This window comes from Strix uralensis, chromosome 2 (genome assembly GCF_047716275.1).
Source record: "Strix uralensis isolate ZFMK-TIS-50842 chromosome 2, bStrUra1, whole genome shotgun sequence".
NCBI classification, from domain to species: domain Eukaryota; kingdom Metazoa; phylum Chordata; class Aves; order Strigiformes; family Strigidae; genus Strix; species Strix uralensis.
In genome coordinates, this window is record NC_133973.1 from 5,161,169 (window position 1) to 5,232,541 (window position 71,373).

Below are 71,373 nucleotides of genomic sequence, written 5' to 3' on the forward strand. Positions count from 1 at the left end.
ACTCCCCATTTATCTCTGGAACTCACTGTGCCTGTTCCCCCAGCCTGGGGATGAAGGAAGGTAAAACAATACCTACCATTTCGTAACAGATTGCAAATTAAATCGACTGCAGCTCAGCCGTTAAGGGAAATGTTACCTTTTCCATAATCACCTCCTGCAGGCAAGAGCCTGAGAAAAAGTAGCAAGGGCTATTCCTTAACAGTTAGGTAAACTTTGACACAAAATTTAAGTGACAAGCTCCAAGTGAGACAGCCAACAAGCGGCAGAAGATTTCCAAGAGCAGAAATTGGGAATCCTGCAGCTTGGTTTCTTCTTTTATCAACTGTATTGTCTTTCTTCCACCCCCCTGCCCCCCTTAAAGATGACCATCAGAGGAAAAGAAATGCCACTTATGCCCTTTATGTGCCTTTGTAATAGATTAAGGAGCCTGTAGGATCTCAGTCCAAGGGAAAAAGATTAAGTGTTTTTCCACTTGTTTTCTGACATTAGAAACGCAGGTCTTTGGGAGCCTAAAAGTCTCCAGCCTGTCTAGCCTAGATCATGACAAAACCAGGAACAAACGAAAGACAAGAGGGCAAGAACGGGGCAGAGGAGAGGAGAGGGGAGGGGTAATCGAACCAAACTCAGAGAGTGCCGTTTGCAAGCAACAACTGCATAAACACAGTAACACAATGACGCACAAAGTGTCAGTAAGAAATGATGTGCTGTTTAAGAGTTGACTTTCCCGCAGCTCCAGCCAGGGTGCGAGAACCCACAGAGGACAGACTCTGAGTACCCCAGGAGATCTGCATGGGAAGAAGAAAAGGAAAAAAGAAAAAGATCCTTCTCCCTTTTTCTTCTTCTCAAACAGAAGCCGTTAAGTGGCATGAGATCTCAAATCAGACAGACCCAACCTACGGGAACAGGAAGGACTGGGCAACAAAAGCAGAGCAATGGCTGTCCTTTTTGTACCTCCTGTGTTGTGTTGGCCAGGTTCATGCAGAGGAATCCCTGGAGAGGAGCTGCTGAAGGAAAGGAGCATGGGGATGGGTGGGGTAAACCAACAATACAAAAGGCAATTACAAAGCGAAGCGGAGGTGAAGAAAGCGGCAGAAGGACAGGGCTGGAGCAAATGTCAGCACACAGAGGAAATGGTCCTGCTTCAGTCCAGAGAGCAGAAAGGTCACTCAATCAGTTTCTAGCTGACAAAGCTGTCCCTTCTCTGCCCTCTTCCTACAGCTTCCTCCCCAACCTGTTCCAGGGAGGCAGCAGCACACACACATACACCCCCCCCACCCCAGCGCCGATCTAAGCCCAGAAGGCAATGAAGAAAAATTTTGGTCAGCTCCAGCTGTACCTGTTTAAACTACTTCTGCGGCTGGGAGATTTAATTACAGCCAGTCTGCTTTGCACTGCTTTAATAGGCTGGGATTGAAACCTGTATGACCAGAGGGTGGAGGGAGGGAGGTGGGGGGGGGTGTTGCAGCTGTATTGAAAGAAGCACATTAGAATAGGTCGTGTCTGGATGTGGCTGAGGGGTATGAAAACTGTGTTTACACAAGGGCACTTGGTTGCAAGTCGCTGGGCACTCCAAGAGCTGAAATCTAATTCAGTAAGCAAAAGCCTTTCCTTCGAAAATCTTTTTTCCCAGTTCTTTGAAAATCCACTCAGGTAGCTCCTCCAGAAACCTTCAAGCACAGAGCATTAAATATTAATCTGTTAAAATTACCTCCCTCCTTACCTGTCAGTAACACTTCACTGCTATATCTAGGTGACTGAAACCCAGGAGATGTCCAAGAACTGCCTGCAGTAACCCAGCACAAATCTTGTGGCAACCCCTTCCCCGTGTCAGGGAGAGGGTAAATCCACTCTGCCCAGCTCCCAGCCCCCTCGGGCCATGGCTGAGCTTTCCAGGCCAAACCTTTGAGCTTCAGCCACACCATTCCCCAGCAAAAGGGAGCTGGAAGGGACCACGAGGAGCGGTTTGTCAAACATGCTACAGCAAGTGATGCGATTGCTGATGCTAGAGCGGTGCCTGCAGGCCAGTCCTATCAGAAGCACTTGGAAATATTTCCACAGTGGATGAACTTGCAGGCAAGTTCAGGAAAAGGTTTCCAGGGAAGAGCTGCATGTCCAGCTCCGCCGTGTTTCTGCCGGAGAGCTGGCATCCAAGTTCCCACCTGCTGCAAACAAGGTGTCCCAGTGTTATGAATCAGTCTGGTATTTATTTCTGTCAGACCTCCAGCCCCACACTGTTTCTTGTCTTTCTTTACTCTTTAAGGTTTTATGGTTTTTTAAGCCAAATCCAAGGTAATAGATGACTTTATTATTTTGGTATTACTGATGCAGTTCGCTGTGGAAGTTGAGATTCTGGACGGTGTAATCCCAGCAAGCCCCTTAACTTGTCTAATGTTGGATACTGAGAACATAAGGCACCTCAAATCACTAAGAGCACTTGAAAAGTCTGACATTTTACATACCTTTTACATACAGAAACATGCTCAAAATGACAGTGATGTTGCTGTTGTGCAAACTGGGTGGAACGGGTGCCAAAACCGCTGCCCTTTTACCGTCCTTATGTGCTGGGAGAAATGATGCTACGGGTGAAACAGCTCTCGTCACAGAGGCAGTGTCTTGGATGCTCACAAAATGATGAATACAAAAAAGATTAAATCCCAAAGAAACAATATTCAGAGATATAATGTAGAACTGTTATGTCACCTCCACAGATTTATAATGATGTCTTATACTGGACTTTGTCCTCAGCCTGACATCTGGAGACAATGTAGATAGGAGCAAGAGAAAATAAGTTGTGCATCATGTAATTCTTGGATTTACAGTATGGAAGAAAATAGAATTCTAGTAGAAGATTTGGAGTATGTCCCCCTGAGTCTACAGCTCTTCTAGGTAACAACACACACCTATCCATACACACACACAAACACACACACAGAGCCTCGCTTCTAAAGTCTCAGAGTTTAAATGGATAAGACTGGTAACAGCAAAGGGATGCATCCATCTTCATGGGTCTTCCAGGGCCTGAAACAGTACAGTAAACTCTCTCTTGGACACTCACAGACCCATGTTTTCTCACTGGTGGCAGGGGGTGCCATGTTAGGCAGCCTCAGCCAGACACTTCCCATTGTTCACATTAGTTTGCTATTTTGCTACACGTGAACTATCAGGCTGACATTTTACATCCTCAGTATAAACAGGGCAGATGTAGGTGGGAGGTGGGCAGGCAGACAAAAACAACGGTAAGGCTGTTAAATGCCTTTCTGAAGAACTGGATGTTATCTGTGCTGCTGTTTGAGTTCCCCCATGCTGTATATAAACCAAAACATTCAGTTGAATATTTAAGGAAACTGGCCAAATGTCTGTGTTAGGCCAGCAGCTGCACAGATTTTAGCCATCCTACTGTTTCAGCAGATGAAAGCACCCCTCTCCCCACATCCACTCCAGCACAATTCAGTGGGGACTCCTACATCTAGAGAAAATGGACCCCAAACGGTTCATAGCCCTGCAGAAGCGCTGATCTACTGGCAAATCTAATGGAGTTAAATCCAGCTGGCGGCCGGTCACGAGTGGTGTCCCCCAGGGCTCGGTTTTGGGGCCACTCCTGTTTAACATCTTTATTGATGATCTAGACGAGGGGATCGAGTGCACCCTCAGTAAGTTTGCAGATGACACCAAGTTGGGTGGGAGTGTTGATCTGCTTGAGGGTAGGGAGGCTCTGCAGAGAGACCTGGACAGGCTGGAGCGATGGGCTGAGGCCAACTGGAGGAGTTTCAATAAGGCCAAATGCCGGGTGCTGCACTTGGGCCACAACAACCCCCAGCAGCGCTACAGGCTTGGGGAGGAGTGGCTGGAGAGCTGCCAGTCAGAGAGGGACCTGGGGGGGTTGATTGACAGCCAGCTGAACAGGAGCCAGCAGTGTGCCCAGGTGGCCAAGAAGGCCAATGGCATCCTGGCTTGTATCAGCACTAGCATGGCCAGCAGGGACAGGGAAGGGATTTACCCCTGGACTCGGCACTGGTGAGGCCGCACCTCGATGACTGGGTTCAGTTTTGGGCCCCTCACTCCAAAAAGGCCATTGAATGACTTGAGCGTGTCCAGAGAAGGGCAACGGAGCTGGTGCAGGGTCTGGAGCACAGGTCTGATGGGGAGCGGCTGAGGGAACTGGGGGGGTTTAGTCTGGAGAAGAGGAGGCTGAGGGGAGACCTCATCGCCCTCTACAACTCCCTGAAAGGAGGGTGCAGAGAGGGGGGATGAGTCTCTTGAACCAAGGAACAAGCGCCAGGACAAGAGGGAATGGCCTCAAGCTGCGCCAGGGCAGGGTCAGACTGGCTCTTAGGAAGGATTTCTTTGCAGAAGGGGTTGTTGGGCGTTGGAATGGGCTGCCCAGGGCAGGGGGGGAGTCCCCATCCCTGGAGGGGTTGAAGAGTCGGGTTGACCCAGCGCTGAGGGATCTGGTGGAGTTGGGAACGGTCAGTGTGAGGTTAATGGTTGGACTGGATGAGCTTCAAGGTCTTTTCCAACATCCATGATTCTGTGATTCTGTGAAATACTGTAGTAACTAAAACCCTTTCTATTCTAAAAGCTCCAGTGCACTAAGGCTAATGACTTACCTCTTCAGCATGCTTCCCTCTCCTGTACAAGCAGTGCACAGAACACAGATGCACACACATTCATGCACATACACAGAACATAAACATTTGCACACATAGGAAGCACAAGATTTCCAGACATCACTGGTCTTTACCTAACAAGCCAAATCACCAGCTTGTACAGCTCATTTATAAACAACTTTTCTCCTGAATGCACTGCTCCTCTTTCTAGCAGAAGAAGGGGACAAGAGCACAAGTAACTCCATCTTCGCTGCTGCCTAAACACACGGAGTTTCACCCAGAGAGAACTCATGGATTGCCACGCTGAATCTGTTTGTGCATTCCCTGTTTCCCCAGGTGTGCAACAAAAGGTCTTGCTAGTAGCTTGTAGCCACAACTGAAGGTGACCACAGCTCTACCTTAACCATATTGAAGACCCCAAGACTACACAAGCGTGCCAAGACTTAATCACGTGTGTTCCCTGATCAACGAACACATCTGACAGACTTGGTCGTAATCTCACTGTGTGTCAGCTTTCCCATCTGTAACAAGGGGACCGTACCACCATCTGTCTTAGAGAGTAGAAAATTTGTCTGTGAAATGGTCAGATGCTATGGTGTGAACATTATAACTGAAAAACTTCTGAAAGTGAATTAAAGTACATCTTGGATTATGCCTAAAAGGGAACGCCAGGGGGCTACACAGAGTTAATGCAAAAAAAATCGTATTGAATGTAGAAGCAGGATCCATTTACTACCAGCTACAGGAATCTGCTGAAAATACCAGTCTGTTTTCAGAATGCATTAAGTACAGGGGGAATAAGAGAAAATCTTGAATTTAGCATTTCTTTGCAGATAATCTTGAAATTAGAATTCTCTAAACTTGCAGTGTTTGATTTTACCGCTACAATGAACTTCTGTCATAATTTATTTGGCTCCAGAAATAGAGAATTTAAAAACAACCAGATGATAAATAATTATTAATATGGAGCACATTACTTATGATTACAATGTTTCAACTCACCATATACTTGTTACCACTGTGATACCATAGTGATTAGAAAAAGCGGATTAAATGAGTTCTGGCTGATATACTGCGGAGTTGAACCAGAGGGCTTTCATATTTAACCAGTGCTGTTGAGCAAAACTCATGATTCAGAGCCATGATGGAGCCAAAGAACAGTAAATACTCTGGCTGCATTCCATGCACTGACCTATTTGGGGATCATATAACAGTGGTCCCAAACTAGGTATTATTTCCTGTGACCTTTTTCCCTGCCAGATTGGCTGCAGAAACCAACCAGGGCTGCACCCACTGGAAGCCAGCGAAACTTTTCTCAGGATGCTGGCACGCTTCAGAGCGGATGTAATTTAGCAACCGTGCAAGGACACTGAGCAATAAAACTCTACGTGGAACCCACTCCACTCCTCAGTGGCAAAATTCTGCTGCCCTCGTAAAATTTTTCTCCTCCTGCTGCACTGGGGGGAAAAGAAAAGCAGTGGAGGTGGGAAGTAGAAGGCTCCTCAGAGCCCAGCAGGACACCAGCAGTCTACGTGTAATGAGAGATGTGATCTGCAGCATACCGTGTCACAACAGCTTTTTACAAGGAAAAAGTCCCCCACCCCCACAGGCTGGCCCTGAGCCATAAAGGCCTTCGACCTCAAAGTCCCACAGCCAGTTCCTTATAGTTTTCTTCTTCTCAAATCCAAGCTTTAGCCCATCCTGCCTGCTGGCCTTGCATTACCCTAAATCATGATGATACAGTTGAGATAATTTCCCCCAAGGGTCCAGGCCCTTCTTTCTGATGTTCTAAAGATAATATAAAATGTCACATGTCTTAGCCAATTTCTAACTCCTTTAGAAAAAAAAAATAAAATATTGGCCCTTGAAAACATCTGCAACAAACCCTCCCACAGGATAAGCCACCCCCACACTCACCACATGCCCTTTGTCTGAGGAAGCAGGCAGCAACCTGCCTCCTACAGCTATTAATGCAAAACAGCTAATCCATCAGTGATTCATCTTCAGGTGCCTTTTTCTCTCCCTCCAAATCAATGGCCTTCCTTAGACAACTTCCCTCTCCATGCAGCAGGGGGAACCTGGGAATAACCCTCTACACTGCCGGGTCCTGCCCCAGAGTACCTCCTGCCCCAGCAGAGCAACAGCACCCCGACACGCTGGCAGGCTGCCACTCTGGCACCCAACGCTTCTCGCCTCTTTTTCAGATGTTGTCTCCCTGGGAGAGTCCTCTGGTTTGAGTGACAGACATCATCACCACCAAGGGTTTTCCTTGATTTGTTTAGTTAAATTAGTTTTTTTAGGTTGGCTTAACATTCACTTAAAACTGAGAACTTGCAACTGGATGTGAAACCTCTCTATACGTAATTCTCAACCAGAACTAGCAGGGAAACGCTGGTATCGGTGGAAAGGCATGGCTCCTCTCTTGCCAGGACCGCAAGACACAGTCTATTGCAGCATAAGGCAAGCATTTCAAGAGGTGATTCCAGGATGAATTTACCCTTGGAGCCCTAAAAAACAGTCTGTTTTGCAGTACTGTACATAGAATTTCTGGACCTTATTTGCACTTACCTCCACCCATCATTCATTGCTCAGTTCCCCTCTGTTCCATCTTCCTGGTGCAACTCTCCACTCTTTTGTCGCCCCTCACCCCCAGGAACCAAACAAGGATCAAAAATGCATAGTTGAAGAGCACCGAATTCCCCAAGGAAGAGTAATGGCAAACAAGCACAAGCAGGTATGATAGAAGAGGAAAACACAGTCTAAATGGGAAAGAAACTTGAGATTTATAAGGCTAGGATTTTATTTTTTTTCTAAGTATGAGGCACAGTTTGTCTAACTGCTAGAAAAAATTGACAAGTTTTGGGACTCACAGGCCCATCCTCAGATATCCAACAGGGATGAAGCAGAAGCTGCATATAAAACTTGACAAAATAGAAACTTAGCTATGTTCTTGGGCATAGGATACACTGATTTCTCTTGTGACAGTTCCAAGTCACAGTGGCCCACACGGTGTCCCACGGTCAACTCTACTCACCACCTTTTAAGGAGGAAAGTCCCCTTGAGGTCAACCCTAAGGCAAAGCTCCTTCGAATTTCATTCACATGAATGAAATGGACCCTCGTTAGGGGGTCTCGTACCCCCTCATGTCCTCGTACCCACGCCACAGTTCAAACTGCACCCAGAGACAGTGGGAGCACACAAGCTCACCTCCCCCTTGCTGCTTTGGGTGTTGATAAATTAACCTGCTACTGCTCAAAGAGCGTCGCAAACCTGTGTTCCAGCAGCAGTGTGCCACGTAGGGTGCGCATCACCTCCTCGCAGCCTGCCAGGTGTTATCAGCCCCTGGTTTTAAGGCATAGATGCTCAAAAGACAACCGTGCCGCCTGTTGGGGTTCCTGCTGCCCCTAGCTTTTGCTGCAGTCCTGCTCCTGGAAGCCAGTCCTCACAGCTTTGCCTGCGGAGCTCCGTATGAAGTCAGCTTTTGGGCACTGATGAAGGCTCTTTCAACTCACACCACTCCTTTCACACTGTAATCTATCTACGAGAGGTTGTTCCCAACAGTTGTGCAGCCAGTGCTAAAGTGAGGATGGTATAACTTTTCAACCAGCAACAGCTAGACCCAGGGTGTTTGCAAACAACCAAAAGCTAGCCTGTGCACGTCAGCACAACACAAAGCTTCCTTGACAACTGTGGTTTGAGTCTGATGCCCCAAATCCATGAAATCGAGTTCTGATCTCATTTATTCTGGGATAAATGAGGAGCAACATCTCCTGCAGGCGCTGCTTCGGAGGTTAAAGCTAGTATTAAAGGAGACTCAGGACCAAGGAATCAACTGTGAGCACAAGTACTTAGCAGCAGCTTCTATTCGCTGTGAGTTTCTGTTATTAGCAGCAATCAGGTCTCGAGGTCAACATGAGCTGGGACTCTGGGGTGTCGGAGGGCAGGCTCACGTTCTGGAATACAGTCAGCAGTTCCTGGACTCAAGTCGTACACGAGCCAGAAGTAACCGTTTGCATCTTGAGTAAGCTTCTACTCTTTGCTATTGAAAACCACCTATTTTTGCATTTGCTGCAAGACAAGATTGGACACAAGTTATTCATAGAAAAAAATGTTTATTCTTCTTTAGTTATCGCTCAGGAGACATTTGGAGAGAGGGACATGGGGAATGGCACTTCAAATGCTGTCACCAAAACTGGCAGGAAGTCAGGTCAATTTATTTTCCCAAATGTCTGGTTTCACATCCCCATGGAAAAAATAATAAAATCTACCCATCATAAAAACCAAAGACAAAACAAACCCAATAAAAAAGCCCTGAGCTTCATTCTTGCTTTGAAAACTGCAAAGTCTATACTTCTACCAGTGGGTAGAAGCTTCTCATGCACAGCAGACACTGTGCAAAATGAGTGGGTGGAAGCAGGGAGTGAGACACTGTAGAGCCTGTCATTCTTGGTCTTACATCAGCATGCCACAAGTGGGGTTTTCTACTTCTGATAAAGCTCCACAATTCTACTAATTATTGCTGAAGGCTTCCAGCAACTGTGGTTAATTAACCACAACTGCTTACTATTTTTGAAGACTGTTGATTTTTGCTTTGGAAACAAAGTCGATGATATCACATGTCAAGGAATTCCAGTTCCTCCCAACAATAACCTTTTTGACCATTATTTCTCATATTAATAACAGAAAGCAAGCCTTTGTCCAAGCAGGAAAACAAGCTACAGGTTTACTCTTACCACAGTACACGTGACAAAGGGCATCTCTGTGTGGAAACTTGTTAAAATGTTACAAAGAAGTAGACAGCATCATCCTGATAAACCTGTTGAAGGTGCAATGGAGAGGGACATTTGGCTCAGGAGTTACAACTTAAAAAAATATATATAGAAAATAAATCACTTTGGGTTAACGATATTTTGGGGATCGGTTACTGACTTTCAAGGTTAAATAAAAAGTGCATGTATATATTACAAAAAGATATATCAAAGTTTCTTACATCTTAGCAAATTTTTTTTTTAATAAATTATGAGAAAATATTTACAGTCAGCAGTAGAAGTAAGGTGGTCTAGCTCTAACAAAAGATCCCATCGAACACTGCTGCAGTGCATCTGCAAAGAGCAGAAGAAATTGTGTGAGTGGAAGAAAACATCTAAATGGTATGTGCAGCAATAAGGAAAGATCTCAAGTTTTCTGTAGGGTCTACTTTCTACATCTGGACAGGGTGGGGGCATAAGTCACTTCTGATCCTTCTCAAACCGCTGTTAACTGCTAGGTAGGTTTCACTACCAGAAAAAACACACAGGAATAGCTTAAATGTCCTATGGACCTGTCTAATGTAAAAATCTTTGTCAACAGGCTGGCCAACCTCACGAGGAAAGCTCTGAAGTAGGAATGATGGGAAGAGATCACAACCCACAGTTAAGTAGTAGTGGATAGGGGTCCAAAGTAAAGGGTACGGGGTGACAGGAACAAAACAGACCTCAGAAGTTAAAAAAAAAAAAAAAATTGGCAGAAGGAGGCATGAAGGTACATGCACAAATGCATGCCGCATGGAAAGCAAGCAGGAAGAATTAAAGTTCTCCATGAGTTTATTGAACAACAGCTGAGACACGGTGAGCCAGCTTGCATGACTGGAGCACTGCAGTGGATGTGTAGAAGCTCTACAGGGAAGTGATGGAAGGAAGACGAGAAGCGACTGTCCTCCCTGTGAAAAGAGTGCCTTGAATGTGCGGAGCTCTGATACAGAGCAGGTGACAGGCTGGCTGAGAGCTTGGGGGTCACATTCCTGGGAAAAGCCAGTAGGGATGACAATATGGTTGGAGCATGGAGGCCAGCAGATCCTTACTGGAAGGAGGTGAAGGTTTCTCTAAATAGCTTGAGGAAGACTCTTGACTCACAGATACATATGAGGGAACTTCTGACATCTGCTGGAAAGCCAAGGCAACAATTCAAGCCGTCAGGAAGGTTTCTGGGCAGCAGCAGGGACAACTTCACACAGGCTACCGGACGCACCAGTGAAGGCTGACGTGCAGCTGTATGTGCTGCTCACTGACAGAGGAGACTGGATGGGGATGTGGTCACAAATGGCTGCCTTGGCTGTAGTGACCAAGAAACAGATTCCAAGAGGAGCGAGGAACGTAAACATCAGGGTACAGGCAAATTTCCACTTATTCAGGAAAACAGGAGGTAGGATATCGTGGGAGGCAGTTCCGAAGAGCAAAGGAGCTCGAGAGAGCCATCAGGCCTTTAAGGAAGACTTTCTCCTGCTGTGAGCACAGGCCATTCCCACAGGCAGGAACACGGGCAGGCTAAGCAGGGAGCTCCTGACAGGGCTCCAGTGCAGAAGTCACGTATACTGGATGTGGAGGCAGGGGCAGGCTACAACAGAGGAATTTAGGAGCACTGCCTGGGCAGGTAAGCATGGTGTCAGGAAAGCCAAGGCTCAGCTATATTTAGACTTGCAAAGGACATCAAGGGCAAAGAGAGCTGCATCTGCTGGTATATTAACTGTAAAGGAACAAAGAAGGAAAATATGGGCCCATTCCTGAATTGGGGGGGGTGAATTAAGTATAGGAGACAAAGAAGGCTTAGTTACTTGATGTGTTCTTTGCCTCAGTCTTCATTGACAAGGCCTCATGGGCTCTGTGCTTAGTCAAAGAACTCAAGAAAAACTACCAGAAATCAGGGATTACTTGAGAAAACTTGATTCACACCAGTCCATGGGACTTGACCAGACATATTCAAGGGTGCTATGAGAGCTGGCTGGTGCCACTGTGAGTGCTATCACCTTTAAAAGGTCATCAAGGTTGAAGAAATCCCTGACTAGACTGGAAAAAACTAGAAAAGGTGTATCCATTTTTAAAAAGCAACAGAAAGTCAGCCTGGGGAATCTACAGGCTGGTCAGTCTCACATTCATCCCTGGGAGAATCAGGGAGCTGGTCCTCTTAGGACACACTTCAGGGCTTGTGAAGGAGAAAGTGGTTAGGAACAGTCAGCATACATTTAACTAAGGGTAAATCACACCTAACCAACGCAACTGCCTCCTGTAATGATGAAATGACTAGATTTATGGGTGAGGGGAAAGCAATATTTTTATACCCAGTCTTTAGCAAGGCTTTTGACACCATCTCCCACAATATTTCTGTATCCAAGGTTAGGATTTCAATGGGTGAACTACATGGACTGTTGTATGGGCAAGGAATTGGCTGGATGGCTGTGTCCAAAGAATTACAGTTAATGGCTCAATGTCAAAGTGGAAAACAGTAATGAGTGGTATTCTTCAAGGGTCTGCACTGGGACTAATACTATCTAATACCTTCATCAATGACAGAGATAGTGGGATTGAGCACACCCTCAGCAAGTTTGCAGATGACACCAAGCTGAGTGGTGCTGTGGATACACTTGAGGGAAGAGATGTCATCCAGAGGCACCTGGACAGGCTTGAAAAGTGAGCCCCATGCACCTTACGAAGTTCAACAAGGCCAAGTGCAAGGTCTTGCATGTGGGTCAGGGCAATCCCTAATATCAATACAGGGTGGGGGATGAATGGATTGAGAGTAGCCCTGTGAAAAAGGACTTGGATATACTGGTGGACAAAAAATTAGATATGAACCGTCAGTGTGCACTTGCAGTCCAGAAACCCAATTGTATCCTGGGCTGCATCAAAAGAAGCATATCCAGGTCAAGAGAGGCGATCATCTCCCTTGACTCTGCTCTTGTGAGACTCCACCTGGAGTACTGTCCCCAGCACAAAATAGACATGGATCTGTTGGAGTGAGTCCAGAGGAGAGCCATGAAGATGATCAGAGGGATGGAACACCTCTCCTGGGAAGAAAGGCTGAGAGTTGGGATTGGTCAGCCTGGAGAAAAGAAGGCTTCGCAAGATCTTATTGTGGCCTTTCAATACATAAATGGGGCTTATAAGACAGAGAAAGACTTTTTACCAGGGCCTGTAGTGACAGAACAAGGGCCAACAGTTTTAAACTGAAAGAGGATAGATTTATGTTGGACATAAGGATGACATTTTCTATGATGAGGGTAGTGAGACACCGGAACAGGTTTCCCAGAGAAGCTGGGGATGCCCCATCACTGGGAATGTTCAAGGCCAGATGGACAGGGCTTTGAGCAACCTGATCTAGTGAAAGATGTCCTTGCCCACGGCAGGGGGGTTGTACTAGACAATCTTTAAAGGTCCCTTCCAACCCAAACCATTCTGTGATTCTATAGATAGGTAAAGAACTGGTTGGATGATGGAGCTTAAATGGTAGTGGCTAACAGGTCGTACTCCAGCTGGATGGCTGAAACAAGTGGAGTACTACAAGGGTCTTTGCAGGAACTAGTCCCATTTAACATCCATCTGTGGTCTGGAGGAGGGGATAAAGTGCAGTCTTGTCAAGTTTGCAGATGACACCAAATTGGGGAGAATGAGTCAACATGCTAGAGGGCTGGGCTGTCAGAGAGGCCTAGATAGGTTAAAATTTTAAAAGGACAAATATGAAGCTCTGGGAAAGAGGAACCACTTGCAATGACATAAGCTAGGGTCTGGCTGGCAGGGAAGCAGTTCTGCTGAAAGGAAGCAGGGTGATCTCAGTAAGCAGCAAGCCAAACATGAGCCAGCAGTGTCCCCCAGCAGCAAAGGTAACCAACAGCATCCTGGGCTGTACTAACAGGAGCTTAGCCAATAGATTGAGGGTAGTGATTATCTCCCTCTACTCAGCACACATTAGACTGCATTTAAAATACTGCATCCAGTTTTGGACCCCTTGAGGAAGACAGACATCAACAAAATTGGAGCAAATTCAGTGGAGGGCTACCAAGATGGTCTGAGCACTTGTACTCAGACAGAAAAGAAAAGCTGAAGGCACCGTACTTGTCCAAGCCTGAAGAAGAGTAGGCTTTGGAAGGGCACCTAACAGCAGCCTTCCTCTACCCCCAAAACATCAAGAAGATGGAGCCATGTTCTTCACAGTAGTGGCTGGCGGGGGAACAAGAGATAATGGGAGTAAGTTGGAGCAAAAGGGAAGATGAAAGGGGAGTTTCTGACCTCTGGTTATCGTTGTCAAACTTTCATGATTCTTTACACATACCAAGTTCACAATCAACTTTCAGCTTTCATAAACTAGCATGCAGAAGTCACAAAACATGGTCCATAGCTTGATGTTCTGAAAACATTAATACATGGTATTCTTTTCTCTGACTCTTTGTGAGCATCAGTGTATATATGACCTCAGTTTTCAAGTTTTCTTTCCAATCACAAGCAAACTAAAACCGTATTATTCTTTAGAAATGGTTAGGTTGACATTCTCTTAGAATAATGTGAAGCACCTAAGACATAAAAAAAAAAAAAACCCTGAAAGTGCAAAAAATATCAGAAGTTCTAGGAAAAAAAACAAACAAATGCTAATAGAAACAGCTTTGTTACAATGCAAAAACAAACTGAATTGTAGCTTTATCACAAAGTCAACCACCATCAGGAGATGATCGGTTTGCCAGTCTTCCGCCAGCTCCAGGAGATAGCTATCTTGAAGAATATTTGTCTGGAGCATCAAGTTCCTGCTAGAGAACTGAGACTAGCAAGTGCAAACTTCCATCCATCTTGAACTGCTGAAGGATGAACTGTCTTTCTTCTGCCTATAAAAAGGTACTGATCCAAAATTGCATGGAAAGCTTACTAGTTTTTGATTTATCCACATTCATGCAAATGGATATGACTTTGTTAATTTTTAAATATCAATCATAAAAAAGGTCTTAGCTCCTACATTTTGTGTTAGTACAGCACTGTTTGTTAAAACCAGATACAAAACAATACCAAAGAATTTGTCCCTGATTCAGCCTATTTATCTTCATGCAGTGACACCAGAAGTGGAGGCTGTCCCTTCTGAGAAACGAAAAATAGGCTCTGGAAACAGCTCAGCTAGTCTTCAAACAGTTCTTTACGGATGACTTCAGTGCTCATGGGAAACCTCTAAGAGAAAAGACAACAGCTCCTTCACACCGTTGAATTTTACTGCTTCTCTTCCATTGTTGTGTAGTCCACAAAGCAATTATTTGCTTATAATTTAAGATCTGAAGCAGAAGAAAAAGAAAAGCACGCAGGTAAGTTATTATGTCTTCTCTCCTAGAAATTGAACTAGTTATATAAGAATACTGCAGGCTTTAAATACTAATAAAGTGTGAAGATGAATTAAGACACTGTCACATGATCCAAACCAATCCAATTACAGCAGCTTTGCAACCCATGGTATCTGATAGCCACTAGCTGTTTTACCCAAATTATCTGTTTATGGTTTAAACACATTCCTCTGCAACTGGAGCAGGTTAAGAACGTTTAGTGCTTACTGCCAGCCACCTTCTAGGCAGCTGGTAAGCTGGGAGGCTGTTCTGACTCCATGACTTTGGATCACATAACTAGGCACTTAAGACACCACTTTTATGCAAAGGTCCAGGTCTATAATCTTAGGATCAGCTGTGCACCACACATGCATGTGATGCTGCTGCTATTTCTTCCATGCAGTAATGCCAGGTGCTTTTGGAGTTTACTCTTTTGAGGACCACAGATAGAGCTCTTATTTGACAAGCAAGGAAACTGAAAGCAAAGGGAAGTTACAGTGCAGAAAGTTAGAATCCAGCAAGTTCAAGACTACGTGCCCAGCCCAGCTCACTGCATGCAACATGCATCCACCTCTAACCAGGCTGATTTCCGATAAAGCTCACACAAGACCCACTTACATCAGTGTTTCTGTCTTGGTGCACACAGAGCAACAGTATAAGGGGAACCAACAGGATGTGCCAAGGCACTGTCATTCAGCCTTTGCTCCTATTTTGATAGCATTACCCCTCCCTTCCACTAGTTTCTAGCTCAGCACCACTCCAACCTAGGATAAGATGCCAGAAGACAGTCTAGGAGAGCAGCATATGGTGACACACGGTACTCATCTCTGTAGACAACAAGAAAAAGAAAGATGTCCCTAGTCCGGTTCTCAAAGGTTCCTGTACAGGCCTGAAGTATTATTATGATTTGTATCCTTAAAATAAAAAGCAGGTTTACTGCCTTACCTACAGCTGACTTATGCCAGCTTGATGATAAAAGAAAGTGATTGAGAAGCCAGCCTGGGGGGGTTGCTATTTGCTTGTGTTTATGCAGTGAGAGGGCCTGAATATGAAACTAGTGTTTTCCTCTCATTTTATAGCTGTGGTGATAAGCATCAGGTTTCACACTCCCCACATGTAAAATGTTCTGTCCCCACACAGCTTGCAAACAGCACCAAAGAAAGCACAGCTACACCCAATGTCTTGACATGATGTAACGACATCACTATTTCAGATGCTAAACCTTTTAGCGTGATGTAGGAGCAGCATTTAGCCAAATAGCCCTTGCAAAGCAGCACATCACGTAGGCCAGGAATAACATACTGACTTACTTCCTTTGGTCTTCAGTATTACTCCTTGGCAACTAACAGGATCTGACTCAGTTATTACAAGATACCACAGCTTCCTCTCCAGCTATACAGCCCTGTTTCAAGTCTGTTTCCCTGTTTTATGGCAGTCTCATTGGCAGTTTCATCAGCATCACAGAGTCAGGTTTCTTATACTCAGTCCTAACCCCCTCCCACCCTTCCACTCATCCATGTTTTCTCACATTCTAAGAATTTTTTTCCTCTTTTCAGCATTGTCTTCAGCAAATATCTGAAAGTCTGTCACGGTTTAGGCCCAGAGGGCAACTGAGCACCATGCAGCCTGTCACTCACTCCTTCAACCCCAGTGCTGGGAAGGAGAAAAATGAAACAAAAGGCTCAGGAATCAAGATAAAGACAGGGAGGCATCGCTGACCCATTTAACAGTCACAGGCAAAAAAGACAAGCTCGTTAGGGGAAGAAAAAACAAGAACATCACTTTAATTCAAACACTAACAAAACCAACACTTAATGGATAGAATGGTACAGGGAGAAGCATTACCATATCTTAAAACACCTCCCCCCACCCCTCCCCTTCTTCCTCCGTGGTGGCAGGGGGGGGCCTGACGTCTCACCACAGGATACAGGGGGGCTCCATGCTCTGGCGCATCTCCCCCCCTTCCTCCTCCTTCCTTCCCCTGACCTCGGTGCTCGCACAGGTGCCCTTCTCGTAACTCCTCCTCACCAGTCCCAACCCCCTCTTAGATCCCCCTTCTTAAATACGTTATCACAGAGGTGCAGCCACCATCACTAACTGGCTCGGCCATGGCCAGCAGCAGGTCTGACTTGAAGCCAGGGGAGCTTCTAGAAGCTTCTCACAGAGGCCACCTCTGTAGCCCCCTCCCCTGACACCAAACACCCCACCACACGCACAAACCCAGCACAATGTCATTGCTTGGTTGATAATTCAACAGAACAATCAAACCTGGCACAACAGAAAACTCTGCAGCAGTAAGGTGCCACTAGCTTCCACATTCCTGAAATCTGAGAATATTTTAAAGGATTATTTGCATCAATGGTCTCCAAAGTGGGGTGTGCGCCAGGCAATGCATTGCAGTGCAGGAAGAAAATATTTTTTCACTGTTAATAAAATTAAAAAAAAGAGTTTACTTTTATCTCATCTTTATCTCACCCTTTTTTGATGCATGTTTTATAATGTATATAATACTGGGTATGGCAGCACATGTATATAATTTATAAATAAATACACATAAATTGGATGTGTACGTTCAAAATATTTTACTGATGGGGTGTGCAATCAAAAAAGTTTGGAGATCACTGATCTACCACATGAAGCAGAAAGCAGTATGAAATACTCATAGTTACACCACTTAACTAAGGGCTATATGACAGACAAAACAACGTTTTTCCTTTTCTTTTGAGAATTCTTTTGAGAAAAGGAAAATAGTTTTCAGTCAATCTGCAAACTTCCTTTTTTACCAAACAAAAATGCTTAGATATACACTGGCTTATAATACACATTTTCTAAAAGCTTTTTAAAATTTCTTTTTAAACATTTAAGTCAGATAAAAAGTTTCAAAACAAGAAGTTTCTGGTGACTCAGATAATAAATTTGGAAACAAAAACCTTTCATAGAATCATAGAATATCTCAAGTTGGAAGGGACCCGTAAGGATCGTCTAGTCCCTGCTTTTCTCCAGACTACCTAAAATTAAGCCATGATTAAAAGCATCGTCCAGACATTCCTTGAATTCCGACATGCTTGGTGCTGTGATCACTTCCCTGGGGAGCCTGTTCCAGTGACTGACCACCCCTCTCCATGAAGAACCTTTTCCTAACGTTCAGTTTGAACTTCCCCTGACGCAGCCTCATTCCATTTCCTTGTGTCCTGTCGCTGGTCACCAGAGAGAGGAGATCAGTGCCTCCCACCCCTCTGCCACTTTGAGGAAGATGTAGACTGCAAGGAGGTCACCCCTTTCATTTCACAAATAGCAAACCCATTTTTTCCATCTGTTCCTTTCTTCCCTCACTCAGTCTATTTGCTATAGCTGACCTAATTTCACATCCCTCCAAAACTTTGTTTCTTCACAGATGTTTTATTTGTCCAGTACTTTTAAACTAGCTACATTCAATGCCAAAGGCTTCAGCTCTGGGAAACTAGCTCATGCCCTCTACCACCAGGCTCATTCTCAGTTAAACTACAGCTGTTCCACAACATGCTCAAAGTTCAGCAAAGCTTTATGGTAAGAGAAAGTAACAGTTTCACGCAACACACATTTCACTCACACTTTTCAGCCTGTCTTCCTATCGCTGCAGTCGCCTCCCCCAGCCCCTTTCCCTGTCTCCTGCCCTTCCTTCTCCCTTTGAATCCTCAGCTGACCAGCATCCCATTCCCTCCACTGTCAGCCCAGTGCTTATCAGAGCCCTTTATGGCCAGATTTAAGCTATTAGTCCAGCAGAAGATCACTCAGATTTTCCTGCTGGGTCAGTTTCCTGCTACACGAAGTAGTTAAACTGGCTCACAGAGGGGTGACAAACATCAGAGCTTGTCCAAACAGCAAACTTTTGTCATAGTAAGTGGCCAGATTGGCTCAAGCCATCCTACGAATTACAGTCTACGTGGAACAATTTTCACCCAACCACAGGAAAGACAGAGCTCCCTAGAGTTAGAGTAGAACATGCCTGAACTACAGTAAATTCCAGCAAGTGTCTCAAACCCAGATACGTTGATTTTCCTCATTAGGTGGATTCAAAGTTCAGCATCTGTTCTCAGTATTATCTTAATCTGTGTAAGCTTTGCAGACACACCAGCGGTGAGGAAGTTTTATTACATATTTACCTACAGTTTTACTTCTGAAAGTCTTACGCAACTCCAGAGAAATTCTTTCTAAGCAGGTCATGCACTTCAAGTATATTCCTTGGGAATCAAGAAATTCACAATTACTGATGGCAGATGATTTCATTTCTCCATGCTGCCACTGAATTTACTAGGTTGGGGAAATTAATTCTGCCCCCACCACCTGGCTGTCACAAAGACCAAGGACTTTGGGATACAGCAGTATGCTATAGCTTCAACTATTCTGCCTGGAACATTCCTGTGTCAGATAGAAACTCTGTATTTTCTACAGATAAGTGTTCAGCAATATTTTCTGCAATACTACCAGGTGCTTTGGAAGCCAAACTCAGAGGGCAGTAATTGCTCTCTTGGCAAGGGCTTGTCCTTTCTTTGCCAGATTTAGATATCTCAGTAAGACTTTTCACTACAAATTAAACGATCTCAGCTTCAAACCTATGATCTTTAACGCTTCTTGGGAATCAATGTAAAAGTAATCAGTAACAAGAATGAAACCAGTTAGCATTCCATAGGCTTTCTCTACTCTAGAGGGAAAAAAAAAAATCTACAGAAACTGTGTTCTGGCCTGGATGGATGATAGACCAATATAAGTCCTTGCTTGTGCAGTTTATTAAAGGATAGCCCTTACATTCTTCTGTTATCAGATTTGGGACAGGACTAATCTGAGCTTGGATATTCTCCATGTTGATGTACTCCAAGAAGCAGCTGTGTGACCTCACAGATGCTCTGGTCTGCACACATACCATAGAGAAAACAGAGAGGGCAAAACAGCTTTGGAGACAGGTAAATGGAAGCCTGTTATGCCCCCATAGTAAATGCAGCATACAGAACTGATGACTGAGTAAAGGTTCTAATTCATGGAATATGAAACAATTGTTGCAAAACATTGCATCTTTGCAGCCTGAATTTCACTAATATCCATAAGATATAGTATTGATCACCTACTCTCCCATATACGGTAATAATCAGTTTCCTCATTCCATGTGTCAGCCCTCAGGCCCACTGGTCTGTTTATTTTAGAAAGCTTTCCCACCATGGCCACGTAGGTTTAAAAAACAACAAACCACAAGAAAACCCACAAATTAAGTAAACTTTGAATTCTTTGTGACCAAAGAAAACACAGTGGCACACCTAAGCAATAAAAAAAAAAAAAGCCCTTCAGTGTTACACAATATCTCTCTACATTGATATGATGTTCAACAGCATTCATAATTAACAAGGCAGACTTGCAATTCAGAAATCTACTGACACAAAAACATACTGCCTTACTGACACCTCGGCCACTAGAAGCCTTTATCACTTATTAAGGCATGGAATAAAGTAAAAGTGCAAGCACGAGCAAGAGGTGTGTTACTAATGAATGTTAGTAAAATTTAATCTTACAGTTTTAAACTGGCTAAATTGGCCAGTCTTCAGAACACGTCCATCACCAACATCTGACTCCCTAGCACACATCACACATGCATGTGCCTACACATACCTTCCCTCCTAATCACAGCATCATCTAGGTTGAAAAAGACCATGAAGATCCTCTAGTCCAACCATTAACCTCACACTGACCCTTCTCAACTCCACCAGATCCCTCAGTGCTGGGTCAACCCAACTCTTAAACCCCTCCAGGGATGGGGACTCCCCCCCTGCCCTGGGCAGCCCATTCCAACGCCCAACAACCCCTTCTGCAAAGAAATCCTTCCTAAGAGCCAGTCTGACCCTTCCCCGGTGCAGCTTGAGGTCATTCCCTCTCATCCTGGTGCTTGTTCCTTGGTTCAAGAGACTCACCCCCACCTCTCTGCACCCTCCTTTCAGGGAGTTGTAGAGGGCGATGAGGTCTCCCCTCAGCCTCCTCTTCTCCAGACTAAACCCCCCCAGTTCCCTCAGCCGCTCCCCATCAGACCTGTGCTCCAGACCCTGCACCAGCTCCGTTGCCCTTCTCTGGACACGCTCGAGTCATTCAATGGCCTTTTTGGAGTGAGGGGCCCAAAACTGAACCCAGTCATCGAGCTGTGGCCTCACCAGTGCCGAGTCCAGGGGTAAGATCCCTTCCCTGTCCCTGCTGGCCACCCTGTTGCTGATAGAAGCCAGGATACCATTGGCCTTCTTGGCCACCTGGGCACACTGCTGGCTCCTGTTCAGCCGGCTGTCAATCAACACCCCCAGGTCCCTCTCTGACTGGCAGCTCTCCAGCCACTCCTCACTATTTTTCTACTTGAGCAAGAATGGGTCAAGGGTCATACACACCCTGGCCCAGCACTGCCTCTCCCAGCCTCTGTGCCAGTCTGCACACTCTCCCCAGACACAGGGAGCTCCACCCTCACATACCTTATTTACTGCAGCTGGAAGTGTTGCTCGGGTGCTCCCCATTTCCACCTTCTGCATCCTGGGTGACTTCTGCAGGGACAACAGATAATACTTAGACAATCCTAGAGCTCACAACACTTTGCCCTCTCCAGCCCAGATGGATCAAGAGTAATCTGACTGAGCTGGGCCATTTGTTTGGCATCAATAATAGTCCTGACCAACATTCCCCACCCCATGGAACCATCACACAACACCTCCCCTCTCTCCTCCATGCCCAAATTTGCACTGTCCTCATGACCCCTTCCAGACTCTGCAAAGGCCAAGCACAGAAGGCACTCAGCACCCATGGTGCCACTCATAACTTCACACCAAGAAGCATTATGCAAAAGTCACAACACACAAAGACCGCTTCCATAACACAGGCACTTACCTGCTTCATTCACACCAGAGTCATCTGCATGCTTGGCCAGCAAGCTCTTGTTCTCCTTCAAGGTGTCTGAAGAGAGATCAGAAGACAACTACAGTCCTCTGCCTTATTCAGCTTCAAAGTACTGGCTATTGCATAAGAGTGAGCTACTAGCTACAACTCAACATGTTGCCAACATCATCAGCTAACATCAGAAAGCCAACACCTTTCCCCCAGGACAGCTCCCCACCACAGAACAGGCACTCACCTCCCTCAGTTACATCACAGTCAACTGCACATGTGGATGTCCGGGTGCTGTTCTGCATAGCAGAGGGTTCTGAAAAAGAGATCACAGGAGAGCTACAGTCCTCCAGTATGTATCTCACTGTTTAACTTCACAGTGGTATCAGTCATTGCTTAGAGATAAGCCACCATCTACAATTCCTAAGACACACAGAATCACTCAGGCTCATTCAGGGTCTCTAACCCTCCTCAGTGAAAGATTAACATTCAGTTTTAGACAGGTCGCTCAGGACTTTCTCCAGTCAGGTCTTAAAAACCTCCAAGGGTAGAAACTCCATGAAGACTTCATGCAGCCTGTCCTAGTGATTAGTTATGCTTAGAGGCAGAAATATTTTTCCTCACACGCAGAGAGAATCTCCCCTGCTTCAATTTAGGACCTGATATCCCACTAAGCCACCTCAGTCAACATTCTGGCTTACCCTTCTTATCAATATCCCCACAGGTATTGGCAGCTGCTGTTAGGTACCCTGAAAGCCTGCTCTTCTCTGGGGTTGAACAAGCCCAGTTTCTTTGGCCTCTCCTCAGAGGAACTGTGCTCCAGCCCCTGACCACGTTGGTGGCACTCTGCTGAACTTGCTCAAATTTATCAGCACTTTCCCAGCAACTCTGCTGAAATTGCTCAAACTTGCCAACAATTTGCCAGAACTGGGTGGGCCACAAACCACATGTAATACTCTACACATCACTGAATAAGTGTCAAGTAACAGAAAATAACCAGTTACTTCAATCTACTGCTTAATTAAGCACTCCTTAAAAGAGCCTAGGATGCTATGAGCCTTCTTTGCTGCCACAGAGTACTGTTGACTCAGAGTACTGTCCGTAAGGACTTCCAGGTACCTTTCAGCAGAGCTGCTCCCCTGCCAGTCAGTCCCCAGCCTGCACGAGTGCAGGGTGTTGGTCCGTCCAGGTGCAGGACCCTGCACAGCCCCTGCAGCATTTCATGAGGTTCACGCAGGCCTCTACCCCTCCTGCTCCCTCTTAACAACAATCCTGCCCTCATACTGATTGACTGCACTCCACATTTTGCTGTCATCTATAAATTCAACGACACTTGTTTTCTCTCCCTTGTCCAGGTCACCCAAAGTAGACCTCTGCAGTACTCCACTTGCCACCAGCATCCATGTAGAGTACAACCCCTTAACCACTGCCTGCAGGCTTGACAATCTAGCAAGTTTTCCACCCATGTAGATAGACATTCATTCAGACTGGGACATCCCAACTTAAGACTCCAACAATGCTGAGGGACATTGCATAAAAAGCCTTGCTAAAGTCAAGGTATATGACATCCATTTTTGTTTTCCACAGACCTAGTAATTTCATCCAAAACACACTGTCAGCTTGGTCAACTGTGATTTACACTTACTCCCAGTCACCATCTTTCTTCTGTGACCAGAAACATGTTCCAAGAAGACTTGCTCCATCATTCTCCCAGGGATGAAAGTGAGCCTGACTGACCTGTAGTTCCACAGATAGACCTGTTAGCCGTTTCGGAAGATAGCTTCAATCCTTCCCTTCTTCTGGTTGTCACAGATCTTCCCCAACATGACTTTTGAAGGTGATAAAGAATATCCTCACAATGACATCTGCCAGGTCTTGTGGCATCCCTTGCATCAGATCCCATGGACTGGTTTGGGCCAAAGTCTCTCCAGAAATCCCTGATCTGATCCTCTTCCATTACTAGCAGAATCTCTCCTCCCTGAACCTGCCTCTAAGCAAAAACACCACATGGACTGTCAAGACTGAGGCAAAGCACTTGGTATCTCAGCCTTATCTGTATCTAACATCAGAGAATCAGATAGTGGTTGACACTGGAGGGAGCCTCTGGAAGTCATCTTGTCCAAACCCCTGCTCAAGCAGACGAACCTCGATAAGGCTGCCCAGAACCATGTCCAGATGACTTTAGAATATCTCCAAGGATGGAGACTCCACAGCCTCTCTGGGCAATGTGTGCCAGTGCTCAGTCACTCATGCAGCAAAAGTGTTTTCTGATGTTCAGATGGATCCTCTTATGTTTTAGACGGTGTCCATTGACTCTTGTCCTGTAACTTGGCACCCACTGAGAAGAAGCTGGCTCCCTCTTCTTTATTTGCTCCCATCAGCTATTTATACACGTTGATGAGATCCCCCTGAGCCGTCTCTTCTCCAGACTGAACAGTGCCAGCTCTCTGAGCCTTTCCTTATACGAGAAATACCACAGAATCACACAATGGTTGAGCTGGAAGGGAACCTGAGAAGTCATCTTGTCCTGTGCCCCTGTTCAAGCAGGCTCAACCACAGCAGGCTGCCCAGGACCACGTCCAGTCCCTTAATCATCTTCATGCCCTTTGCTGGATTCTCTCCAGTAGCTCTGTATCTCCCTTGTATCACCCAGAACAGGACTCCGGATGTGGCTTCACCAGTGCTGAGTAGAGCAGAAGGATCACCTCCCTCACACTGCTGACAACATTCCTCCTAATGCAGCCTGGGATATCACTAGCCTTCTTTGCTGCAAGGGCGCATTGTTACCTCATGCTCATTTTCTCATACTCCAGGATCCCAGGGCCTTTACCAAAAAGATGCTTTTCTGCTGGTTGACCCCTAGCATTTACCAGTGCATGGGGTTACTCCTCCCCAGGTGTGGGACTTTGCATTTCCCTTTGTTGAACTGCATGAGGTTCCTGCTAGGATGTTTCTCCAGCTTGTTGAGGTCCCTCTGGATAGCAACACATTCCTTTGGTGTGTCAGCCACTTCTCCCAGTTTTGTATCATCAGCAAACTTGTAGAAGGCATATTCTGCCCCATCATTCAGATCATTAACGAAGATGTTAAAAACAACTGGACCCACTACTGACTCCTGGGGTACACCACTAGATACTGGCTTCCAACTAGAATTCATACCAGTGATCACAACCTTCTGATTTCAGCCATTCAGCCAGTTTTCAGTCTACCTCACTGTCTGCTCACTAGCCTAATCTTCATCAGCATCAGATATCACTAAATCAATCCCCCCTTCAGCAACAGGCCCATGTTTACCTCCTTTATTCTTTTACAGATAACCTAACAGCAGAAGCTGCTCTCGTTGTCCTGGTCATCCCATACTGGTTTCAAGTCTCCCTGAGCCTTGGCTTTCCTGACACCATGCTTACCTGCCCAGGCAGTGCTCCTAAATTCCTCTGTTGTAGCCTGCCCCTGCCTCCACATCCAGTATACGTGACTTCTGCACTGGAGCCCTGTCAGGAGCTCCCTGCTTAGCCTGCCCGTGTTCCTGCCTGTGGGAATGGCCTGTGCTCACAGCAGGAGAAAGTCTTCCTTAAAGGCCTGATGGCTCTCTCAAGCTCCTTTGCTCTTCGGAACTGCCTCCCACGATATCCTACCTCCTGTTTTCCTGAATAAGTGGAAATTTGCCTGTACCCTGATGTTTACCTTCCTCGCTCCTCTCGGAATCTGTTTCTTGGTCACTACAGCCAAGGCAGCCATTTGTGACCACATCCCCATCCAGTCCTCCTCTGTCAGTGAGCAGCACATACAGCTGCATGTCAGCCTTCACTGGTGCATCCGGTAGCCTGTGTGAAGTTGTCCCTGCTGCTGCCCAGAAACCTTCCTGACAGCTTGAATTGTTGCCTTGGCTTTCCAGCAGATGTCAGGGAGGTTAAAGACAGACACACACAGAAGTACTGCCTTCCACCAGAGACAGTAAAGGACAACCTGACTCCGTTTCACAAAGCAGGAATCTCTCCAGACCAAGCTTCCTGTTGGCAAAGCTTCCTCTTTGTCACATCAACTCTTGCTCCTCACTTAAGTGCTTCATGTGCACGCGCTGGGGGACTGGAGGTCCCCTTGCAGAGATCTTTCAGCAGGCAGTGTTATCCAGAAGACCAGAAGCCAGCATTTCAGCAGGGACTGCTACTTGACCAGAACTCCCATATCACTCTGGCTGAGACTGTTTTTTGAATTTATTATTTTAAACCCCAATGATCTCCAAAACACGTGTACTTCAAGCCTGTATGCTCTGCTGGGGTTATTTCCAAGAGTGGTAAAAACACAGCCTGAAAGTTGGTTAACTCTGCTCCTGAAATGCCTGCACAGAGGACAGGGATTCAGCATTCATGGCACAGTTTCCCCAATACCTCCAGTGAGAAGCATTACACAGAAGTCGCTCTGAGCCTTCAACTCCAAGGGATGCTGGCCAGTCTGTCCACCAGCTCACTAGCACCAACTGCTCCATACAACATACAATTTACCTTCCTAACTTACACCAACCGTTAACTGTCTGCTTGTCTTTCAAGGCACTGCTCTCCTTGTTCAATTCTTTGAAGAGAGGTCAGAGAAGAGCTAGTCCCTCAGGAGCACGCTCCATTGCTTCTTCCCCACACCAGCACAGGTCATTGTTCTGTGCTGCTGCAGAGGAGAAGGTGTGCTGCTGAGCTCTGAGCTGTTATGTACTGCTGTGCTACCAGTAGAAGCCCCATTTAAAATTGCTTTATACACACATTTCAGAGATCATAGCCTTGCCTACTATTTCCCATCCGTACAGCAGTGATTGCATGCTACCTAGGTGCTGCAGGGTGTTCTGCACAAAGCTGCGCTGACTCCCCTTCCTGATGTTCCCACTCTATACTGCAACAAAATAAAGCATTTTGTTTTGTTCCTCCAGTGTCCAGACAACCTTTATCTATGGACCTGATTCTCTTTTGCCTGAACTGTATGTTTCCCTCCTTTCTTCCATAAGAAAGGCATAAAATAAACCTTCTTCTCCTATATCCATGTCTATGTATGTGGAAATAGTTACACAAGAGATAAGACAATCCCACACTGCACCACACCTTCACCATCAGCTACACAACCCCTATTTCTTCACATGAGGAAAGCTGTTCTACGCTCATTACAATTCATGCAGGAAGAATAAGCAGCAAAACCCAGGGGCTTCTGGATTTCCTTTTCCTTATTGTCATCATTAGCAATTTTTGCCTTAATCAGGAAAAACTTCTGCCTTCTCCAACCCCTGTATTATCAGCTACTCGTGGAAAATGGTGGAAGAGTTAGTGAGTGAATGAATCATCAGTGCAACAGTCTGGTTTTTTTGCTGACTTGAACTATAATGTCCATATAACACTATCCCTCTGGAGCAAAAAGAGCTAGGAAAAAATACAGGTCTTAAGGAAATTCTGGAATTTACACCAGCTGTACTAAGAAAACAAAACTGGGGCTTTGCTTGGCTGCCTGATGAACACAGACAAAAACTTTCCTAGCGCATAAGGCAAGTGGAAGATACCGCATCCAGAAATGGTGCTTCTCTAAGGAAAGAAGCCTGCTGTATCTCCCAAATTAACATTTTGCAAGCTTGTAAGCATCCCATCTCTAAACTGGTGTGTTGAGGCTCAAATCTATTTGTCATTAATACCAACAAAGCTTTGAAGATGCAGCATTTTCTTATCTTGGGTCCTTGAGGGTTTCTTTCCAGCAGAAAGCAAAGATCACCTGCCCATGACAACATACTATAAAAATATTCCTGCCCTCTTTTGCATGTAAATAAAAGGTAACAGACAAAAGGGTAATTTACTTATTTACTATAAAAAGAGGTTCCCTCACACATGCTTAGTTCTTCTTTCCACAGATGGTAAAGTGATTTGCAAGCACAGCATGCAGCACCATTCTCATCATACCAAGAGGGAAGCTGATCATCATCCAGCTCAGTGCTGTTTAACACACACAAGGATCCAGGTCTTTTTGACTTCTCATCCAGTGATCCACCCATCAACATTTACTGTTCCTAAGGCAATAGGTCTTTCTAGGCCAACAGGGGAATGGGAATCTCTACACTGAGAGCATGCTCACGTGTTCTGGACTGCGAAAGGCCATGTGCAAAATTAATTCCCCACTTCATGTTACCCTGTTTTAGGGCACCATCTCACTTGTTACCTGCTTTAGGCTTTTCATTCTCACAGTCAACAGTTTGTGAAGATATAGCTGCAAGCAAACAGAAATAATTTTTAGAAACGTGTATGAAGATAGCACAATAATCTGCAAAATACGCAACTCAGACTTAAAGCAACAGTTTCATTATAACACTTTTAGCAGATGCTCCTGAGAACTGATATGTTTATGCTACTCTATCGAAGGACTCACAATTAATTTCAACTCCGACTTCCCTTCAGCAACCACTTAAGGTCCCAGACCATAACCAATATTATCTCTACTTATGCCTACAGCTTTACAAAATCTTTCTGAAGTGGTTGACTTAAGGTGATAAAGCTGCACAGATTTGCCACAAAAAGCCAGAGACAGCTGAGAAGAGAATTCACATCTCCTTTTTTACTTCATCTATGGTGTTGCACTAACACTGTGACTTTAAACCCTTTCTCTTTGCAGACCTTAAAGAATCTTTAAGAGAAACATGGGCCATTCTAAAGGAAATTTTTGTGGTTTTTTTTTTTTCTTCCTGTCCTCCTTTTTTCACCTTCAAATCCATCCATAGTCTCTAGACTTCAATGATCTCTGAACCATGGGCTAGAACCACAGCTTTAACAACTGTATGAAAATATCAGAAGAAAAATGAAGTTCTTTATCCAAAATCCTACTAAAAAGTTCGTAAGACTGATATGCTGGGGCAGGGTGGGTAGAAAGGGAGGAAAAAACCCAAACAAACCCAACAACAAAAAAACCCCAAAACCCGCTTTCATAGTGCTGCCTTTCTACCTGTGGCATCTTCTCCAGGCCCATCACCAAGAACCTCATCACATTTTATAACCTCCAAACCCATAAAAACAATTAGAAACTTCAGAAATTAAAGAACACCTTAAGAAATTAAACACACAGAAAATCTCTGCAAAGGTGACACAGTAGTTTGCAATTCAAGAAACATTCTGCTCCAGCCTTATGCTAACTCCAGTAGCTCATGTAAGATGCCAGACTGAGTATCCCACCATTAGTCCAACATCAGAACACTCCAACAGGGTGCTGAGCTTGTATCTGATGGCAGGAGCTTTTGCCATTTCCCACTGAAACAGTATTTGGTCTGGTGACCTTCACAACAAAGTGTTTTTTAAGATCCTTCCCCTGCTCTCCCTAATCTGCTTGACTGCCTAGGGGCTAATTTAGTTTGGTTTGTAAGAACAGACCACGGTGGTTCTGGCAACAAGAGGCGTACATGTTAAAGCTGAAACACGTTAGCCTCATTCACCCTTGTGAGAGGAGCACAGACGAGTTGTCCCCTTCCTTAGCTGCTCATCCTATAGAGTGATTCCTACACCCCAACACACAGACCCAGAAGCCGGAGAACTGAACAATCTTGTGGCAAATTAAAGAAGGAATGCCCCCTCCTCCCCAAAAAAACAACAAACCCAACTCAAAAAACAATGCAGGATTAGAATGGACAGCAGAAACAAGTGGAGATGTGGATGAGAAGGCAGGAATGGAGACAACCCTGAGAATGTGTACTGCCTGCAGAAAAGCATCATGTACAGAAATCAAGGATGGGAAGCAGACTGGTAACTAATGGAAAGAGATGAGAAGTTCCTCCACTGTCTCCTTCCCTCATCTTGAGTGTTAAAAGGAGAAGACAGGCCTGCAAAATGGAGTAAGAGTGAATGAAAAGGTGCTGCTGACAGATTTTTTCCAGAAACTGAAAGGGGTTAGGGAAAGAAAAAGAGACAATTGCAACTTGACCCACAGGATGTAAGTATGCACCAGTCATGCACCAAAAGCAAGGACCAGAGTTCTGCATACCAGACTAGCAATGTGCCTGTCTTCATCAGTCCTTGGACGGATTTTCAAGATATGACCAAGGTAAACTAAGAGCAAACTCCTGCCAGTCTGATGTGATAATACCTTCAGTGGTCATTATTAAATCTACTGCTATATGCACAGCATCAACCTCCACCCACTGGAGCCACCAGCTTTCCAAGTTAAATTCAATACACAGAGAAAAAGGCTAGCTGCCCAGTTTCCAAGATAGGCCAGCAAGAAATTTCCATAGGGAACACTGGGAATGAATGAGCAATGTATTACATTCATGCCCAGCCCTAAGCACTTGGTATGAATACTGGGTTTAGAAAAATAATCAACCAAATTTCTGAGAGAAGTTTATATAAATGGGACAGGCAGGTAAGATTAAAAGAGGTAGAAGAAATATTAACCTCATTTTAGCACATAAACCAGCCCTAACCAAACAGACAGAACTTACTTAAAGAGTAAGTTCTCCAACAGACAGATTGCCCTATAGTGTGCACTTTTCCAGGCCTCATCCTGAGACCAGCCCCCATTCTCCATTGTCAGAAGTGGAATTCACCTCCAGAGAGAGCTGCTGACCAGGCAAATCTCAGGCCACACACTGTCAGTAATTCTGCCAGCCCCACTAAGTGCAGGTCCCTATGCTTATCCAATATTGGACCTCAGCTGAGACTTTGAGGCCACATGTGCACACACTGAAAATCAACTCAAAAGCTTTGACCCTGAAAAAAAATGGAAAGAGCAGATCAGACTCTTCGCTCCAACCAACAGCAGATGTTTAGAAACATTTAAACCCCAATACAGGTTTCTTACCTCTCTCTAAGTTAGGCTGTTCTTGTCTGTCCACAGAGCAAAGCAGCTGATCTTCTGTAACAAAATTTATTTATTTTAGAAAGTATGTATTAATGACCTGGAAAACGTAACTGCATTCTTTAAAACAACTAAGGCCTGAAAGAAACCTTACTCCTTTACCTCTCCAATGCAAGATTATACCGACATAGAGAAAAAAATTACAAGCCTATATAAACCAAACTAAAGCAACAGTCTGATTTCCACACGTTTGTGACACTAAATCTCTTACCTGAGCCACGTGCCAGACTGTTCTGAGCAGCTTTTCCTGTTCTACATTTAGTTCTACCTGCACCAAAACAAATAGAATACCTGGAGAAATTACTCAGAAATAAAGTTTTGTACCTTTGGAAACTAGCTGACAGCCTCCATCCATTCAACCACACTCCCGCCCAACCCAAAAAAAAAACCAAAAACAAAACAAATCATTGAGGACATGCAACTGAATAGTCAACCTGGGGAAAGAAGAAAGAGTGAAATATTGTTTGGGGCCAAAGGCAATCAGTGAGAGATCAACAAAACGGGCCTCCAGCAACAACAAGTCAGAACACATCTAACCAAATCTAAAGCAGAGCTTAGCAATTTATAATTCTCAGTCTTGTACTTGCATCAGCAAATCGAATCCTCTGATTATACCTGTACAGTGTTTATTCTACCAAGGTATAACAAATTTATTTTCTAGCATGGTCAAACCTTTGCTGTTTCAAGGAAAGTAGCTGAATTGTTTTGAGTCTAACTGATGGCCAGTTCTGAGTGAGATTCTTCGCATGTTGATACCAAACATAGTTTTGTTCAACATCACCAATGTGGACAAGGGCACAGAAGGCACCCTCAGAAAGTTTGCAGGTGATGTGAAGCTGGGAAGAGTAGGGGACATACTGGAATGCAGGGCTGCCCCTCAGAGGGACTTCAGTAACCTGGAAGAATGTGCTGGCAGAAAAGATGTGATGTTCAAAGGCAAACATAGTCCTGCACCTCTTGAAATCACCCCACAGAACAGTACAGGCTGAGCACTGCCTGGCTAGAAAACAGCTCTGCAGGAAAGGACCTGGAAGCCCTGGTGGATGCTGAATTGAACATTAGTCAGAAATATGCCCTTGCAGCAGAAGTCTACCAGATACTGGGTTGTGTTAGCAGAAGTGTAGTCAGTCCATTGACAGAAATAATTCTTCCCCTCTAGTCAGTATTTATGACACCACATGTGGTGTTTAGTTTTAGGCTCCCAGTTCATGAAAAAACACTGACATTCTGAAGTTAGTTCAGCAAATGTCCACCAAGATGTTGAGGGGGCAGGAGCTGTGCAGGGAGGTGCTGAATCGTGCTTGTTCAGTCTGAAGGAAAAAAAGGCTAAGGGGGTGGCTAATTGCAGTCTACAGCTAACTTACATAGAAAACAAAGGAAACTCCTCTCGAAGTACAAAACAAAAAGACAGGAAGCAATGGCTGCAAGTTGCAAAAGGGAAATCCCTAACAGAAATAAGGAAAATATCCTTCCCCACAAGGGTGGTTCAGCACTTGAACACATGCTGAAAGAGGCTGGGGAACTTCCATCCTTAGAATTATTCAACGTTTGACTGGACAAGGCCCTCAGCAACCTGTTCTAGATTTGAAGTTGGTCCTGTTTTGAGCAGCAAGTTGGATGGAACCTCCAGAAATTCCTTCCCACCTAGCTTATTTTATGATTCCATGCCAACAGAAACTAAATGGGGAATGATCAGGAAAGCACAAGGTCCTCATGCAATATACAACTATGTACGCTCTGATCAGAGCCTCCCCTCCAGAATATCATCAATCGGTCCTTCCCAGATAGGTGACGATGCATGCCATCCTCTTCACCCTGCAACTACCCCCACCAGGAAGCCAACAGGAATTTTCCACATAGAGCACCTTTAGGATAAGGCAATGTATTCTTGGTTGGGACTCTCTCAAACAAAGAAAAGATGGTGTGCACCTCTTTTTCAAGCCAGAATACAATCTGACATATTAACCTAAAAAGGTGGCAGCAACAGATACACAGTGATAGCCTACAATTACCATTTCCATATAAGCTGTCAGATTTACAAAAAAGATACTTGAATTCAGTGTAGGGATGGATCAAGATAGAAATCTAGAACTCCGGGACGATGGCAATACAGGCTGACAGGAGGCTCAGAAGTCCCTACGTATCAGTTGAGCACATTGAGTTGTCAGATTAGACTCAGCATAAGGTATTCAACAGGCCCTGGTAAGAGCCTGTCCCAGCAATAAATCCGATCTTGAGGGCAGCTTCATGATGCTCTCTAAAAAGGCAGTGAAAGCACACTCAAGTAGGAATGGGAGAGGCCATAGCTACTTGGTAAGTAGAAACAAACCATAAATTAAATACTCAGTCTGAGGGAGAAACATGCAAATACAAGCTACAGTGTTTCCCAGTACACAGAGCCCAATGTCCAAGTGCAAGAAAGTTCAGTATATGTTTTCATTCAAATCCCTTAGGTGTTACCTATGGGGTAATTGTTTCTACTACTGTATTTACAATACATCCCACAATCAGAAACTTTCATACATTCTACAAAACCTAGATCAGCATAATTTCAAAGCATGTTAAGTTCAATTAAGAAATGCTATACAAACCTTTTCTGTATAGGTATACTGGTGCCAATGCTACAGTTAGAACGAAGAGAAAAGGAGCCGCAATAAGACCTCTATTTCTTCTGTGATAGCTGTCTCCTTGAAAAAAAAATAAAATAAATAATGATTGGTTAGTTACAAAGCAACTGTGTGATACACTACTTCAGCAGAAATACAACCCTGAGTATGTTTTACAGCTATTTGTTTTTAAAAAAGTAACTTCAAAAAAGTAATGCACCAGAGTCAGTTATTAGCAAAACCTTAAGTCAACTCCAAGAAAGTTACATGGTAAGTACCTTAGCTGTGAAGGTACATCACCCACTTGAAAAGTGATTCTTTTTTGGCCTACGAAAGGCCGAGACAGATCTCAGCCAAATGAAATTTCAGCAAGGGACTTGCATTGGATGCACATGGCAAGGTTTTGGTAGCAGGGGGGCTACAGGAGTGGCTTTGGTGAGATGTCAGAAGCTGCTCCCATGTTGGATGGGGCCAGTTCCAGCCAGCTCCGAGACGGACCTGCTGCTGGCCAAGGCTGAGCCCATCAGTGATGTTGGTAGTGCCTCTGCAATAGCATATTTAAGAACACGTGCAACAGCAGTTGGGAGAGAGGAGTGAGAATATGTGAGAGCAACAACCCTGCAGACACCAAGGCCAGTGAAGAAGGAGGGGGAGGAGGTGCAGGAGGAGATTGCCCTGCAGCCCCTGGCAAAGCCCACAGTGAGGCAGGCTGTGCCCTGCAGCCCAGGGAGGCCCACAGGGCAGCAGATTTCCACCTGCAGCTCACAGAGGGCCCCAAGCCAGAGCAGGGGGATGTGCCAGCAGGAGGCTGCGACCCTGTGGAGAGTCTGCGCTGGAGCAGGCTCCTGGCAGGCCCTGTGACCCCCCTGGAGAGGAGCCCATGCTGGAGCAGGTTTGCTGGCAAGACCTGCGACTCTGTGGGGGACCTACACTGAAGCAGTCCATTCCTGAAGGACTGAACCCCATGGAAAGGGCCCACACTGCAGCAGTTCGTGAAGAACTGCAGCTTGTGGTGAGGAACCACGTTGGAGAAGTTCACAAAGGACTGTCTCCCATGGGTGGGGGCCCACACAGGAGCAAGGGAAGAGTGTGAGGAAGGAGGAGCTGCAGAGGTAACATATAATGAACTGACTGCAACCCCCAATCCCTATCCCTCCGTGTTGCACAAGGGGAGGAGGCAGAGAAATCAGGAGTGAAGTTGAGCCTGGCAGAAATGGAGGTGTGAGGGGAAGGTGTTTTATATTTGTTCTTGTTTCTCATTATCCTACTCTGATTTTGATTGACAATAAATTAAGTTAATGTTCATCAAGTCAAGACTGTTTTGCCCATGATGGTTAAATGCTGAGTCATCTCCCTGTCCTTATCTCTACCCACAAGGCTTTTGTCATATTTTCTGCCCCCTGTTCTGTTGTAGAGTGATAGAGCAGCTGGGTGGGCACCTGGCACCCAGCCAAGGTCAACCTACCACACGCCTCATTTCCAACAAGTCTTTAATACATAATTCCAGTGAAGGAGGAAGAATACTACACTGGTAAACCATGAAAATTACTTTTGCACAGAAGTGGGAAATTTTGTCAGTTAGGGACTGCCTTACACAGCCTACAAACCAGATGGTTCCAAACATGTTCTCATCCTATGTTTAAAAAAAAAAAAAAAGCAAGCTCAGCTGAGGCAGTCCCAAAGCAATAAGCAACAGCAGGAAAACTCTCCTTTCTCTTTTTTATATCTATCTGTGAAGGAGGAAAAAAAAGTATGCTTATTGATTCATGCATACGCTAGATGAGAAATTTTATCTAATGGCTCCTAGATGACTCACTCGAAACAACTCAATAGTTTCATTCCAGTTCATGGAAAGCAGTATAAAGAGCGCAACAGTCATTAGCATTATTTACGCAAGGCCAGAAGGTTCAGAAGAGATCTAAGTGTGTCTCCCTCTTTATTGTTACTCGTTTCAAATCACAGCTGAAGGTTTTATTCTCTTGAGATCCCTGCAAAAAGTATATTTCTAAGGGGGATCAAACTGTCAACCTCATCAGTTTTACCAGCCTTAAACACGCTTTTAGCAGACAAATGACTTCTGATGCTTTTTACTCTTTAAATTCAAGTGCCTGAGAAATGAGTAGAAACTTTACAGTCAAAGTTCATACTGCTTCCCAACCTAGCCTCTCAGACTTGTACACACTACCTGACCCATTCATTACCTTTTCTATCTGGATAGCATTGAGTCAAAGAGATTTCAGAGCTCTTTTCTGTTTGAGAGAATTTAATGAAACACGCAGCTTTCTCAGAAGTGCCAACATTCTTCTTAGGGATGAAAATTTCCTGGGTCTGATGAGCGATTGCTTTGCCATTGAACTTCCAAGCATAATTCAGAGGCTTCTGGAAATCTGCTGTACATTTTAACACAAGGTTATCACCACTGATGTTGCAATTTATCTCAGGTTCTGAGGGAGGAGCTAAAAGGAGAGAAAATGTTCTGTATTATTTTGTTTATACACTGCCTTGAATTTTAGCACAGGACAAGGGCTGGAGCAACAAAAGCAGCAGAAAAGCGTACAGATAAAAGTGTATGTGTTAGGTGTGTGCGTGCACACACATGCGCATGCGAAAAATGTATTTCTAGAGGTGGCCCCGTTTGTAGTTCTGCAGTGCCTAGTTTGAGACCCCTCATGCTTCATTGTCAATAAGACTAATAATATACACACTGGGCAAATACATTTCCCAAAGACTACTAGTGAAGCTGCGTAGATCTGCACAGGGTGATACCACAGATATTCAACCCCGTACAATAAGCCTGCATGAGCATCTTTAGTAGATATATACTGCCTGGGATAACCAAACTCTTTGAGCAAGCTGACCAAGTTATCTACCCGAAAGTACACAGTGTGCCATCTACAGACATTCTAGAAGTCATTCCCAGGTGAGTAATGATGGGCACACAAATTAGATGCCACTTTTGAAAATTTGTTTAAAGTGCCTAAGCAAGTTAAGCCAAAGAACAGGCCCCTCTGTTTCTGTTTGCTTCCCTGACAAATAAACAATCCCCTTTCTAGCCTTCTTAAAGTGAATAGTCACGCAAATTCTTCATGTGTTTCTTCCACTACTTACCTAACACAGAAAGTATGAAGGTTAAGACATAAGTTTTTTTCCTAGAATCCAAGTAGTCTAACGCATATGTGCCAGCATCATTGTCTTCCAAGTTAAATATAGTCAAGGACCCATTCTCCTTGTTAAGCAAGCTTCTGTACTGGAAAGAAGGAAAATACGTCGTTTCGCCTTGCCCTTCCCATTCAGCCACTTTATCCTTGTTTTTCGTCCAAATAATTTCCATTATTCTTTCGTCTATTTTTACTGGAAAAGTAAAATTTTCTCCCAAGATGCCAAACACATCGTCACAGCGGATGCGTGCTACAGGGGGGAAAAAAGAAATAAATGTTACTTTAACTGTTGGTTTATAAACTATTGCTTGACTAATGCTGTATCAGATACACTCAAATTTAGGTTAGAAGCACATCACAATGTTGCAAAGTAAGGCCTATGTCAGTTAAGAATTACCCAAACCCGACCTGTCTGCACAATCATGTGAAAGGCACTGCAAAGGGATCCAATTTCCACATTTTAGTCTCAGGTAGAACCATCGTCCTGACTTTCTTCCCATCCTAAACTACTCTATCCTCAGTACTTTCCCTCTGTTCACTTGAATTAGGCCTCCTGCCCATGGTGTGGGGAAAAAGATGAAATGAAGAATGGTTATCATCAGCAAAAACTATCTCAGCATCTTGTTGCAGAATGCCCAGGCTGAAGCTTCCACTGAGCAAATTAACTGCAATTTTCCAGCATGCATTTCCTCATCAGCAAACAATTTCCAGCATTTCCTCAGCAAACAATTTCCAGCATTTCCTCATCAGCAAACAATGCTTGCCAGCATCCTGCTCTTCTGCCTGGTGCCACACCAGAAACAAAGACTTTCTCAGACAGGAAGCTGAAGGCAAGCAATGGGAAACACACTTCTACGTGCTTGGGTACGAACTGCACACACAGGAGGTCTTCTCCATGTCTTATTTCTCATGGACTACCCAAATTGTTTGCAATTTACCCATGAAAGTATTCTTCTCATGTCATTACAGTTTCTACTTCTTCTTGTGTTCGCTTATGCTGTGACCTTTTCCAGGCACGGGAACTGCAAAAAGTAAACAGGGCTCAGAGGGCTCAGCTATCACTCCCACATCTTTTCAACACAACCCACCTGCCTTTCTTTGTCTTTATCTTGTTCAGACAGACTTAAACATCTCATTTGCTTCTGCTGCTCCAGTGTGAGCACCTCTTTCCACCCATCTCAGTCAACAATTTCCAGAAAAGAGAAGAACCCAGGAGCTCCAACATTTGTGTTTGGAGACCACAAGAAGACAGAACGCTGGGCAAGATGAAACACCGTTTTGATCTGATGAAGCTTGGAGTCTTGTTAGAGACTTTTGTTTCATAAAGAGAATTTCTAGGAGCACGTTTTCCTCAAGAAGTCATCTCTCACCACCTAGGGACCTGTAGTTTTCCTAGCATGGAGGAAAAGTCCCTGCTCTGCCCACTGTGAAATTCTACCTCTCAGTAATTTTGGCTCAGCTCACAGATACAACCAAACTGTGGTGGCTTAATGTCAGCATGCATAAGCCAAGCCACAGTGGCTGTTGACAACAGCAAGGTAACATGACTCTCTTCTGGGAGGAAAGCAGCCATTTGCTGGGAACTAAGAACATGAGCAAGGACAGCCACCACTCCTCAGCCAAACACTTATAACTTCCTAAGCCTGGGTTTTGATGCATGTAAACTCTCCACGTCTTTGCTCTCTTTCAGTTAGTCATAAGAGCTAGGGTGGAGCTATGAGGGTAAGATTGTTCCTTCTTCAAGCCCAGAAATGAGACTGGATGAAAGCAGAGCTGCAAAGAAAACACATTTTTCCTCCACAGCTTCTGCTTGGCTTGGGGGCGTGCTGCCCTCTTCAGCACACTCTCGCTAGCTGGTGAGACAAAGGCTTGGCAGCAAGGAGCAGAAGACAGGGAAAAGGTTATCCTTTCAGGGGAGCTGTTGCCACCTCACATCTAAAACCAGGGATCAGACACTTCTACTTCCCTGCTTCGCTACTCCAGTTAAAAAATGAAGAAACCTTCCAGTCAATGACGTCAGCTTCCTTTTTTCAAGGAAATTATACATCATCACACAGGAATGTTGCATAAGGTCTCCACCACATACCTTTGAGCTTCTAAAGAAAGCATGTGTCATACATCTTCCAGATTTCTAAGGAACTCTTTCCCCTTTTTTCTACTTCATTTTATAGAGACAGAGATTTCCCATTCCACAGCAGTTAACTTCTCACAGCTCTCTGCCATGAGAAAAGACAGAGAAGTAACAAAGCAACACTTTCTCATACACTCTTTTTGGAAAGCTAAAAATAAGAATGATATTTCTCTGCTTTCTCCCTCTCTCCTTAGCGCGCCCTATTATTTCAAGATAAAGTTCACACAACAAAGTACTACTGTGCTAAAGTCTCCAGCAGCCTCTACAGAAACTGTCAGACTACCTGCTCCTGTACCTCCTTCAATCCACTCCAGATTCCTTCTTATGCCATGTCTTTGTGTTCTAGTCTTCCAGACAAATCACATAATGAAAGTGTTATGGATAAAGAGAAGCTAACATGGTGTGAGCAAAGCCTCTTCTGCAAATCCATCACCTCATCTCGTCTACGTCATCTGCTGTTCCTATTTCTCCAGCACAGATACCTTTGCCTGCACAGCCTGCTTGTCCTACCCAGGACTCGAGTGTTCTGCCTACGACGCATCAGCTGAACCGTGACATCATCACGGGTGCACAGATTTGGCCCACAGCAAACAGCTGAATCTTATCCTGGTTTCCAGTACATGAAAACATTTCAGATTTTCTCATGTTTGACAACCACTCAGCTAATGCACGTAACCTGGAACTCCACACTAACCGAATCATTTCTCCCGATGCAGAGCTTGGATTGCAGCTTACTCAAGACAAGGCAGAGTCCTTCACTCACAGGGTAACAGGTCACTTGCACAACCTAGCGTGCTACATTCAAGTTTTAATATTCACCTGAGTAATTCTGACTCTTTAAGCGTTTAAGCAGGCTAAAGGTATCCACATGTTCTGTTCAGACTAAGTGGAATTTAATATTCCATTTATCCGCAATAAATGCTTCATTACTGTATTTGTCTACCTGATCTGATTTTCTTCACTACTTTTCTTGGAGCTGATTAGTTATTCCAGAGAACTTCTGTAAGCTGATTCCCTTTTTATTTTTAATGCTATCATTATCATCTTTTTTTATCTCAAGCACCTATTTAAAATGCCTGTGTGTATATGTGTATATATTAGGTCTATACAAGCAGCAGTCAGGCTCCCATATTACCATTAAGATGACAGAATCGTCTAAGTTGGAAAAGACCTTGAAGATCATCCAGTCCAACCATTAACCTAACATTGACAGTTCCCAACTATACCAGATCCCTCAGCGCTATGTCAACTCTACTCTTAAACACCTCCAGGGATGGGGACTCCACCACTGCCCTGGGCAGCCCATTCCAACGCCTCACAACCCGTTTTGTAAAGAAATGCTTCCTAAGAGCCAGTCTGACCCTGCTCTGGTGCAACTTGAGGCCATTCCCTCTTGTCCTATCACATATTACTTGGTTCAAGAGACTCATCCCCCCTCTCTGCACCCTCCTTTCAGGGAGTTGTAGAGGGCGATGAGGTCTCCCCTCAGCCTCCTCTTCTCCAGACTAAACCCCCCCAGTTCCCTCAGCCGCTCCCCATCAGACCTGTGCTCCAGACCCTGCACCAGCTCCGTTGCCCTTCTCTGGACACGCTCGAGTCATTCAATGGCCTTTTTGGAGTGAGGGGCCCAAAACTGAACCCAGTCATCGAGGGGCGGCCTCACCAGTGCCGAGTCCAGGGGTAAGATCCCTTCCCTGTCCCTGCTGGCCACGCTATTGCTGATAAAAGCCAGGATGCCATTGGCCTTCTTGGCTACCTGGGCACACTGCTGGCTCCTGTTCAGCCGGCTGTCAATCAACACCCCCAGGTCCCTCTCTGACTGGCAGCTCTCCAGCCACTCCTCCCCAAGCCTGTAGTGCTGCTGGGGGTTGTTGTGGCCCAAGTGCAGCACCCGGCATTTGGCCTTATTGAAACTCCTCCAGCTGGCCTCAGCCCATCGCTCCAGCCTGTCCAGGTCTCTCTGCAGAGCCTCCCTACCCTCGAGCAGATCAACACTCCCACCCAACTTGGTGTCATCTGCAAACTTACTGAGGGTGCACTCGATCCCCTCGTCTAGATCATCAGTAAAGATGTTAAACAGGAGTGGCCCCAAAACCGAGCCCTGGGGGGACACCACTCGTGACCGGCCGCCAACTGGATTTAACTCCGTTCACCACAACTCTTTGGGCCCGGCCATCCAGCCAGTTTTTTACCCAGCAAAGCGTGTGCCCATCCAAGCCACAAGCAGCCAGTTTCACCAGGAGAATGCTGTGGGAAACGGTGTCAAAGGCCTTACTAAATTCAAGGTAGACAACATCCACAGCCTTTCCCTCATCCAATAAGCGGGTCGCCCTGTCGTAGAAGGAGATCAGGCTTGTAAGGCAGGACCTGCCTTTCATAAACCCATGCTGACTGGGCCCGATTCCCTGGTTGTCCATTATATGACTTTTAATGGCACCCGAGATGACCTGCTCCATGACCTTCCCTGGCACCGAGGTCAGACTGAGAGGTCTATAGTTTCCTGGATCCTCCTTTCTGCTTCTCTTGTAGATGGGTGTCACATTTGCCACCCTCCAGTCCAATGGGACCTCCCCAGTTAGCCATGATTTCAGGTAAATCATGGAAAGCAGCTTGGCAAGCACATCTGCCAACTCTTTCAGCACCCTTGGGTGTAACCCGTCCGCTCCCACAGACTTGTGTGCATCCAAGCGGTGTAGCAGGTCTCCGACCACCTCCTCTTCAACTGTGCTGACCTCAATCTGCTTCCCTCCCCATCTCCCATCTCAAGAGGCTGGGTGTCCAGGGAACAGCCAGTTCCACTGCTAAAGACTGAGGCAAAGTAGGCGTTGAGCACCTCAGTCTTTTCCTCATCCTTAGTTACCATGTTTCCCTCTGCATCCAGTAAAGGAGGGAGATTTTCCCTAATCCTCCTTTTGCTGTTAACGAATTTATAGAAACGTTTTTTGTTATCCTTAACAGCTGTAGCCAAGTTGAGCTCTAGCTGTGCTTTGGCTCTCCTAACGTTCTCCCCGTATAACTTTACTACATCTTTATAGTCTTCATGAGAGACCTGGCCCCTCTTCCAAAGGCAATAGATCCTCCTTTTGTTCTTGAGATCCAGCCAAAGGTCCCTGTTTAGCCAGGTCGGTCTCCTTCCCTGCCTGCTTGGTTTTTGGCACATGGGAACAGCCTGCTCCTGGGCCTTTAAGACTTCACTCTTGAAGTATGTCCAGCCTTCCTGGACTCCCATATCCTTCAAGGCAGCCTCCCACGTGATTTTGAACAGTTTAAAGTTAGCTCTCCACATTCCACAGTTAACATTCCACCTGCTGAAGCTGTGTGGAAAAGTCCTTACTGATTAGCTTATAGCAAGTAACTCAGGAGCTGGGCTTTCTAAATAGTGGATTTTTGCTCTATTTTTTGTAGCTTCACAACTACCCCTTTTTTAGGCTTGGGGTTTTTTTGGTTTTTTTTTAATTGTGAATTCCCCCAGCAACTGTAAGCAGCAGAAAGTTATGTTCCCTCCTAACCCTCAGAACCACCAGTTGCAGAGAACCCTGAAATAAATGTTCAGTCTAGAACGACTATATAAATATTCACCCATAGTCCTCCTAATTCCCTCACAGGCCACAAACATGACCCACTTCCCAAACTCCAGTAAGAAAGTACTTAGACCTGTGGTATAAAAGCACAGGCAAAAAGTATAGCCAGGAAAGAGAGAACAGAGGTGACAACAAGCTGTAGCTGTGTCCCAGGTTATTGCAAGAGAAAAATCAGATTTACACAGGAATGACTGCAAATCTTACACGTAACATCAAAAGCAGAGTTTTTCACCTGCGTACTGCAGCACTCCTGGACAATACAGGGCTGCCTGCATCTACAGAACTCTACACATCAGCAAAGGCAGGACCCAAAGGTGGCACCCACCAACAAGTCGGGTACCTCCCCACCACAAAATCCATACCTTTGGTTATATCCCTCAGCACACGCCTAACAACAGGCAGCATCCCCATGCAAAGGTTACCCGGTCATTTTAAACCTGTGTTGCTGACTAAAAGTGTGAGGATGACCCACCCATTCCTCCCTCTCCTTTGTTTCTGTCTGCCTGTTCCCACAATGAACTAGTTATGCAAAGAGTACAATACACTAAAAGTTAACTTGACACACAACCCCACTTCAAAAAAAACCCAACCAAAAACCCGCAGAAAGATTGCAACACCCAGGTGTGAATTGCCATGGGAACACTGGTGCTTGTGCATGGGATGGAATGGAAAGTGAACCAGAGAAGAACATGAATCAGGCTCCCTTTGGCCAGCAGCACTGGTCTGGCCCCAAGTGCAGTGACTGCACTCACTCCCAGAGCAGTCCTAAAATAGTTACCAGGAAATTATGAGGATTGAGCTGCATCTTAAATTCAACCCCTTGTGTTTAAGCACTTCACTGAGGGCACATGCCTCTCTGCTCTGGGTTCCCAGCCCTAAGTCTCCCTAGGACAGAGGTAAAGCTTTCCAAAACCCTGTCAGAGACAGAGATGCTGCCTCCCTTTTCTCCAGTAACTCACTAGTCAAACCACATGTTCAAGACATTTTCCTGTGTTAAAGAGAAAATGCACAGTCGACTAAAGAGACTAAAAACTTCTCACTAGTGTCCTGATCAGACCAGACCCTCTTGGGCCCAGCTGCATTATAATTCCCTCATGCACACTGGCATAGCCTGAAGAGGAGGAAGAAGGGGCACGTTCCACTGCACAGCTCAGGGAAGCCTACAGGAGGGTTATCAAAGCCTCGGTATGTGACTCTCAGACGAACTTGGTGGATCCCAGCAGAGTGCAGGTACAAGCAAGATGCAGAAAAGCTTGGCTATGACAAGGACTACGCAACCCTGGATACTTCCAGAGAAAGAAACTGGGGAATGGGGAACAAAGAGGAACAAAACATCAGCTCCGCAGGAACAAAGGTACCACCAGAGTCATACACCAGCTTGGGTGGGCTACTCTGGTTCAGAGTTTAAGATATGTGAATTGAGGGGAAGGTGAGAATCTCCAGCAAGTTTTGCGAGTTTAGTTCCAAAGATTGTTCTTTTTTACAATAGCCAGAATTATCAGTTCCTCTGCCTTGTTCCCACTTACATCTCTTCTATTTGCTGAACCTCACAGATCCCTGCAGCTCCCTCCACCCTGCTTCCTGCCCAAGCTCCTTCCACTGCCCTTGTCCTCTGATTGCTTGCCCAGTCTTATTCTTCCTACTACTCACCACAGTCATTGCTACCACGCACTTGTGTACTAGGTCTGCTTGGGATGGAGTTAATTTTCTTCATAGCAGCCTGTATGGTGCTGCGTTTGAGATTTGTGACCAAAACAGTGTTGCTAACACACCAATGTTTTAGCTACTGCTGAACAGTGCTTGCACAGCATCAAGACCTTCTCTCTTTCTCACTCTGTCCAATCCTAGAAGTAGGCTGGGGATGGGCAAGAGGTTGGGAGGGGACACAGCCATGACAGCTGACCCCAACTGACAGAAGACATACTCCCTACCATATGTCATGCTCAGCAATAAAAATGAGGCAGTGGAGAGTTTTTCCAAAGTAGCCATTGCTCAAAGAAGTCTGCTGGTGGGAAGGGGTGAGTGATTTCCTTTGCATCACTTGGTTTTCCCCCTCCCTTTGTTTTCCTCCGTTCACTTATTAAATTGTCTTTATCTTGATCCATGAGTTTTTCTTGCTTTTGTCCTCCTGATTCTCTACCCCATCCTGCTGAGAGGGAGTGAGCAAGTGAGAGCGTTGGGCTTCACATCTTGTTTCCAGATCTCTACCCACCTCTGATTCTTTTGTGCGCCAGGAGGATCTGGTTCACAGCAGTGCACCTGAAATCCTGCTGTCTTTGCCTTTGACAATTAGTCCAACCCACAATTCTGCAAGTCAGGCCCGTTTCTTCAAAGATCTGAAATTGAAGCTCTGAGGCAAGCGCACTGCACACTTCAACACGGATATTGATTGTGCAGCTCTGGCAAATTTTCTTAACCTTTGAAACTTTGCCTTTTGATATAAAATTAATGCGGTGAATGGAGTTAAATCCAGTTGATAGCCAGTCCCCCTGTCCCCCAGGGCTCGGTTTTGGGGCCACTCCTGTTTAACATCTTTATTGATGATCTAGATGAGGGGATCGAGTGCACCCTCAGTAAGTTTGCAGATGACACCAAGTTGGGTGGGAGTGTTGATCTGCTCGAGGGTAGGGAGGCTCTGCAGAGAGACCTGGACAGGCTGGAGCGATGGGCTGAGGCCAACTGGAGGAGTTTCACTAAGGCCAAATGCTGGGTGCTGCACTTGGGCCACAACAACCCCCAGCAGCGCTACAGGCTTGGGGAGGAGTGGCTGGAGAGCTGCCAGTCAGAGAGGGACCTGGGGGTGTTGATTGACAGCCGGCTGAACAGGAGCCAGCAGTGTGCCCAGGTAGCCAAGAAGGCCAATGGCATCCTGGCTTTTATCAGCAATAGCGTGGCCAGCAGGGACAGGGAAGGGATCTTACCCCTGGACTCGGCACTGGTGAGGCCGCCCCTCGATGACTGGGTTCAGTTTTGGGCCCCTCACTACAAAAAGGCCATTGAATGACTCGAGCGTGTCCAGAGAAGGGCAACGAAGCTGGTGCAGGGTCTGGAGCACAGGTCTGATGGGGAGCGGCTGAGGGAACTGGGGGGGCTTAGTCTGGAGAAGAGGAGGCTGAGGGGAGACCTCATCGCCCTCTACAACTCCCTGAAAGGAGGGTGCAGAGAGGGGGGATGAGTCTCTTGAACCAAGTAATATGTGATAGGACAAGAGGGAATGGCCTCAAGTTGCACCAGAGCAGGGTCAGACTGGCTCTTAGGAAGCATTTCTTTACAAAACGGGTTGTGAGGCGTTGGAATGGGCTGCCCAGGGCAGGGGGGGAGTCCCCATCCCTGCAGGGGTTGAAGAGTCGGGTTGACCCAGCACTGAGGGATCTGGTGGAGTTGGGAACGGTCAGTGTGAGGTTAATGGTTGGACTGGAGGAGCTTCAAGATCTCTTCCAACCTCGATGATTCTGTGAAAAGCAACTCTGAGAAGATGCCTCTAAGTTAACTTCATGTTAGAAGTATCCACTGGGCTATATTTCCATGTTGAAAAGAATGTTCCTTTCTCTGAATGCAAATGCATGGGCTCTTATTTTTGTGGCACCTTCTTGATTTGGGTGTTTTCTTTTTGACAAAGCATTGCTTTAGGTTAGTTCTAGTTAAGTCTATTCATTTCATACTAAAAAACATCAACAAAAATATTCCATCTCTAGCAAGTCTGCCTGTTCACACATCAGGATAAAGGTATGTGTACGGTGTCACCAGGACCACACTAAAGGCAGTTGCAAGGAAAAAAGTTTCACAAAATTACTGGTATTTTGGCTGGCATAACTTCTCTAACTTTTAAGGACTGTGGTATCGTGGCTAACACATTGGTCAACCTGCACTTGCACCTCTCTCATACTCGGTTATGCTGCGCTCCTTTAACAGCGAGGGGAAATTTCTGATGTAACAGCCTAGACGATACACGCATTATTAGCAAACTTCACCTACTCACAGCTCTCATTATCACCCTGGATTAAGTAGAGTTTTCACTTCTGCTAAGCAAACCACATGCAGTTTGTCACACTAGTTCTTACTACCCAGCTAGCACAAACATGAATTCACCTCCATCATTCCTATCACTCGGATAGTAACGCAGCCTTACAACCCAAGGATTTTAGCTTTGTATAGTGCTTCTACCTCCTGAGCCTCAGTCCCCAGAAATTACCTCTGAGCAGCATTATGATGTTATTAATTATTCAGTCAGTTATTCTGATCATGGATTTAACCCGTCTTACTATAAGACTATGGAAGTGCAACACATTCTCTAGGAGGCAAAGAAAGACTGATCCCTGCCTTATAAGACTTTCTTATGTGCAGTTCTAGAGCAAGGAAACTTCATCTATTCTGAGGAAGTCAGAGCCCACTAACAGAGCAGTACTTCAGGGTGTTATCATACAAGGGGGGGTTGTTGCAGGACCATGGTTTCCAAATCTTTTGCTGTGAGAGGAACTACATGGGGTAATGGTGGGAAGAGAGCACATAAATCATACTTGTATGTTCTGTAGATATAGTATGAGATGCTCTGCATATACAAACTTAGGATAACCTAATCACTTAAGTCCAGCTTCAGAAGGATTTATATAGTAGACTATTACTGCTGTACCTTGAAGCAAGATTCAGCTAGTTCTTCTGTCAAGAACATAACCAACGAGGCCCTTCTTCAGGTCACACATAGGAGCAGGCTGCAATGTGAGAACTCTTATTCTAAAAATCTTGTGCCCCCTGTCCTGGACAATTAATTAGTTCAGGACAATTAAGCAAACACCTGAATCTACTCATGGGGGTTGGGTGTGGGGGGCCATCCCCCTCTCCCTCCCCCTCCACCTGCTTCTGCCCTCCTTTTGGCAGTCTCAGGGTCCTGCTCCGTTGGCATGCTCCCTGGACTGAGCCAACACCAGACATTAACCTTACAGATTTTTTTGACAAATTATATTGCCATTAACACAATGAGCTAAATCCAGATTGCCCAGGACAGCACGTGGCAGTGTGAGGCGAGGGAGGGGGAGAACTGGGAATCCCTATTTTAGCAATGGTGAACAACTCCCTGAGATGTCGTCCAGTACTGGAGAGGATCACTGTGTCCTGTAGGATACTGATTATTGTTGATCTCTGGGCTTTCCTTAGGCACAGAGCTGACTTGCATTTAAGTCTACTCTGAACTGTCAAAAAAAAAAAAGCAGTTCAAATCCTCTGGCCACGTACTCCCAACATCCAGATAGCACTTCTACGCTGACCCCGCACAGCCTTTATGTAGCTATATGATCAACAGGACTGAGAAAATAATCTGTCTCAACAACTTTCTTTCTTCCTTATACCAAGTTCATTTTCAGCCAGATTATCTTTGCAGTTCTGTTGGTAAAGAATGGCACAAACCGACGATAGAGAGGAACTGTTCTTGTCCTCTTGCAACGCCAGTTTCAATGTACTCCAAACAACAACCTACATCGCTTCCAAACCCTGTATCACCCAGAGAGCCTACAGCCACACCACCCTGAACACAGCCAGTATGGTCTCGTAAGACTGTAAACTGTGAGGAGGATCATTAAAAAAAAGACAAATCCATATACATGATCAAATCTTTTTTTTTTTTTTGACAAACACCTTTAACCACACTGTCAACTCCCAAGATCAAAGGAGTCTGTGCATGTAAGCCGGAGATGACCCTGGCTTTCTAAGGACTAACACCATTAATCACATTAAGCCAAAAAACTATCAGTAACATTTTTCACTGTGTTCATCCTTTAGTGTTAAATATCAATGGCACTTTTTTTTTTCCTGTTTGTTTTTAATATAACAGCCACAGCTCTGGAGGCAAAGATTTATCAAGAGTTTTTAAGCAGGGGGTAGCAGATTATTTATTTTTTCCTTTGTGAGAAATTCAGAACTTCCTCTGTTTATTCAGAAGATGCATGAGACAGCCTACCAAACTAAACACATTCTACAAGCAACCTGATTTTGTTAGGAGACCAGATTTTCACCCATTCATCCTCATGCCTCATGATGTAGTTCCCATGACACCTCTCATGGAGTGGAAAGACACAGGAAAAAACACTGAGCAATCCTGGTATTTTTACTATCAATGAACACATAGAAAGGAGCATAATTTTTGTACGTAGAGAAAGAAAAGGGAAGAAATTTTAAAACAAAACCCACCCAAACCTGTTAACCTGCCTAATGGGAAAGAAACAAAAAGCCACATTTAAGGTAAGCTTGCTTTCTGTGTTGGTCACTTTCAGAAGAAGCCAGAAATAAAGCATGAGCATTGTTAACATTTTCCTGTCAGCCCATGCTCAATATTGTATACGGTAACTTCTGCTCTTAGGTGAACCAGGTTTTCTCCCCTTAACTCGATTTTTCAAAAAGAAGTCGAATTGGGAAACGAAGCATTAAGGAACCCAGCAAAATACTCAAGAACTAGAAGGTAGTAATATTTCTTAAAAACAAGTTGATGCTCAGAACACTGAAAGAGTTCCCTGGCCTTCAGGTGAACCTCACTACAGACACAGAATGCTTCTAGGCACTCCAGTTCACTCACCCAGCGCTTGGACTCAGATGCTCAGAGTAGCAGCAGCATCCCAACTTGTGTAAGGTAAGGTAACAAAGTGCCTTCACACACACAGAAAGTTACAAGAGGATACTCAGTCATGCACTACTAACACTCATTTAGAACTACCTGCAAAAGCACTGCAGGTTAAATGAAAAAGTTGTGTCTAAGGCTGAACAAGGGCAGACCGATTCGCAGAGGTATGCGGAGTGCTGGCTTCTCCACTGGTCCTCCTCGCACACCCGGTCCCAGTGCTGTCTTACAGTCTTGGCTGCTGAACGGGACCTCAAAATCTTAATCAAACAAAACAAGCTGAAGACTTCTGGAATAGTACTGGAGGACATGTCAGGGAGTTATTCTGAACACTCACTCCAAAGCAACAAAAGAGTCACCAAGAAATCCCCTAGACTAGAGGAATGATAAGAACTACATAGAGCAAGGCATGCCACTTGGCGCTTCTAGCAATAGGAGCTACCTCTGATGACAATGATGAAGTTTATACATCTGTCTGCAATTTAAAAAATTCCCAAGTTCTGTTTATGCTTCTCATGTTCATAGCCCTATGCAAGGGCTATGGATATGAGGGCTATGCTCCTCAGGCACACAGGTAGAGTTTGGATTAAGAAGGCCTTTGTTTAGTATTTCACTAAAAGTTAATAGTAATAGTTTACTTCAGAAAAAAAAAGCCCCAACTATTAAAAAAAAAAAAAAACACAATGCAAAACCATTGAGAACTCTGATGATTCTTCCTTGAGCAAGAAGTAGCACAGAATACAAAATAAGCAGCATTTCCATATACAGGGATGACACAAATATTTTCAGAATAAAATCTAGTTTCTTAAATTCCTGGAACTGAGGACAAAGGTAGTGTGGGAGGGCGAGGCTCCCCCGTTTCCGAGGTGCCTCCCGCCCAGTGCCCACTTGCTCAGGAAACGGATTTGTCATACGAGGCCACCATAAAAAATCACACCCATTCCCTACTGTAACCTCCCCGTTTACAGAAATCTGAGACAAACAGCACAAGTACGTCCCCGTGCCAAGAACGGGGAGGGGGATCCTAAACACCCCGCTCGGTGATACTGTGAAATTGTGCCGGGGAAGGGGGGGGGGGGGGGGGCAGCTACCTGGTTCTGCCTTTCAGAAGGGCCGAAAAGTCCACGGCCAGGGGCAGCTCCCCTGCAGCAGCGCGCAGGCGCGGAGCTGGGCGGCGGGCCAGGGCGGGATCCCCGCGGCCGGGCGGGGAACCGCTCCCCAGGCCGGAACCCACCGCGGCTGCCAAACCCGAACCGCCACGGCGAAGCCGCCGCCCTCACCTCGACCCAAGGCCGGGGATAGGGATGGGGGGAGGGTGCCCCTGCTCCTTCCCCACAGCGCGGCCATTAACGCTGGCACCGCGCGCCCGCTCCCTCAGCCCCACACCGGTGAGGGGGAGCCTCAGGGAAGGGGTCCCCGCCGTCGCCATCCCCCTCCTCAAAACTTACCCAGCAAGGACACAAGAAACGGGAGGCACCGCAGCAAAGCCGGCGGCTTCATCGCTGCTCTTCTTAAGAATTAGAGAGGCTGCCGCTGGTGTCCTCCCTGGCCCTTTCCTTCCTCCTCCTCCCTCAGGCGCCCGCTCCGCCCCGCCCCGCCCGCCCCCTCAGGCGGCCGCTCCCCGCCCTCCCGGAGGGGGGCGGGGGCGGCGGCGGGAGGTCCCTCTGGGGTGTTGAGTAACCGGGGTTCCTCTGGAAACTCCGGGCGTCCATTAGGAAAGGGGATTTCAGACTTCGCGGCCACCCCCGGGGTGTCTGGGTGGGTTGCGGGCTGGCAGAGAGGAGCTGGGGTGCGCGGTGGTGCTGCAAAAGGGGGTTTCTGGTTCATGGGGCGCAAGAGCAGCAAGCAAGCGCTGGCGGCAGAAGGTGTCATGTTGCTCTTACAGCAGGGAAGTTTCAGCTCTGCTAAGTGAAAAGCTGAAGTTAAATCAGTTTAGTGTGGAGTGGGAGCCCCACAGGTTAGGGGGAGAACAAATTTCAGCAGGTAACATGCAGCTTGCCGCCTCAGAAAATGATGGTCATGTAAACCTAGTACTGCCTGGAGCCTGGAGTTCGGCAGCGATGCTCCCCAAAGTGCCCACTGTTCTCTTTGGGGAACACCTGGCAATATCTGCGATTGAGGGGTGGGCTCGAGGCTCAGCCTGGCCATGCTCACCAGTTTCACCCAAGGCTGGGTTGGCCTCTGGGGGGGCAACCCTTCTGTCTGAGTGAAGGGAAAAAATGAAACAGAAACCAGCTCTGACTTCTAGGGGTTTCCTTCCACACCAGCTGCTCAGAAGCCCATTCACAAAACTAAAACAAACTTACATTCCCTTTCATTGATCACTAGCCTCTTGACACTACAGAGTGTTTTTGAGGAAGAAAGGGAAAATACCACAACGGTTTAGGAAACAGCACCCAGGGGTTGGTTTCAGCAGCTGTTGAAACATTAATCTGCCGAATACTCAGTGGCAGCCTTGAGTTGGCTTTCCTCACAGCACTGTCACTACAAGCGGACGCTTCATCCTCCTTCGCCTGCATCCCGCTTGCAGCGCGTTATCCTGGCTGAGGACAATCCAGCTGCAGACCTTGCAGCCTTAAAGCATGCTCGGTTCCCAGGAGCTCGACTGCCTGTCCCCCGGAACACCAGCACGGCACCAGTGCTGGACGGGGAGCCTCTCACCACAGGTCTATCCCTCGGCTGGCTCGCTCCTGGTGCGCTTGGCCCGTGTGCTCACTGCCAAGCAGCCATGTCGGGCTATTCAACGCCACTTGGAGTGACCTCAGCTCCGCTCTTCACACAGCAGTGCCCATAGCCGTTCAAAAAAAAAAAAATAAAAATTGGTAGCCATGGAGATCTCTAACCAGAGGGACCTTCTGAAATCAACCCTGAAAATGTTCCAACACTGAGTGTTTTTTTTCCCTCCTTCTAGGAATTGCTGCAAGCATCCTTACCTCATCTCTGCAGGCTGCAGCATGAGCTAGAATGACACTGCACCTTGGGCTGAGCAATGCTGTCTCATTCAGTTCTTCCAAAATCAGAATAATACTGATCCATTCTCCAGAGCTATGTTGGAATGATGTGGCATGTAGCTGGCTTTCAAATGGAGTCAGGCCCATCCCATAAATTCCTTTTGCTCAGTGACAGAAACCCACAACAAGCCTTTCTGTCCTTCTGTTCCCTTTTCCCCTCCGTTCTCAATCTCTGTTAAGTGTCAAAGGGAGCTTCCCACCCTGTAAAGGCTCCAAGTTGCAGTGTCTACACAAGAAGTGGAATGTGGTCACCTTTCTGCTGTATCCTGATGGCAGGAGCAGCTGTTCTCTGCTGCTGACTAGCCCTCTTGTCAGGTAAAATGTCCTCCCAAGATGTCAGAGACTTTGGATTGAACGTTGCTGTGGGGACGATGCCACCTCCACCTTTCACACTACAACTTTCCTGTAAGTTATGAGATCTTTGGGGTTAACAGAGAGAAATCTGAAGCACAGACTGACACTTCCACTCAGAAACAGATTATTTTAGGGTGGAAGGAACTGCAGGAGGTCACCCACACGTACTCAGAGCAGGGCTAAGTTCTTCCTACTGAGTTGCTCCATGTTGTAAAGGATGACTAAGGTTTCACAGGGTAGAGAAAGTGAGAGAGAAACTTGAGCCTGGTGGCTGGTGCCCACACCTAAGATCCTCTGTTTTGGGGAGACTACAGGGATACGTGGCAAGGATGCATTCTCCCTTCTTGTGCATACTTACTCAGTCATACTAGGTAGAAGGTCCATAAAGTACTCGTGAAAGACTCAGGAAAATGACAGGTTTTCCTCCTTTCCTGACCGAGTACCCAATCAGACTTGATCATGTTTTCCCTTCCTTGGTTGCCAAGTCATTCTTTAACGTTTTCTTCCTACTATCTCATAGTTAGGAGACTCTTCTGAAAGTCAGGAGTTTGAATCGCTTTTTGTTGAGGTGAGAACTAAACCTGGTTCCTCTGTCAATCCTGGGAACAACACACAGGAGCCTAGGTGCTTAACGTAAAGCCATGGTTTCTACTCCATGGGCAAAGGACAGAAAATACAGGAGGTGTGATACCAAGTATTCCAGCAGTAGCGTGGATCCAGGCCTTAATGTACAGTCAGCTAAGTTCTGCATGTATTTCATGCCCTCCCTCGAATGCAAAGACCACAGGGATTGGTTTTAAATAGTCATCATTTGCTTAACTCACACTTGGTTTCCCCCAAGGTCCTGCACCGCTACCCTGACTGCAGTGTTTCCGCTATCAATGAACAGTTTTCCAGTCTGAGTGAATTTTCCTGTGATCAGAGTTCTACTTGACTACTGGGCATTTGCAGTGCTTATATGTCTCTGCCAGCTGTTGCTTTGTGGGTGGGGACGTGACATTTTCAGCTGAACATTTTCAGCATTTGCAGAATGTGCAAACAGTGAGATTTTTTTCTATTTTTGTAAAGAAAAGAATTTGTGCCTAAAATCAAGTTTGTTTGCTTTATTGTCGCTGACTCATTCTCAAGTGAATCACACTGTGCTTTGTGACCATGCACTGTAAGGAACTGTTAAAAAAAATCTAATGTGGTTTGAAAGTCTTTGCAACAGTGTTCCAGTTGCCATTATAATCACTCCCATTGGGAAGTAAAATAAGTGGCACCGATATAAAGTTTCTGAACTAATATAACTGTAGCTAGTGAGTAATTAAATTCACAGACAAAAAAGAGAAAACTCTTCATACCAAAATAGTTTTACTGGTAAGAGCATTTTAAACACAGAGGAACTGAGTGGCTTTCGCTGCTTGCATGAGGGATCACTACAGTGTGCTGATATAATCAAAAATTTCCTGGAATTACTAAATCTGAGATTACAGAAAAAAAACTGCTCAGAAACCAGAGTTTTCAATTTCATGAAGACTTTTTAAAATTTTTTTACCATACCAGGATCTTGTTTAACAACTCTGCAAATACACACAGCAGTGCAAAACTAAATCAGATCTGCACATCTTGGTCACAGGTTTGTTTTACTCTAAGGCTGTAATATCAGTGCCTGCCTTATATTACGTGGCCTTTCAAAATTCCCGTAGAACCTGGCAAAGAGTAACAGTTGCATCCTGCTACAAAGAGTAGTGCTTATTACCATAATTCCAAATAAAAAAATGGGAATAAGTGTTTGATGGTTTTCTTTAGGTTCTCCAATTTGTTTTACTCTTAAGAACTTTGCATTTTCACAATTACAGTGTTGCTCTGGAGGATTGTATGGAAATGTCATTGCCTATTGGTATGATTTCACAAGTTTATTTCTTTCTTCATTGAGAGATTATCCAGATCAATGGAATTTGTGGGTGTAATGAAGGAGTGGGCCCTTGCAGTCTACGGGCTTCTGCCTTACAATCAATGTGAATCAATGTGAATCTAATGCTGGGGTTGGAAAGATGAAGAGTGGGCTGGAAGCCAGGAGTTGGCTATTCATAGTGCAGCTTTCAATCTTGGAAAATTGATTGAGTTGACAAACTCAATCACATATTTGAAGAGATACTTAGAACCTCCTTCTCCGACAATAAGCCACCTTGATTCATGGGGCCAAGTATTTCAGGATCAGAATGTATCTGTATATGTGGCTCTGGGAGGATGCAGATGGGGCAGGGCTTCAGTAGCCCTCCAGGCCAGGCAGATGATGCTACCTAACTTCCCTGTGAGAACTGGAGAAATTTCTCTCAGGAATGACTTGGAAATAAAAAAGATCTGCCTAAAACAGCCCCAAAGCCTTTGACTGGAGCAAACTGGGGTAAGGAAAGGACTGCTATTGCCAATAAGTGTAAAGGAAAATACTGTCTGATGCTTTTGGAAAGGTCATTCGTCATCCTTCTGATCAGACTGGAGCAATTTCTTCATTTTGTGAAGAAACAAAATAAATAAAGCGGCTGTAGAATAGTGCCTGAACAGGGAATGCTCCTTTGCTCGTTACCCTTCTTGCCATTTTACACAGTCAAGGGCAAAGTCACCTTTTTCTTCCGCAAAAAGGACCAAGACACAGCAATGAGACTTAGGAAAGAGGCATGCCCTTACCTGAAAGTCTAACGCAGCCAAGGAGATGGTACCACCATCTCATGAATGTCATGTGATGGACTCCTGATTACACCTTTGGTTGTGTGCTTATGTTTTTCTCCATCTGTTTACACCAAAGCAGTAAAGTTTTTTATTCAAAGGTCTGTTTGAAGTATTTGCATGCTTATGATGCTGGTGCATTTCTGAGATCATCTGTTTATTTCCTGTAGTAGCTGAAACGCAGTCTCCAAAGGAAGAATGAAGAGTGTCCACGCCCTAAGACATTTACAGTCTGAGCTTATTATGGCGATATGGCCACCCGTTACATTTTAGCCTGTCTTTCCCCTCACTTTTCAGACGTAATCCATTGCTTTGCTTTCTTTTGGCAGTTAAGCGAATCTGACCAGAAGTAGAAATACAGGAAAGAGACAGCAATGCAACAGGAAGATACACAAATGTGAGTCTGGTATCAATCTTCCTGGCATGGACTTACTGTGAAGCCCTGTGACAAATCAGTCTCCTGACTCCTTAGTCAGAGTTTGGCAGACAGGTCTAGGTAGCAAGGATAAAGTGCTGTAACTCTGTGGCTTGCCGGGGCTGGTTTCACTAGCTGATTTCTGAAGTGAGAAGTCTCCCCTGAGCAAAGGGAGGCAGGGAGGAAAAGGATAGTCAGGATCTTTTTTTAACCAAAGAGTCAGCGAAGCCCCCTGCTGACACAGCCTTTGGCTAATGGTCAAATAAGAGCAGAGGTAACCGCCTCTCACTTTTTTCCCAAAAAAGCACGGTTTGGTTGATCATTAACAGAGCTGATCAAGCAACCCACCACGGGCTGTTTTTCCCTGTACAATACTTGTATTTGTGGTGGACTAACAGGAAGATGGTTGAGAATCCGAAGAGAAAGCTGCTCATTGTTCTCGCTGTCCTCTTGCTGCTCAGCTCAGTGCAAGCAGGTAAGAAAAAATATGAGTGCTTGGCAAGGGATTGAAGGTTTTACATAGAAGGATCAGAATTCAATTCTCCCTAAACAACTTGTGTGTCAGGAGGTCCTTGCTATAACCTAGTTAGGAGAAAGGGTAGTGCAAGAATGGTCTTTTCTTCTCCTATGCTTTGATTCAATCTGTCTCAGTGATTTAATTCCACTAACCTGATTTAAAAGAACAATCCGGGTTTACGCTGAAGTGTAAGGAAGCAGAAAAGGGACCACTTGACCTCTGGCACTGGCATCTCCTGCTTTGAAAGCTCAGCAAGTGTAATCTGCAGTAGCTGAGAGAAAATAAACAGACACCACACTTCCACTTCTTTCTTAATTGTACTGTCAATGAAACTGCTTTTGTGATCATCACTACAGTCCCACACCACCTGCAGCTTCACAGCAGTGCACCTCCTGCATTCCCTTTACTGACGATCCCCCTTGTCTTACGCCTTTTCTGACATGCACCGCGCTTGCACCGAGCCTGCCCTTACAGGTTAAGCTGGCTCATGAGCTGTGTTTTTTTCCAAATTGATCCCAGAGAACATCTCTTTCTCTCTTGCCTTCAGTACACAGGAAGACCAAAATAAAAACAGTAAGGGATAGCCACGTCCCGCTAGGGGGAATCTGAACATTGAATCTCACTCCTTTGTGCTGACCCTTACGCCATGTTCTGCCTAGTATCTTCTATGGGAACACCCAGCAGTTAGGAAGCTGGTTGTTTGATATTTTTTTTATTTCTTTATTTCTATTTTATTGTGTGTGCAGATTCAAGGCTGTTTCACTTCCTCCAGTCCAGAAAAGGGAAGGTGCATGCAACTATGCCAATTCATAAAGTAAGACTTTATAGGTCAGAAGGGATCATTTAATCAATTATTTGTCTTCCTGCTCATCACAGGTCAATAAATTTCACCCCATTAGTCCTTCAGTAAATCCAACATCTTACCTTCAACAAGCCTTCCAAAATAGCAGCCAGTCCTCTAAAATGACAAAAGATGGAGAATCCAGCTCTTCTGTGGGCAACCTAGCTATACATACTGCTAACCATACATACTGCTAAATGCCTATGCTTGCTTTCTAGCCTAAATTTGCTCAGTTGCTTACTAACTACAGGTTTGAGATTTTTTTTTTTTTGCTGTCTAGATCAAAGTGCCTTCCAGTATGCTGCCTTTTCCTTCCCATAAAGCATTTTCATCCAGTAAATGGATCAATAAGGAAATTATCACTGACGCATTTTGTTATAAGCATTCTCATATTTTGTCATCAGCATTCTCATGTTTATTTCTGGCTTTTTGATACAATTGTCAGTTAGACTTGTACCTTCTACTAAGCCTACCAGAATCTGAATAGAAATATCCCCGTTCAGTGGTGACTACCTGTTGGCAACCATTTTTTTAAAGATCTAATAACCAGCTCATACATGTACTTAGTAGCTGGCACGTGTGGCTGATTTGGAAAAAAACCCCAACAGAATGTCATTCACATCTCAGTAAAACAAGTCTCAGAAATCAAAGCTACCATGACATCCACAGTTGTCTTCCCCAGCCAGTTCTGGAATTCCATCAAAGAACAGAAACACTAGTTGATCAGACAGATAGTTTCCAGAATAGGCTGTTATTAATTTATGCTCTCTCCTTTTAATCTTTGTCAATAGAAGCAAGATTGCTGCCTTCATCTTCCTAATGAATTTGAACGAGCTTTGTTTTTTTTGCATCGCACAGACGCAAACTAAATATGCTATTCACTCCCTCTTGTTGCAGGGAACAGAGACAGACTCTCAGGGCATCACTGCACTGACTTCCAGACAGCAAATTTCCTACGGGGCAGTAAACTTAAGGTCCAGTTTCTTCTGTTCACCTCCTCAAGCCCCAGCTGTGGGGAGCTGATTTTAGCTGATGATGGCATCAAGAATGGCAGCTTCAACAGCAGCCTGGAAACCAAGATCATAATCCATGGTTTCAGGTGAGAGAAAGAAGAGCACTGTGACTAAGTTTTTACTGGTAAATTAAACACTGCTGGAGCACTCCCAAGCACTGTGTGGGGGTGCCGCGGAAATCTCCTGCTCCTGTGACCTTAGTCTCCCCAGCAGAGTGGCTGTATGCAAAACACCTGATAAGATCAGAGTCTGGAGTGCTCAGCCCCAAACTGGACCTGGGTGTTGTCTGGGAGGCTGTTGGTAGGCCAGGGCCAGAGGCAGGGATTTTAAAGATCATCTAGTTCCAACGCCCCTGCCACAGGCAGGGACACCTTCCACTAGACCAGGTTGCTCAAAGCTCCGTCCAACCTGGCCTTGAACCCTTCCAGGGAGGAGGCAGCCACAGCTTCTCTGGGCAACCTGTGCCAGTGTACCACCACCCTCACAGTAAAGAATTTCTTCCAAATATCTAATCTAAATCTACCCTAATTCAGTTTAAAACTGTTACCCCTCATCCCATCCCTACACTCCCTGATAAAGAGTCCTTCCCCACCTTTCCTGTAGCCCCTTTAAGTACTGGGAGGCCACTCTAAGGTCTCCCCGGAGCCTTCTCTTCTCCAGCTGAACACCCCCAACTCTCTCAGCCTGTCCTCACAGGGGAGGTGCTCCAGCCCCTGATCATCTTCGTGGTCTTCTCTGAACCCACTCGAGCAGGTCCATGTCCTTCTCCTGTTGGTGCCCCCAGAGCTGGACACAGCACTGCAGGTAGGGTCTCACAAAAGCAGAGTAGAGGGGGAGAATCCCCTCCCTTGACCTGCTGGCCACACTTCTCTGGATGCAGCCCAGGATACGGTTGGTTTTCTGGGCTGTGAATGCACACTGATGGCTCAGAGAATTAAAATCTTTCTTTCTTTCTCACGCTCTCTCACTCTCTTGCTCGTTCTCTCACTCTCTCCTCCTTTACCTCTTTCCTTTTCTTTCCTGTCAACATTTTTATTTAAGAATTCTTTTCTTCAAGATTCTTGTCCCTTTAAATTGTTTTCTTGGAGCTCATGTCCTAATTTATCAACAGCTTGGATTAGTCAGCCATTTAGGAGCCCTGCCAGAGACATTATACTTCTATTCTTGAAACTGTAGGAATTTGAGCTGGGTTTTTTTAAGCTGTCACCATTCTGCAAACTTATTCTACTGTGCCATTTTTCAGCCAGGTGTGACCATATAACACCGTTTGTTTTGACATGTAAAGTCTGAATAGAGAGTGCATAGAAGACCAGATGAAACCACAGAAGATGTTGCAGGGTCTTTTCAGAAAACCAGTTGATGCCCTCATGTGACACAGCCACCCTTCACCAGGTGGTATCAGGGGAAGTGGGTAGAACATAGCCTCTCAGTTTTCCTTGAATTCTTGGGTATAGATTTTTTTTTTTTTTAGTTGTCTACAGATGAGGAAATGTAGCAGTGAAAGACTAGGTGATTTGGCCAAGGACTTCCTGCCAGTTGGTAGCAGAGCAGGATCCAGGTGTTCCTGGTCAGCTATCTTACTCCAGATGGTCTCTGTGGTGGCTAACTGAAGCACCACAGAAAGACTGAGATCTCAGCCTGAGCCCTGCAAATGTTATCTCATTCATTAAAATAGCTGGTTCCCTTCTGAATCAGACCATTCTGGAAAGTGTTATTACACCACTGCAAAGAAATGCCAGATGTGGGTGTTTAGCACCAGAAAAAACTTTCACCAACTGTCTGGCAGCCTCCTCAGATACATGTGAAACTCCAGCACCAGTGAACAACATGTTGGCACAAGCCCTACTTTGGAAGACACCTAACATACTTATTTCTGATGACTCCACAGGGCTTTGGGTACCAAACCTTCCTGGATTGAAGGGCTTGTCCATGCCATACTGCACACAAGCCAGGTGAACGTGATCGCAGTGGACTGGGTTTATGGGTCTACAGGAGCCTATCCCTCTGCAGTGGAAAATGTCACACAGCTGGCCCTCTCCATCTCACAGTTCATCAGCAAGCTCCTGGTAAGCTACTGTGCACTTCCAGTGGCGGGAAGCATGGACAGAGTACATCATTCATGCAAACAATCCAGAGAACTGCTCCCAGCCTGCTGTCTCCAGGAGCTGGACAAGCAGGCTCTTTATTCCAGAGTGAGCGTTGTGTAGCACTGAAGAGATTTCTTCTTTCCCCTCTCTCTTAGTCCAGGCTTGAGCATGCCACTGTTTTTTTTCTTTCTCTTGAGTTTTGAAATTCTCTGGAAAAAATCCCAGTTGTCAACTGCTTCTCCAGCCCAGAACAACCCTGAAGGGTGGCTTGGGTTTTCTTAGGTCCATGCTTCACTGGACAGTCCTCTTCTTCTGCCCAGAAATTTTGTTCAGGGAGCCAGAGGGGGTGGGATTTAAGGCTATTTTATATTTTCTTTGGGCTTCAGATATGCTTCCCAGTAGCTTGAAATCCCCAGATGTGTCCCAGTTCATCTGTGCACAGCACAGCTGAACAACACTTACGCAATGAGGATGATACATCTTCCTGTTAACCAGCTACGTGTAAACTCTCTGTGTAACATTTGCACTGCAGACCCAGGCTGCACGGCGTGGGAGCTCCTGGGTACACACCACGTTGTGCGCAGTCACACATTTCTATCCAGAAATATGCCAACCCTTGGAGCTGCTGTGTCATTAGATGGAGGGGAATGGGGGCTGGGGTCGAGGGGGAGAGGACTGTCACCCCTCATTACTGATGACACAGTGAACAAATGACTGAGATGGACAGTGTTCCCACTGCTCATTTTGTGTCTGCGCTGAGCTCTGGTCCAGCTACTTAATGACTTTTTCTGTCCAGCCTCTCCTGCAACACTACACCACAGAAGATTATGTTCTCTTCTCATAAGCCTTAGTACAGCTCCAGGATATGGTCTCATACATTTAAAAGTCAGGATTTTTCATCTTTCCCCCACACTCTCGTGCACCACATTGTCTCCCGTTGTATGGTACTGCATCACACAGACCAGCCTGCAGGCAGCTGAATTCCCGTGGATGGGGGCATCTCACATCAGGTTTAAGTGGCTGTGCTTTACCTGGCAGTTCAGCTCATGGATAAATCCCTAATCCCTGAAAATATAATCTTAAAATACTAATCAGGATATTGGTACAATGGTGGTATGAAAGTTAAAAAAAAAATTTCCTCTGCTTTACTGCCAAAAATATTCTTCACATGGTGAACATGAGTCACTCAACTTGAGAGAGGGAAATTAAGTCTGAAAGCAAGGCATGGAAAGAGAAGCTACAGGCTGTGTAGTTATGAACAGGAGCATCTGATTGACCTGGTTAGGGTTGGGTTTGCATATGTGGACCTGAAGAAAGACTCTGAAAAACAGAAAGGGCAATACCCATCATTCCCACATCTATTTGGTTCTCCACCATACATCTCAAAAGCAATCCTATATTAGAAAAGTTACAGAGCTGCTGTGTGGGCTGGGACAGGGTATTTCACCTTTCTGCTGCAGAAACATTAATTTGTATTATCATCAATCTGCAGGCCCTGGGAGTCTCAGGGACATCCATCCACATCATTGGGGTAAGCCTCGGTGCACACGTCGGGGGCCTGGTGGGGCACTTCCATGGCGGTCAGCTGGGACGGATAACAGGTATCATAAAACTGAGTCTTGGGTCCTCACCTGCTCTTCAAGGGAGAGAAGGAAAGAGCAAGAAAGGGGAGTCATCCATAGTGGTCTTTTAATTGCGCAAGGGCTCATTAGATCCAAGTTTATGGGCTGCTTCTTAGCTTCAGGAGAGCCTGAGAATGCTTTTCCAGCCATCAGTCACCCCCACAATGCCAAAAGAATGCATGTATTTGCAAAAGGGTCCTTCTGCCTCTACTCCACTCCAAATTGCTGCCAGCTTAAAAGAATACAAGGCCTCGTGTCTAACGAAAGCCCACAATACCTGTGTGCTTTGCTTCCATGTTATAGCATGTATACCTCTGTAGCTCTTAAAATTAAAGCCCACAATGCATGTCATTGTGGGGGAGCAACAAAAGTGAGCTGCTCTGTGGGAAAATGTGAGCTGAGAGCCAAGGGGACAGCAAGGTAGGCAGGGACAGTGACCTCACTGACGAGGGACACAGTCCTACTGTATCAGGGCAAGTAGAGCAGAGCAGGTCCAGTGACAGGAACCAGGGTCATCCACAGTCCGGCGATCACCAGACAAGTCTGTAGTGATGAGGCAAGCCCAAGGTTGAGCCAGGAAGTCAAGTCAGCAAGATAAAAGCAGGACCAGCAAGACACATGGCTGGACATGGCATCCCCAGGCAAGGACGAGAGACAAGAGCCAGAGCCAGTGTTGGGAGGCACCAGACGAAGCTTCTTGCTGTTCTCTCCCACAAGTCAGCTGTTTTCACAGTAGACTGGTCCAAGGCCACCCAGTTGTACCAAATCAGAGCTGACCTTAAAAACAGAGAGCCAAACTCCTGGGTATGAGGAAGAGTTGAAGTGGGGAAAATTACAGAGAAAGGTGGTTAGAGGCTGATCGTGGCATTTAGAGATTTTGGGTTCACTTCAAGACCTTGTCAGCCTTTCAGTATGGAGCATGAATAGAGCCACAGAATGATTTAGGTAAGAAGGGACCTCTAGTCCACACGCACACACACACACTCAAAGCAGGGCTGCCTTCTAAGTCAGATCAGGTTGTTGCAGGTCTGGTCAAGTTCTGGGAATCCCCAGGGATGGAGATTTCTTTTGAGAGGAGGGAAAATGCCACCAAGAAGGAACAGACATAAAGGGTCCAGCAGAGTGACCACAGCTCCCAGTCTGCCTCTGCCCATGCTGGTCTGTCTCACAGAGGTATCCTCAAGGAGGGTCTCACTACGCACTCAGCAGGACAGTTCAGAGAAATGTTGGTTCAGCCTTCACATGTCACAGCCACCCACACTGCATGACATAGAGGCATTTCTTAACAGGAGCTGAGTTTCATGCCAGGCCCTTTTTTAAGCTGTGAATCAAAGTTTACATTAGGAGGGTCTTAGAGTAACCGCTCTCCTGCACCAGGATTTTATGATCAGCAACATCTTCAAATGAGCAGAAGCAGACATTTTCCCAGGAAACCATGGTAAGTAACTTCAGAGGCAGAGACTCTTCCCCTTTATGTTGTCTACATGTAATAAGAGCTCTGTAGGTTTCTTTATTCCATTAATTTTTAACTCTGCTAGAAGACAACCCTTTTTCTACACTCTTGATTGTCCTGTGATTTCATAGGCACACTGGGCATTGCAGGTTCCAGTTCAGATTTAGGAGACTGAAGATAGGTGGAATTAGACCCAAGATATGTCTGATCTCATCTCCTGCCTCTTCACACACGTGCATACACACAGAGAGGAATGTGATCCCAGAGCCATAATTTGCTGAAGTGTTTTCAATGACCTAAAAAGAGCTTTGGAGCAAAACCAGAGTGAGTCTTGGAGATCAGAGCAAAGACTTTATTTTTGTGAAGCGAGTTTCTTTAACCCGTGCCTGTTCCTGTGGATATCTTCCTGTGCAGGAAAGCAAATGGTACAAGAACTGGAATGAACAGCCCATATCCAAATTGCTGAAGAGCAATGTGTTTCAATATTTGCAGAGGAAATGAAAAAGCCTGAAGGAATTCAGCTGCATACAGTATAGCTTCAGTGAATAGTTTTCTTAGCTGCTGGCGATGTACATCTCAATGGAGTTTATGCCACTTGTACTTCAAGGAGACAGGCATAGAGAATAGAGGATAGAAATGTGCTTGCCACGGAGCTGTGCTAGAACTGACTGCTGCTCGTATTTGGTGTTTCTTCCTCCTCAGGAATATACCAAACAATACTTTTCAGTATCTCTTAAAGCCTTTAACTAAAACTTGATCTGTAGAAGTGGGCGGGGAACTCTCAGCTTTTTGTATGTGTCAAGATTAAACAACATGGGAGAAAAAAGAAAGCAGTAAATTCTTCTGACCACTTGTCTCATTATTAGCTTTTATTTATAGAAAGAATAGGAAAGATTTTTTTTTTCCTTCTTTTCCTTTTCCTCCTTCTGTAGAAGTGGGTGGGGAACCTCTCAGCTTTTTTTACGTGTCAAGATTAAAGAACACGGGAGAAAAATTAAAGCAGTAAATTCTTCTGACCACTCGTCCCATTATTAGCTTTTATTTATAGAAAGGAATGTTTTTCCTTCTTTCCCTTTTCCTCCCTCTCTCCCCCCTCACAAATGCAGCCACGTCAGTTTGTATATTGTTGATATTGCCTTCTCCATAGAATTAATGGAACTGAGTCCAAGGCAGTGAAACTGGCCAGCTCTGAGGCTAAGTGGCATGTCAAGTAGAGCTGCTTCTTAAACTATTGTTGTTGCCTGAGGAGTGAAAAGCATCTTGTGAGATTACTTTTCTGTGAAAATTGAACAGGATAAACCTCAGCCAGAACAACAACAACAACAAATTATCTTTAATCTATTCCTTGTTATTGCCAAGGATAATTTTCTGTATTCCTTTGACTCCCTAGAGGGAGCAAGTTTTAGGCAAAAATGTAGATGGCTGCTTAAGGACCCAATTTTATTTGTGGGGAGAGGGCTCAGAAGCCTCTTTGTTTTAAGGATGTTTGATAGTATCAAACCTTTGTAATGCTTGGACTGGCTAATGCCTGGGATGCTGAATCACCCAACTGATGATCTTCAGTGACATTTCTCAGGCTGTAGTGCTCACACAGACGACAGTACAATTAGGGGAGGTGTTATGAGTTTGGTTCTCTTTCACTGAAAATCCAGAAGACACTCTGCACCCACCCTGTCAGAGCTATTTGAAGCTCAGTCATGGCTTTACAGCCTAGAAACCAGAGGTACAAAACTGCTAAAGGAACAGTGGAGGACAAGGTAAGGAAGCTGTAGTGGAAGTTAGCAGGGGCAGAAACCATTCTGGAGCATAATCAGTGAGACCTGGGAATAATTTATCACTTCTGCCTAGCAACATTTTTAAAGTTTTGGATAAAATAACTGGTCTAGAAATAAGAGAGGGGCTGAAGAGCACTTCTTATTAAGGTGTTTGATTTTGTTACAGGCCTGGATCCCGCAGGCCCTAAGTACACCAGAGCCAGCCCTGAGGAACGCCTGGATCCTGGGGATGCCCTCTTTGTGGAAGCCATTCATACCGATGCTGACAGTAAGCTGGCTTCCATCTTCTTCAGCCTGTGCTTCTGCTCTTCCTGCTGTCATTACTGCTAAGGAGTGTGTGTAGGTCATTGTGCCTTTTATGCCAGATTACCATGAGTTCCAGTTGACTCTGAGGATGTTTCTCGATTAGATAGGCTTTAATGATTAATTCATTGGCAGGTATCCATATCCCAGAGTACTTCACCACAGCAGACAGGTAGATATGAGACACAGGGAAATCTTCCAGCAAATATTGCTTCCCTAACCCTGTTACAGCAGGGTGAGTTTATGCAGAATCAGTCTTACATTCCTTTTAACCACCTGACATAAGAAGGGTGCCACTGCAAGTGGAAAGTAAGAGTCAAACCAACAGCTGGTGCAACAACAGAGTAACTTTTCTAAAGCACTTAGGGTCTAGGTAGGCGGAACATGTGCTAAAGAATAACATGGTGCCTTTGTGTCACACCTCCCATTAGGAAATCACAAAAATCTCTACCAACATAACTCTCAATCATGCCTCATAATCTCCCATTAAGGTTGCGGTCAGTTTTGTTCTCCTTTATACCACATCAAGAACCTGAGTCACGGAGGAGGTGATTAAGCCACAGTTCCCAGTCGTTTCGATGGCAGGGCCTAGAGCACTCTCTGCTCCATGCAGCAAACTTGCACGATGCAGGTGTGTAGGAACAGGAAATCTGTCCTTGCTGTCTCCAGCACTGGAGCTGGGTCCAACACTACTAATGTTCAACCAATTATTGGGGCTTGTCAAACACCATGTAGGGGAAAGCCTATAGAAGAGCCAAGCATAAGTATGAAGTGGCATTTCATCTTCTTTCAGATTTTGGGATCCGAATTCCTGTAGGTCACATCGATTATTTTGTCAATGGAGGCAAAGATCAGCCAGGATGCCCCCGATTCATCTCTGCAGGTGAGAACGCTCTGTGGCTGGGAAAAGGGATCTCATGCCTGTGAAAAAGCTGTTTGGCAACCAGGTCCTGCTACAGCCAGGGCAGACATCAAAATGAAACAACATTTGTAAAGCCACATGGCAGCAGAGATTCATGGCCCACATCTCCTCTCAGCAGTACAACAAGGAGTTGATTAAAATCACATACAGGTCAAGTGTCTTGGCAGCACCCCTGTCAAGAGACAAGATTTTGGTGACACTTCTGTATGAGCCAGAACCCTACCATCAGTAGAGTTTGTATCAACAAAGAAAACATTTTTACTAGAAAGGCTCTTAGGTACTATTAGCAAAAGCTTTTTGTTTCCATCTTGCAAGCTGTGTCTATACTTAGACAGCTTGTACAATCACTGCCTTTTCCTTCTAGAAACTAGGACTTTACACAGTAAATAGTGTGGATAAATATTCAATTATGTTCTGGATGAGCCAGCTGCATTAAGGGTCAGGTTACAGGGGACACCTCTGGTACCTCACTTCCCACAGCTGGGGTCGCAGTGTAGGTGGGAGTCACTGCACTGTTGTATCCCCTTGCAGAGAGCCTGGGGCCTTCATCGATGGTACACGGATGGAGACATGGCAGCCCTGTGGTCCCCCCTCCTCTAGAGGACTCTTAGTCTGGGAGATACACTTCTAACTTCCTGCATATCCCCTCTTGCAGTGGGGTCTGGGCTTGTAGTCACAGAGATGCTCTGCAAAATTTTATTAACGGGAAGGGGATGACTGCAGAATTAGTAACAGTGTTTCTTGATTCTCAGTTCCTGGCAAACATGCAAAAAGTCTGAAGCTGAGGGAAAGGCTGGCTCATGGCTGCTTTTCTCTGCATGCATTTTTTCTTGCAGGCTATAAGTATCTGATCTGTGATCACATGAGGGCAGTACATCTCTATGTCAGTGCCTTGAAACATCCCTGTCCGATCCTGGCGTTCCCCTGTGCAAGTCATCAAGATTTTTTAAACGGTCATTGCCTGGACTGTGTTGACCCCTTCCTGTTCTCCTGTCCCAGAATAGGTACAGTACCAGCACAAGACCTTCCTGGAGCAGATGACAATGCATTCCTGATGGGTATGGGTTCAGATATCTCTAAGCAGGATTTGCTTAGGATGTCCTCGGGGATAGTGAGAAGCTGTTCTGTTTTCGGGTTTCTATAGAGACACTCTAACAGGTCATATATTGCCCAAGGTAGAACATCAACATCTTGAACATTTATGATTTTTAAACATTTCATAGGGCCCACAAATGAGTTGAAAGGGAGTCTCCAGAATCATCTACCTAACAAGTGGGCAATTAGCTCAAAAAGTGTCTTGATTAGAGAAGCAGATGGAAATTTTAGCCCAAGCCTGGAGTCCCATTCATCTACAAACCACTCACTGTTGCTGTGTCACCTCCTTCTCATAAATTCCTGCCATGGCCACCCCAGAGATGAACTCCCTGGAATGGGAGAAGATGGTGGTAGTTGCCTCTTTTAGGCTTCTGAAACTGGGCTGTGGTATGAGGAGAGAAAGTGTCCTCTGGTGCTATTTGCAGTCTGGTACCAGAGGAACGTAAGGAGAGGCCTCTTCTGGTATAGGTGCTCTCAGAGCAGCCACCCCTTCCCCATCTCACCAGCCACATTACCAAGTCAGTAGTGCAGGTGCCTCAAGTTATGGTGGTCTTCTCACTTGATCCAGAAATCCAGTTTCCCAGCACCTCGTGTTTGTCATTTACATTAGCACTATGTAGTCTTTAGTCCTGCTCATTTTGCACAGGTGCAACTGATGACACAGTTTGTTAGCAGAGGAATGAAACAAAACCACTGAGAGGTACTCTGCTGCTGATGATTACCTGGGGTAGCCCGAGTAGGTTTTCTGGGGTGATGTTAACCTGTCAAACAGACACCACAAACCTGTGCTTCCTCTGATTTGCACTGGTACAAACAAAGGGTCTGACCTGAGACAGTGAAATTGGGCAGGGTGAGAGAAGGTGAACTGGGACCAATTATATTTCTGTTCTGGGTCATTCATGGCTTTCCCTGCACTGGCTTTATTTCCTCCTGCAGGCCTGCTGGAGCAGGCAGGCGTCAACATGAGAAAGCTGCCCAAGGAAGTGAAAGTTTATTTAATGACCAGTCCCTCAGCTCCATTCTGTGGTAAGTAGCAATGAGGAAAAATGAGTCAGAAGGGGGTTGACCAAATGAGGCAGATTCCTTGGGGAGGCCAGGTAGTTACAACCCACCAGCCCCATCCAGATCAGTTCTTGTGGCCCAGATGGTCTGAGACACACAGCTGAAGAGCAATAACCCTGCACATCTCCCCCGTAAAGCCCTTTCCAATGGGTTCATTAGTGTGGGCACAGCCCTGGATTAAGACAGCCCCATGGCTTCAGGACGGAAGTAAAGGGTAGTGAAAATGCCTGTGTGTTTACATTGGACTATGCAGACCTGCCCACACCTACCACAGAGACTAGTTTCTTTCTTATGTCTGTTTACTCTTCTTTCTGCTGGTGGGCCCAGGGAATGGGTGATAGAGGCTTTCTTTTGACTGGGGCAGGTCCAACTGATAGTCCCTGCCCTCACTCCCACATACTTTGCTTCTTGCTCAGTCCATCACAGCTTGGTTGAGTTCCACTTGAAGAAGAAAAGAAACATAGTCACCAGCATTGAGATCACTTTCTGCAGCAACAGCACCAAGGACACAACGAAGATCACCATGTGAGTGATTCTGGCCTGTTTTATCCCAGCTCCGTGTGTAAGGATATTTATACCAGTTCAGGAAAGGCACAACGATAGCATATCACCCTGAGTGCAGGCACTGCGTGATGAACCACAACATTCCTTCTCGAGCCCCTCCACATTACATCAAGAATCAGGCATGTGCTACCATTACTCGGTAACCCTGGCTAGGTCCAGCTCTTCCCCGAGTGCACAAAGCAGTAGGTATATTCTGGAATTCCCAAATCTGCATAATTTCGGGTTGCTACACTGGTTCCTTCTTTACACCATACCCTTGCCTGGTGTCAATTCAAACCGCAATCCCTGTCAGATAGTTATCAGCTCTACTCTGCCAGGCAGAGATGACTACAACAAGACCCCATCCACCAGAGGTTCCAGACTGATCAACTTGGTGGCTTAGACATTTCTCTTGATGCCCAATAGTGCAGCAGTTGCAAAGAGGAGACAAGTGCGTTTCTGCACAGTCAGAAGCATGTTCAGTGGCTTGTTGCCTCTGTAGTAACGCAGCAAAGCACACAGGCTCGCGTTGTAGGGAAAAGTCCAGGGGGCTGGGGACCAACACCACATGTGTAGACAGACAGATCTCTCTTGGAAGCACCACCCTTCTCCAACCGTATCTGAATTAAAGGACCAGACTTCTGTTCCACAGCCCTTGCCACAGGGGGATCTCTCCACCACAGAGAAGTTCCCCAGAAGTCTTCCTCACTTCTTCCTACTCCTTCCTGCCCGCTGCTGTGGGCTGGGAACCGCAATGTAGACGTGCAGTTATCATGCTGCTGGCTGCCTCAGGAAGCAGGAAAACAGTCTGCTAAAGAGCCCCAGCCAGCTCTCCTGGGATCAGAGGGGTTCCAGCACTGGAACCCACACAGTCCTGACTGCTAAGCCAAACCATTGTGACCTGAAGCTAATTGTGTTGCTGCTTCAGTGCTGGGCACCAGGAGGTAGGGGTGAGAACCAGGGAAGGGGAAGTCACACTCTAGGGTGCTCTCCAGTGTGACATAGTTGCTTGGTCACAGATTTCCAGCCAGGCCCTGCAGTTTGGAGTTTGTACTCCAGCCTGGTGGGGGTTCAGTCTGTTCAACCCCTCCCCAGCTTGGAAGCCAGATCTACCTTTTCCTAAGATGCAGGAAGGAGGAAATAGTAACACCCAGATCAAGTCAGGATCCTTGATTTGCTCAGAAAGACATGCAGCACTTCATTTTGCAGTTGTCGGACACAAGGCTTGAGAGCTGCCCAGCAGGAGGCATGTGAGCACTGGAGAGAAAGGCTGCCTGGGGAAGTGAGACAGACAGGCAATCCCGAGGCTTTACTGTACCCTCAAGTTTTAATCAGACAGTAGAGTTTTAGCAGGGTAAGATATCCTGAGATATCCTTACCCTGGGAGAACAGCAGCTGTGTTTCATTTAAGTGCCTTCCTAAGAAGCACAAGGCAATAAACCTACAGATTTGAGAGTATAAAATTGAAGATGTCCCTTTTAATTCCCACAGTAGCAAAGAAACTTCCCCACTCTAGGCAAAGCTCAGCTCTCCGGTGCAGTCAAGCTCAGAGTGTTGAACGGGCATCTAAACACAGATTCTCACATCACAGTTCAGACACTGATGGATCACAGACTTATTTCAGGTGATCTGACACACGTGTCATCCTGTAGTTCCCCAGAAGTGCAGGGGACTTGGGAGCGTTCAGCCAGTCTCATACCTTCAGCAAGTGACTCACATGGTTGTGTCTTGCCTCATATTGCCCTTCTCTTCTCCTCTCTCCCAAACATCAATTCCAATCTCACTCCTTGGGATGCCCCGCACGGTGATCAGAGTGTCCCAGAAGACATGTCCCCAAGCCCCATGGCTGCCGTGGGGCTGACAGAGTAAGGAGCTCATTACACAGCACACTTCCCAGCTGTGCTGCCATTGCTTACACATCACACGACATCAACCCCCATATCCAAGAAAACATACTTCTGAAGCCAGCCAAGAGTCCTACATCCATCCAAAGCTTGTAGGGTTGGACCAAACGTCAGTCCCAAAGAGTGACTTTCTTCAACCTGTTTAACCTTACTGTGTTCCTTGGTCCTAGGGCAGGGCTGGATCCTGCCCATGGACAGTATGCAGTAGAGAGAAGGCCTCCCCTCTGTTTGTTTTCCATTTGCTATCCATTTTACACCTTTATAACCACAATTTCATTATGCTTGCTGGTTTTGGCAGCTTCAACCCACAAGTCAGACACGTAAACCTCCAGCATCTACCACTGCAGTCTAAGGGAGGGACTGGATGTACTGGTCTGGGTTGGCCAATCTGGCCTAGGAGGATGCTGAGTGCAGCTGTCAGCCTGCTGCCAGGAGCTACTTTGGTTAGCAGAATTGTAGGCTCTTCCTGTCCCTTCTGTCACCTCTCCCCTTTCCCTACCATCACGTTTCTGATCAGGCTGTCACCCAGGTCCTTCTGGGATTGTGCTGAGTCAGCTACACACATGTTCTTCATGAGCACAAGGAAATCGATATCTCCAGGCTCTTAGAGGTGCCAAGTAGCTCAAGCATAAGAAGGCTCATTGGAGAGACTCCACAGAAGGGAGGTGGCCCACCTACATAAAATGGCTGGGCAGCACTCGACCGACTGGGCTCTGATCACTGGCTGTTACCAAACCTCTGGAATTTCTCCGTTCATGTTACCTGGGTAAGAGCATAGGGACAGACAAGCATTCCTCTATCCAAGCATCCCACCTTCAACATGGTCAAAAGCAAATACCTACAGAAGAGTATAAAAAGAGGCAGTGTAAACATGTAGCAATACTTCCCCAAATAGTTTCCCAGTGTCTGACTGGGATCTCAGGGACTTTTAGAGCCAAAGGTAAGGTCTTTGTCCTTATTAGCTTTTGTCTCCCACGAACTTGTCCAGTCCCCCTCCCATGACTTGTACAGTCATGTACGCTTTTCACAACATCCCACAGCAAGGATTTTAACAGCTTAAAAGGAATGGTACTCTGCGCAGTGTTCAATCTTTTGGAGCTTGCCACCTCTTAGCTTTCTTTGATGACCCTTAGTACGTGTACTGGAAGAAATGGTGAACAACTGATCCCTATCCATGCCATTCATGATTTCATAGACGTTGACCTTATCTACCA

The 71,373-nt window shown here is 45.7% G+C and overlaps 2 protein-coding genes across 4 annotated transcripts in view; one reads left to right on the plus strand and one right to left on the minus strand.

The window, feature by feature from the left end:
- Window positions 1–8,699: 8,699 nt before the first annotated feature.
- On the minus strand, window positions 8,700–50,110 carry CD58 (CD58 molecule). 2 transcript variants are annotated; one of them, XM_074853261.1, is made up of 11 exons: window positions 49,982–50,110; window positions 36,168–36,467; window positions 35,261–35,515; window positions 33,045–33,140; window positions 30,665–30,721; window positions 30,397–30,450; window positions 27,775–27,822; window positions 21,842–21,910; window positions 21,598–21,663; window positions 21,198–21,257; window positions 8,700–14,566 (listed from the first exon to the last, which is right to left on the minus strand). In XM_074853261.1, exons 1-11 carry the CDS (start codon window positions 50,031–50,033, stop codon window positions 14,547–14,549), a joined length of 1,077 nt encoding a protein of 358 aa, XP_074709362.1. In that variant the 5' UTR covers window positions 50,034–50,110; the 3' UTR covers window positions 8,700–14,546. The 2 variants fall into 2 exon arrangements, with proteins under 2 accessions (XP_074709362.1, XP_074709370.1); XM_074853269.1 differs by having other exon boundaries at window positions 8,700–14,667; window positions 21,189–21,257.
- Window positions 50,111–55,411: 5,301 nt separating this feature from the next.
- PLA1A (phospholipase A1 member A) overlaps window positions 55,412–71,373 on the plus strand; it is an 18,210-nt gene continuing 2,248 nt past the window's right edge. The window contains exons 1-9 of one of the 2 annotated variants that reach the window (XM_074860843.1): window positions 55,412–55,497; window positions 57,278–57,479; window positions 59,282–59,459; window positions 60,973–61,081; window positions 64,497–64,598; window positions 65,427–65,516; window positions 66,392–66,559; window positions 67,587–67,676; window positions 68,129–68,237. In XM_074860843.1, coding sequence (XP_074716944.1) covers window positions 55,425–55,497; window positions 57,278–57,479; window positions 59,282–59,459; window positions 60,973–61,081; window positions 64,497–64,598; window positions 65,427–65,516; window positions 66,392–66,559; window positions 67,587–67,676; window positions 68,129–68,237 — 1,121 coding nt within the window. In that variant the 5' untranslated portion in view covers window positions 55,412–55,424. The remainder of the gene's footprint in view (window positions 55,498–57,277; window positions 57,480–59,281; window positions 59,460–60,972; window positions 61,082–64,496; window positions 64,599–65,426; window positions 65,517–66,391; window positions 66,560–67,586; window positions 67,677–68,128; window positions 68,238–71,373) is intronic. The other variant, XM_074860844.1, reaches the window with a different exon arrangement.

Bases quoted from the DNA above. Each gene is read 5' to 3' on its own strand.
- CD58 (XM_074853261.1), bottom strand. From the start codon at position 50,033: ATGAAGCCGCCGGCTTTGCTGCGGTGCCTCCCGTTTCTTGTGTCCTTG. The intron at 33,141-35,260 runs GTAATGAATGGG...TTTTTTTTCAAG, and splicing joins ATGCTATCCAGATAGAAAAG to GAGACAGCTATCACAGAAGA. The intron at 21,911-27,774 runs GTAACAAGTGAG...TCTCTTTTTCAG, and splicing joins GAATGAAAAGCCTAAAGCAG to AACCCTCTGCTATGCAGAAC.